We start from the raw sequence: 72,089 nt of genomic DNA, 5'->3' as shown, positions 1-72,089 counted from the left end.
CAAAATTTCCTGGATATCATTGACAATACCCCATGACCTGCTCTGGCAGCCTGTCTACACTGCTCAGAAAACTTCATATCTGACTGCACAATTACTCCCAGGTCTTTTTCATTTTCTACCGCCTTAAGTGTAGTACCACACAGTTGGTACGTTTCTCTGGGGTTACTTCTACCCATATGCAGTACTTTGCATTTGTCAAGGTTAAACTTCAGTTGCCACTTCTTAGCCCATCTGCCAAAATTATCTAGATCCTGTTGCAGTAGCACACTGCCATTACTGTCATTAACAACCCTGCCAACCTTTGTATCATCTGCAAACTTGGACATTAAGCCTGATATACCTTCGTCAATATCATTGATAAATAAACCCACACCGAACCACGGGAGACTCCACTAATAACATTAGTCCACGAAGAGCAGTATACATTGATTACCACTTTGTCTTTTCCCAATCAACCAACCTTTTATCCACAGCAACAACTTGCCCATAATGCCATAGTGCTCCAATTTTTACAATAGTCTTCCATGTGCAACAGTCAAAGCTTTCCTAAAATCCAAGTATATGATATCAAAATTATTTTTTGCATCCAGTTCCTTTGTGACCACATCGTAGTATTCACTCAATTTGGACAGACAAGACTTTCTCTTAACAAACCCATGCTGTGTCTGAATTATTGCTGCAGTTTGACTAGATGATCCTGCAATGTTTCTTTAACCATTGATTCCATTATTGTACCAGAAACATAAGTTAAACTAATAGGTCTCTAATTACTCGTGTCATCCTTTGATTTCCCTTGTTAATTGGAGATACATTTTCTTTGCATCCTTGCCAAAGATTTCTCGTAATCTGCTTTTGCTTGACTAATCTCCTTTGTGACCTGATTACAGACTAGCTTTTATCTGCAATAGGCTTCTGTGGCACCTGACAATTTATGCGCATCCCATGCAGTTTTCTTCTCTGCTACAAGTCTGATTAGTTCACCTAATATCCATTTGGACCTAAACCTAGAGCAGTATTTCTTAGTTGGTATGTAAAGCCTAGTAGCTACCAAGATGAATTTTTTGAATGCTTCCCGTTTATAATTTACTGTTGGTAACATCATCAGTTGATCCCACTGTACAGAATTTAAAAACTGTCTCACCACTGTAGACATCTTCATGAAAGCAAAAGCCCTTCCCTTTACTCCTGATGGTAGTTACCTCTTTGAGTAAATCCCACTTGAGCACACTGTGATCACTGCCACCAAGTGGTTCCTTTATCTGCAAATTCTTAATGCATGAATAATCCTGCTGATAATCAGATCAAGACTATTACCCCCTCTGGTTGTCCCTCGAACATGCTGCTATAGAAAACAGTCATCCAATAAATCCACAAAAGTCTAGCGTGCGAGTGATCAATTCACAAGTTCCAATCAATATCTGGAAATTTAAAGTCCCCCATTTCAAGACATTCAGATTTTCTGGCCCACTCTCTTTCTCTGTATAATTTTTCCTCGTGCTCATCAGAGTCATTAGGCCTATAACCCACATCTACTCTCATTTTCCCTTTCCCAGTGTTTATATCACACCAAACTGACTCAACATTGCACTGTCGACCCGTGTCAACTGGATGCACTTCCTTAGATTTTATGTGTTTCTTAACTAACAGCATCACCCCTCCTCCTTTCCTACCCTGCCTGTCCTTTCTGTACTCATTGTGCTCCCCAAATTCCAGTTCAGCATTCCTTATATCTGTGTGACACCACGTCTCTGATATCCCAACAATATCCGCTTTTGATGTGTTGACCAGCACCTCAAATTCATGAAATTTATTTACCAAACTCCTAGTATTGGTGTACGCGCAAGTATATATGCACCTATTGTTATTCTTAGTTACTCTAACAGCCCAAGTATTTATTTGTTCCGCGATGACTCCTACAAGTCTCTGAAAACCCGAGCACTCCATCCTCCAACCCAATAGAAGCAGTTCAAGAATCACTTGCTCTTCTGCCTGCAGCTACTGTTAATCATTTAGTCTGTGATTAAAGCCATTGAAATGTAAAGAGCAACTGTTTGAGTTTCATCAAATTTTTCTATTGAATTTGTCCATTGATGGGTAACATAAGCCATGGTGATCCATGGCTCATGTCACCATCGATCAACACTGACGGAATCCATACTGGCGATCGTTGATCAGATGGAAGGTTTCTAGATAGTTTAAGAGTTGGCTGTTAACGATCACTGCTTTAGTTTAGAAAGAGTAGACGTAAGTGAAATGGGACGATAATTGGATTGGATAGATTTGTCACCCTTCTTAGTAACTGGTTGGACATGAGCAAATTTCGAAGCAGAAGAAAAAACATGGGTTCCACCACTTCAAGCCTCCAATAAGAAAAGTGGTGGTATTGCACCGGTTGATGAGAGTCATCTACCACCAAGTATTGTCTGGTAACACAGAGGGGCAGAAATCCTCCGTGTGGTGTGGGCGCTACACCTTGATCCCTGCTTCATTGGTTCACATCTGGGTGGTCACCTCTAATATGCTATTTCAGGACTTGCACGTTGAAATTATACTCGGGGTTACTAAGAGTCCCACCATCGTGAAGTTGCAAGCAGAGAATTCGGTTATTACAGAGTGACCGGACTTCGCCGAAATTAGGTCCACTTGTCTTGAGTATCACCCGAATTTCAGCTCCATCAGCGTTTTAGACTCCCAGGTAGAAGAGAATTACTGCCACAGAAACCAGTTGCTTGGAACAGACCATCGTACGATCCCTTAGTCAGCAGGGTCGAAAACCTCTAGGTACCCTGGTGAAAACGCCTCACTGGGCCAGGGCGCTTTTCCATATAGGGGACTCGGACTCCAAGACTCTACTACTAATTTCTTTCATTGAAAACTATAGGGCGGGTTGCAAACCAAACGTCAGAAGATGCGCATTACCCAGTAGCCATCCATCTAATAATTATTCTCTCTTTCGGTCACTGGAACAATCCCTCCCCACCACCCTCATGTGTATTTCCTAAAAAATGCAACTTACAGAAGCTGTCATTCACCAAATTGTCATAACGATTAAGTTATTCAATCACCAGAATAATGCGAGCCCGGGATGTGTGAAGAGGAAAAGGAAACTCTGACACGCTAGACTGATGGATGCTTCCTTTAAGAAAGCCGCTAGACAAGGCTGATTACAGGAAGAAGTTTGCTTCATTGTTTCCGGAACTGCAGGGGCCGATACAGTTACATGAGTTCTTAATAGACTTCTTATCGCCCAACCGTTTCCTTTACAAGGAGAAGAAATGACGGATTCTTTAGGCTTTCTTCCAAGTTCAACTGACTTTGGGGAATGCCTCTACCGAGATACGACAAGTTGTTTTACACAAAAAGTTATACGCATTTCTAATATCGTTTTTACCATTTCACGAAATTAAAAGATTGATGGCTCAGATGTACCAATCAAGAGAAGACAAAACTGGTATTGTGGACATATATTTAATAATCAATGTACGAAGAGTAATTGCATATTTTTTCTTGTGGGTCCAATAATCTAAGTTCAGTTGCCATCCGAAAGTGGTCTGAGTTGATGATCTCAGTCGAAGTTTAATGTTTTGCCCTGTCTGGTCTTTTAGGGCTCTTCCACTCAACATGCATAGCTCGCCATGATACATTCCTTAATAGGTTCAAGTTTTTCAGTCGATTCTCTGAATTGAATCTTTGGGTTATTTAGAATCCAAATATACAAACGGTGAACTTATTTCTATGGAATAAGATTTATTCTAATTTACCTTCGTTCATCAGTCTCTCCCTGAGTTCTTTTGAAGCTCATTCTTCTATGGAATATCTATTGAGGTATTCCATAGAAGAAGAGAACTCCTCTCTTCCCACAGGGAATAAATTCTTGGATTCAGACATAGCTCTGATCATATTATCAGGCACTTAATCACTAACTCCTGGATTTACATTTAGAAGCATTAAAGGTTCTTTTTTTTGGACGTTGAAGTCATTTTGAAGGAATGTCGCCTGGATCTGATGGTTAACCACTCTTCCTACCTTTAAATTAGCAGCAAACTTTGATACCCCCCCCCCCCCCCTTCGTCGATGTCATTTTAAAGAAAAGCAGTCCCGGAACTGATCCCTGAAGGATCCAACTTGCTACACTGGTCCACTCTAAAGAGATTCGATTTATGACTTCTCTGTCTCGTATATTTTGATCAGCCCCTGATCTAACAAAGAACAGTGCCAGCAATCCTAACTTGCTCCAAAATTCACTATTGAAGGAATTATTAGGCCTTAAGAGAACTGAAAACGTTGGTCTTTTTTGAATTTCCACTCGGCACTCAGGTCGACGTTGCCACAGCACACACAGGCCCTCAATGAGACAATTGGGACACGTGTCAGGACTAGTGCAGTGCACAGGAAGTTGCCTCATATGGGTTACCAGGGTCGTGCAGAGGCAGTGTGATGGTCTTGGGCTGTTTTTCATGGTTTGGCCTGGGACTATTTGTTGTTTTGGACAAAAATTATGGTTGCTGATAAAATAATAATAATAATTGTTGGATTCGTACTGAACCCCCTTTAAGCGAAATTTGGAACGGTTCGACAATATTTTTAAAAGAGCCAAATACGAGGTGTGTCAATAAAGTTCCAGGACTAGTGCAATAAACAGAACACAAAGTGAAGGACCTCAAAAATGGTTTTATTTTTATTCAAGTAATCACCTCCTCATTGAACGCATTTATTATAACGTTCTAAGAGTTTCTGAAATGATACAGCAAAGGCTTCCAAAGAAATGATGTTCAGTTTGGTGGCTACGTTTTTCTGTATGTCTTATATCCAGAAATCTCTTTCATTTGAGGACAGTTTTCACCTTGGCAAAGAGGAGGACGGATGCTTGATCTGCACGATGTCATGTTTCGTCAGAAATGTCTTCACAAGTGCGAAATGGGCGAGGTCATTGTCGTGCAAAAAGGACCAGCTGCCTTTCTTTCGAAATCGGCCTCACCCTGGAATGCGCTTCAATAGTCTTTGAAGCACCTACTTCAAAGACTATTTCAGGTGCAGGTGCTTCAAAGAATAGTTTATTGAAGTTTAAAGTGTATAAATTTTTTTGCTAAACTTTATATGAGTTTTACTGATGTACCGAGAGTCGAATTATTGCATGTGGACGGACGAACGGATATGGTGAAGACAATACGCCAAAAATAATCGACTGATCGCTGTCTAAATAGGATCATTTCTCTTTCATTAATAGCTGAATTAAAATCATTAAATAAGTCATATGAAATCCAAAGCTGCTAAGTATACATTTTCTGTAACAAAACATGACAGTCATCGAATGACTCCGAGCGAAGTTATCAGTTGCACGTGCGCGTTATTAACCACGTTTCAGTAGAGTGTGTAGGAAGTAACCTTGCGGGATAGACAATGAGTATGTCCAACGGAAAACTCTGCCATCACTTTTTTTTGTCTCGTTTTCAAGTGGGCGGTTTTATAAGAGAGCAACAAAATCGTCATAATATGCGAACATTTAGACAGAGAGGAGGGTCATCGACCAAGGACGCTGGAGCAGTCAGACTGGCAATAGCTGCTAACAGTCATGAGTACAGCGTTTAGTGCCCTCCTCATAGCTCTTAACACCTACATACAAAGGTGAGACCGTTTTTACATCTCTAATATTAGCTTAAGCTGCAAAATAAAAACCGAATAATAAAAACAAGATGGGAACGAACACTGGTAAACAAAGCTGGATTATCATTCAGTGGTGCTAAATCGTAAACGTTGTTGCTAACTTTTTTTTTTTGCCCTCACAAGAGATTAAAGGGGTTATTAAGGACGCATCTGTTATAATTCCGCTCCCCTTCTGTACTTCCAGGAAGTAACAAATGCCAACACGTGTTTAATGTCCGGTTCCCATAGTGGTACATGTTTACATCCATATGGTATGTAGAAAAAAATGGTAATAAATTCTCTAAGAGAACCTGTTGCTCACATAGTTTATAATCATTTCATTTAATAGATGTACTTACGTGCATATTTTATTACAACATTTGCTCAAAGATTATCGAAGTCTGAGTTCCAACACGGCACCATCTTTTGGTGTTGTTTGGAAACATTCAACTTTCAAGATGGCGGCACACTAGCAGTGATGCATCATGGTAGAGGGGATCTGTAATCCGAGTTTTGAGTGCAGAATGAACTAAACCTGCTGAAATTTATTGAAGAATGTTGGCCAATAAGGTTAAGTGTTCGGGAGTCAATGGTCAAGTGGATGTATAAGTTTGAGAATGGTATTCAAAGAATTGAGGATTCTCCATTTCTTCTCTGGAGGAATCCAGTCATTAGTGTCTCGTTGGAGGAAGTCGACTATATCGAAGGCTCACATGAATTGTTTTTTTTTTTGTGAAATACAAAGCAAAGGAACTTCCCAATCCTAACAAAGAGGGATTTGGAAGATTCCTTTGGAACTCTATGAGGACATGCATTAGTGGACATTTTTTTTTATTAATCACAAAAACAGCTTATAAAATGCCTTGCATATCCAGCTTATATACAAATATATTAAAATACACAATATAAATAATTACAAAAATAAAATACTTTATATAGCGAATTCTCTATTAATTTTATTATTATTATTATATTAATTTAATTAATATTAGACAACGTACAAGTTAGCGCAAACGCATCATATTAGTACGCAGCAAACTCTGAATTAGCAAAAACAGTATTGTTTTAGTTTAATCTCATATTGTGAATACCTTTATTAATTATAATTAATTATAATTAATTATTAATATTATTAATTAAATTAATAAAATTAAATAACACTAATGAAATCAAATGATATTAATTAATATTATAATAAAATTAATAATATTATTATTGAAATTATAATAATAATTTAATTAATTAAAATAAAATATATTTAAATTAATTTAATTAGCATTAAATTATTCTTATTTATAACTTTTAGGCAATTTTAATCAAAGCACCTTTCAAGAAACTATATTTTAATATAGTTTCTTGAAAGGTGTATATTTTAAAATATATTTTAACTATATTTTAAAATATAAATAAAAAACTGTAAATAATTAATTTCTTATTTTTTTAAAAGTGTAAATACGAGAAAAATAAATAATAAAGTGAATAACAATAATTTAAAATAAGTACTTTATTAAACACAAAAAATGAATTAAAATTATTATATTAATTTATTTAACTAAATTAAAATAAAATATACATTTAAATTAATTTAATTTGCATTAAAATTATTCTTATTTATAAATTTTAGGAAAAATAAGAGAAAAAACAAGAAAATAATGTTCTTCGATCAGTGCGATGGGTCTCTTTTTTTCTTGAGTTAAAAATAAAATGAGCATGGCAAAAAAATCCTTTACATTTGTTTAAAAAAATTAAAAGAATTGACTGATTTTAAATAACAAAATTAATTTTTTTTTCAGCTATAAAATTTAAAGAATTATTGTAAATGACACAAAGAAACACCTTAACCGACTAAAATGTTTTTATTTTATTTTAATAATTTAATATTTGAAATTAAACTCTAATTTTATATTGAAAACTGTTTATACACATTTTTAATAAAATATTGTTAAAATTAGTAAACTGAGTACATACCCTTTATCACTGTTTCAAACACTCATTGCTGTTTTTGACTAATGTTTTTTTTTTAAGTGATTTTTTTTTTTATCGGACTCTGAACTTTCTACTTTCCAAGGTCAATGAACTTTACTTGAAGGTTAATTTGAAAATTACGTTTTTTCAAAAATGGTTTTACCAATTAGTTCTTCATGTCATATAATTTGTTTGTTTTGTTGTTACAATAAAATAGAAGTTCTTTATTAATTTTTTCTTTAGATGGGGCCCCAAATTCCATTTTCCCCCGCTGATTTTAAAGACAAGTTGGTGCAAAGCTGTTCCTTTGAGGGGATGCTTAAATGCAGATTTTACTGTACCTGGTATGAATTGAACTGCTGCACCAAAACAACCAACTAACCAATAAGACTAAATATTTCTCTGTTAGTTAGTCTAAAGTGGGTTTCTAAAGGCTATGAATAAGAAAATAAAGTTCTTGGACTTGAACATAAAATAATTATTAAGGAACAAACAGTTTACGTTCTATTTTTGAGATCAGTATTTTAAACCACAATAGATAGCAGTTAGGTGGCGCCATCTCTTATGAAAGTTAACGGACAAAATGAAACAAAAATGCTATATGATGCTGGGACACGCAGGAAAAAAATTATATATAAATAAATAAATAAATATAAGCATTTCATAGCAAAATGATATTAAAATATGCAACTATTAGGATAGAAAAAATATATATATAAATGGTGAATCTTTTGTAGAAATTTGTTAGCGTTAACTTCAAAAACCTTCTTAGAAGTGATAGACAACGTTCTATCAGAGCTGCAGAAGTTGTTCTGCTCTAAAGAGTCCTCGAATTTCCAAAATAATTCATTTGCATTGAAACGACAACGTTGACCTTTTTGTTATTTAAGCAAAGATATGTAAACTAGTTTTTCATAATTTCTATTGAAATAAAAATGCTAAATGACTTTTGAATCATTGTCCGCCGAACTTTTTGGTTTATTGCCTAATAAAAATATCTAGAACTATCTGTCTTTCCAATAAATCAAATAATTCCACGATTCATTGACTTATTGAAAAAAACGGGTCAAATCTTTGGAGAGAGTGAGGGGGATATCGCCACATGACTAACAAGTAATAACAACAGACAGACATAGCATAAAGATTTAGATCTCCAAAAAGATCATCTTTTATTTCATCAATAATTCTCTGTGGTTTCCAGGTATCTTCGTAGCAAGAACCTTTTGCTCTGTTATCTCTAAACAGAACAATTTTTCGATGGTGTTATCTCTCCTTTTAGAATATGGAGACCCAATTAGTCCCTTGTCAGAGCATCTTCTCGTGAAAGATGGGATCAGCTCAACCGATATGTCTCCATCTAGCTTCTTTCTATATCCAAATATCAAAAATTTTCTGAAAGGGTCAAGTGGTGGCTTCTTTGAAGTACAACAGAACTAAAATCGATATCAGTAAAAGTGAATTCCAGAAATGCTTCCACTCTTGGTGGGAGAGAATGACTCCATGGAGAGCTGTCCAAGGAAATTACTTCGAAGGGCATAGGTAAGTTCAATTTTAACATACGCTACCCTCTAAAAAGTATCCCGACACACGTCGGTTTCAGACTGACGTCACTGCCACTCACTTCGATAATATGCCAGTCCCTCTTTTGCAGCTATAACGCACTCCACTTTCCTGGGTAGGTGTTCCACCAACGAAAGATAGACTGCAGCGGATTCCTCCTGCAATATTGTGACCAGTTTAGCTACCGATGTGGGAGGTGTTAGTCTATTCCTCCCCTACGCTTCAATTCATCTTATGGGTGTTGAAATCGTATTTCTGAGCTGGCCATTCCAACTTTTGTACATTTTTATCCACGTACCATTCTCTAACAGCACCAGGAGTACGACAAGGGGCATTATCCTGTTGTTGAAACAAATGTGGATATGTATCAAAGGAATCATCCAAAATTCTAAGGTAGGCGTCCAAGTTCATGGGTCCTCCACAACCAGCAAAGCTCCTAGGACGTACCGTGAGAAGCAGGCTCACACCATAATTCCACCTACTCTGAACATCGTTAGCACAGCGCACTCTGGTAGCAGACGATCTCCAAGCATTCTTTATACCCAGCTCACCCTTTTGATTGCATTTTGCGGCCAACAGGTTTTAAACTGCAGTGAATCTCAGGGCAGAACAAACTTGCTTTGTGACGAGTTGTCGTGGTATTGAGCAACTTTCAAACAGATGGCTTTGCCATAATATTTAGGTTGAACTACTTCAAACGATGGCCTCTCTAAAATCAATCTTCCATTTATTAAATAACCAGACAGTCTAAAAGCAGATAAAATTTGAACTACAGACCAACACGGTTGTAAACTTCTAACAGAAATGATTTCAAGTTCACAGTATAAACTTTGCCATCGCAAAGAGCTGCAATGGTATTGTACTACTCTCAAATAAATGAAATCGCCTGGGTTGACCTTCTATGGCGGGATTCTTACTATAAGGGTCCCTTGAAAATAACAAGCCTATGTCATTAACGATAAAAATCTGCAATTTTTAAGCTCCTAAATACAGCATACACAAATTTGTTTGATATGGTTTTTAAAATTGTATACAGCTTTCTCGGAGTTCTTGAGCGTGAGGACCTGTCTGGACCAGCTTCGCTATTTTTTGTTCTATTATTTGGAAATAGTGCAAGGCCAACGCATCTACACTATTAAGGCAAAATGTTTTCCAATGAGCCCAAATGCCTGGTGAACACGCCGACCAAAGCCTTCTTGCTTGCCGCAAGAGTCCATGGATCCATCGTGCTTCGTGTCCACTATCCGGCAGATGGTGCTGGTTGCTTAATATGAAGCATCTTTTTCCGGCAAGGAGTAGGATTCCTGGTGTGTATGGAGTCTTTTTTTTTATTTTATTATTTATTGTACTAGACCCTGCCAAATTCTGGCATCCCCATCGTATATTACAATACCATACATACAATATTACAGATACAATTTATACTATCGTACCGAAAATTAGGTACAGCCAATTAAAAGAATGCAACAATGTCCGAAGTCCATCTGATTCACTCCCAAAAAGAAAAGAACTGAAGTCCATCCACACATTTTGGTAGTCCAGAATTGAACAATACAAGGAGCTGCTCAATCCTGTCAAGAACAGCAAGGAGATGCTGAGATGAGCAGCACAAGTAGCTGCCCAGACTAGACGATAACAACACCCTGCACCACAAGGAGATGCTTAGAAGATAACTACTTTCCTCCTTCCAGATGTCAAGAATGGTGTTATTCGAGGGTAAGCAACCCAAGGTTAACCGGGACGGTACCGTACATCCTATGCCTACCCTAATCAATCAAGACTTCGATTCCAATAGCTAGAGGCCAACTTATGCCAATTTGTTCGTAACGTAATCAAACCTATGTTAGCCGTTCTTCTTTAGCGTAATCATCTTGGGTCTGCTCCAGTTGCAGAAGCACATGTCTCCTTCGAAAAACCATCAAAGCAAGGGATTGAAACGCCAGAAAAGGTTCCTTCATTTCAAGAAGGCATGCCTCATATTCTGGCATCCACGACTGAAGAATAGGCACATAACTCACCAATCCTTCTATCATGTCTTGATACTCGTTATTAAAGAAGAACGACAGCTCTTACCAGACCATCTGTACCCTGCTATGTTGCATTTTTTTCCCAGACAGAAAATGGATTTCCAAGACGCCGTGTCATCGGGCCCGCACCAGTGGGTTCAGGAACACAGTGAAGATATCATCCATCTTGATTGGCTTCCAAATTCGCTTGACCTCAGTCCAATTGGACACCTGTAGATGTTTTGGAAGTGGAAGTGAAGCATATCGTATTAAGTAAGTGCTTATAATTCAGTGATCACTCAGTGTATATTTTATAATTATTTATTTTAAGTAAAATATACACTGAACGTGATAAATAATTTAAGAACTGCAAGCTGCTCATACATTGCTGTCGAGAGATGCTGTTTTTAAATTTTTCAAACATAAAAATAATATTTATTTATTTATAAAGGGTCAAGAATTCTTTTGGGACCATTTTTTCCGGTAAAGGAACATATAAAAAAAGAATCATGGATTCAGTTTCCCGAGTGCACTAACCTAAATCTCCATGGAGAGGGGTAAGATGTTTCTTTCTCTCTCTCTTCTTCTTCTTCTTCTTTTCTTTTTGCAGGTAGCTGGCTACTTAAACATGTCAAAGATAGTTTCGCAACTTAATAGAAATACCAGAAAACTCCATTTCAAGTGGGCTGCTCATATGGGAGCGTGTCTGATGTCACAAAAACATGTTTGCTATTTCTAGAGAGTATTTCATCTATTTTTGAATGAAAACATACGTGTGTGTCATCGTGGGAATTTCGACAACTTCATCTTGAACTACAGAAATATGCTTTGATAGTATTCCACAGACAGATGCATTTCCGGTTTGTCAAGTTCTAGATAAAATTTTAAGTTTCTGATCCTTATTTTATTACTTTTCAGGTGTGACTGATTTTAACATTCAAAATGACAGTTTTTAGTTAATATATATATTTAAAAATATACATTTTTGAATTAATGGAATTTCTGAAGTAAATACTCTGCGCATTGCTACAAATATTGATATACCGATAAAAACAAACAGTATCAAACTCTCATTAAATATAAAAATAAAATACTGCACTTTTTGTTACTGGAATTGTATTTGTATTTTGTTAATATAATTGTATATATTTGTAATTTTATCTTGAATTTGTATTTCGTGCGTGTATGTATAAATATTACAATAAATAACATAAAACTGTTTACATTATACACCATTTTAATAATACTAAAAATCATGGAAAGCTAAAAAAAAAAAAAAATTGGCCCGCGTGTCCCTCACAGACATTTTATTTGGCCCGCCATTTATAAAGGTTACCCTCCCGTGATCTAAGAGAAGTATGCGCATGCTTCTGTGAAAATTTAAACATTTTTTTTTATAAAAACAAACTTATCAGTGATAATGTATAGTGGCGCCATCTAACGTGCATAACCAGAAAAACATAAACACTTCATCTCCAAAAATTTTGTTGAAACATAAATATAGCAGTGTTTTAACTTGCCTTATAAGCAGTTATAAGTATATCCGGTCCAAATTGACAGATAAAATGGCTTGAGCATAAATAATATGGAAAGTGAACGTGTATTGACCGTATTTCTGGGGATGAAGCACGTGAAATTTTAGTTATATTATAAAAATAATTAATAATTTTAATAAGCAGATGCTAAAATAAATAAAGAAAATAGATTATAAAAATAAAATGAAATAATTATTTCGAGTTGGTTCGCTTATTCTATTTTTATTTTTTTCGGCATCAAGATTTAAACTTCTTAGTTGTGCAATGGTCTAAATGATAACAGCGTAACAAACTCTGCCTTCAGAACGAGTTGCCTAGGTATTGTAATATGTACTTTAGAATCATACTTCAGCAGTTTCTTCAGGCCCCCATTCTGAGGAAACTGCTGTTGAAGAAAAGCATTGTGGAGGTTAATAATCCTAAAAATCATGGAAAGCTAAAAAAAAATTGGCCCGCGTGTCCCTCCTAAGCAGCCTTAACTTAATTGATTCATTTTCTTAGTATAGTACTGCATAGCATAGGACAGTGCTTCATTCAGTAATAGATTTTATAAACCACGTTGCATTTAAAATCTAATTAATTCTCTCATGAGACGCCACTGTTATTATTCATAAAATATTATTTATATTTTATATTTTAAGTGGTTATTGACAAGATGGTTATAACGGTTATTGACAAAATGATTCGGATTATTATTATTATCTCGATATACATTAAAAAATTTTCCTCTTAGTGATATTTATTCGAGCCAATGGGAGAAGAGGGCGGGGCAATTACGTCACTACAAATGCACAGATAAATAATTACATAGGTCATTTCCTGATTAGATATCAATCATAGTGTCATAGTGTTTGGGTAAGGGGCCACCTGTGGTTTCCCACATCTGCACCATCTGCACCATCAGTACTCTTGTGATGAATACCGAACCTCTGTAGAAGACAGAAAAGTGTTGTGTAGTTTGGTGTTGGGTTCTGTTGTTTGTGCTGGCTACTTGGCTGCAGGGCCCCCTAGTGGGACTCCACATTGCTCGCCACCACCACTGGGAGGTGAGCCAGGCTGTCCACAGTACTCTGGCTGCTCTCCGTCAGGGTTCGCCTGAGCTTCCTGACGGAGAACAAAAGAAAAGCATTCGTGAGGGAGATAGCTGAAGGATGGGAGTAAAAAGGGGGAGGAAGAGCATCAGTGAGTTTCGAGAGGTCTTTTACGTAGAAAAGATTTGACTTACTCCGTCATACCTCTACATTTTACGTAGAAAAGTGTGCCCGGGGGTTGGCGAGCAAAGCGAACAGGGGGCGAAGACCCCTAGTTATCATTATTATTATTTGGTATAGTTTTCTTCCGATAATATTTAAAAAATGTATATTGGGACTTTTTTATTTTTTTCAACTTGCACCACGGGTATTTTTTTATTTATTTATTTATTTTTTTAAATTTTTTTTATTTTTTTATTTTACAACTTTCACCACGGGTAGTTTTTTTTTTTTTTTTTTTCCTCTCCTCTCTTCCCTCTGGAATGGGCCCCCAGAGGTTCCTGGCCCACCTGCTGACAACAGCAGGTGGGTCAGAGTCTCTTTCGAGACGGTACGTGTTTTACTGGGACTGGCCCACCTTCCCGTGGTGTGGACGATACCCAGAATCATCTGTCCAGGTGACTCATGCTTCTGGGTAGCCAAGTGGCCAGAACAGAACAACAGAACACACACATAAAACACACAAACCGTCGTCACACACATCTGGCCCATCTGTAGTGATACTGTTCTTCACAGAGATACGAGGCGGAGTTGAACAAACGTTCTAGGTGCCGCCCTTACATATACACATGTCCACACATGTCCACATGTCCATATTGGGACAGACTAGTTGGAATCCCCTGTTATCATGGGTCCTTATGCTTTGATAATTCTTCAAAAATCGAAGATCGATTTGTATTACTGTATACCCATAAATTGTGGCTGATTTGTCTGTTTTGCTGGACACAAAACTCGTGTTTGCGGGAGGGAAAATCTTGCTATCCAGGTAAGGTCCTCAACAGAACGAATTACTGCTTTAACACGAGTTCACTTGGTGTTGCACTACTTTTAATGGAATGGATCGCCAAAAGATTAATCAACCATTTACTAAAAACTTATTTTGCGATGTCAGGGTCCCTCAGCAGATAACAGGTGGAATTTAGAGTCACCTGTTATCTGATGTGGGGGTGAGAATAAGTCTTTATAATTGATTTATATTTGAAATGAATTGCATATTAGCATTTTGGCAATCTATTTGCTTCAAAGTAGTGCAGTACCAAGGCAACTCGTGGTAAACACGGACTCGTCCTAATTGTATAATTTTGTATCCTAATTATATAATCTGGAAAAGTCAAAATAGCATTCTTTATAATTTCGAACAGCATAACTTCCTTATTTTGCCAGCAGCGACTTCAGATTAAGCAGAATTCGGATTATCGGAACTGTATTGTATTTACGTTTGTAGAGTTGGAACTGAAATTGGATTTTGAAATTAATTCTTTTTTTTTTTCTTTCTTTATTAAGGATTTCTGAAGATAGGGAAGATCATTGAAGAGTGAAGTAACCACGATGGCTTTAATAAAACCCGCTTTTCTTTTACTTCTTGAAGATTGAAAAATCCTGCTCTTCTCTGATTCAGAGGAGCAGGATTTTAAAAAAAAATCGGATTTTAGAGGAGCACATTTTAATAAATATTAAGTATAAACAAATGAAATTTTAACATTTAGAATAATTATCTTTTTTTTTTTTTTATCAGATGGATTTATACAGCATGGATAATGCGATGGTGGTAGCTTCTCTGGTTCGAGTTATGTCCAAAAAACAAGCTTCTTTTACCAGCTTATTTTTTGCAGAATTATTGGAGTCACGTAGGAAAAAAATAAGAGATATATAAAAGTAAAGAATATTTGTAATTATGTTAGAATCTATCTGTACGTTTCGTGTGGTGTGGATGAAAGAGAAATCGAGCCAGTCAATACAGAGATGAATATTCTCTTTTTATTTCATGAACGCACAGCTTGGACAAATGGAAGGTTCTATGCAAATTACTATACAAGATGTTCATTCAACAATCTTAAGTAGAAGAAAGTCAGAATCAGTACGATTGTCTTAACCTGACAGTGAGTGAAAGAGTTCTAAGGGCTACCACGGTGTCACTTGTCTGGAACGGGAAGTGGACGAGAGTTAGCGACAATGGAGTCGTGTTGGAATGGATTCATCACGAAAGGGCTGGATGGGGGACGTCACGGAAGGAACTGTCTGTCTTCTGGAAGAATAACATCGTTGAGGGACGTAAAGAGGCGTTTTCCTTGACGGATGGAGCACACACACGACGTGTCCACTGCCACCCAGTGTGGACGCCACGGCTCTCCTGCAGTTCTTCCATAAACTTGAACCCAAGACTTCTTTGGCCGGCATACGGACATCACTTCTTCTGAGGAAAAGGGATTTTGGGAAAAGAGAGAGAGAGAGAGAGAGAAATTGCTTGAGAGGCTAAACATCGAAAGGTTTAACTAATATAAAGACAAATAACAAGTTTCTTAATCTTATGTCATAAAGAATGTTCACAGGAGAAAGGTGTTCTCAGTGTATATAAATTAATTTCAGTTCACACTGCAATATTTGCCTAAATAGACGATCCCTTTATCCATAGCAGCAAGTGGCGCTTAATGCCTTGCCCTTAATGCCATACTGCTGAATGCCTTGCCCTTAATGCCATACTGCTTTTCCCAACTGCATGGAAAACAGCAAATTTAAAACTAATACTGAAAAATCCTACCAAAAATCCAAAATTTCCGGATTCATATCGAACCATCGCACTGCTCCCAGTGGCAAGCAAATTGTTTGAAAGATTATTCCATGTGAGAGTTATAAAACACTATGAAGCGGCAGGCCTACATGCCAGAAATCAGTATGGCTTCAGACCAGGATCCTCAACTGTGGACGCACTGGGAAACTTGCTAAGGATATTCCAGGATTGTAGACGAAAGTATCTGCTGCTCATCTCTGTTGACTTTGCTGAAGCGTTTGATTCACTTTGGTGGCCAGGCGTCCTGGCAAGGTTGAGGGAGGCTGAGGTGCCTCTTAACCTCTACAAAGTAACTGAAAGCTATTTAACGCAAAGAAGAGTGGAAATCAACGTACACTATCAAAAAATAACAAGAGAGGTGCACAGAGGATGTCCGCAGAGGTCGGTGCTCGGGCCGCTCCTGTGGACAATGGTCCTCGATGAATTCCTGACGACGGATCTGGGTTCTGTGGCAGCACACGCCTACGCGGACGACTTGACATTGACGGTAGGACTCGCGGGCCGAATTGGAGACGCTGGCAAATCAGGCACTGCAGCGGCTGCAGCAATGGGCATCAAAGAACCAGCTGAAAATATCGTCAGACAAGACCTCATCGATCCTTCTAAAGGGGACTCTACAACTACAACGACCCCCGCAAATTAAAATCAACAATATAACAATCAAATTTGTGAGCCAACTGAAGTATCTGGGCGTTATCCTAGTTAAAAACCTGACGTTCCAGCCACATCTGAGATACATAAGAAGAAAAATCAGAGGATACTCTGGACTGGTAACCAGAATCACAAGGAAAGATTGGGGACTCAAGAAAAAAAACACTGATTCTTTACTATAAAAAACTTCCTGCCATCAATCACCTACGCAGCAGCGGTGTGGTATCCAAAAACGACACTGGTAGTCAACAAAAGAACACTAGAAATGACCCAAAGGACCATAGTGCTATCAACAACGCGTGCTTGCAGCACGGTAAGTACCCCAGTATTGCAAGTACTTGCTGGAGCGCTCCCTCTGGACTTGGAGGCAGTTCGGGCGGGGCTACTGTTTTTGCTGGCCAGGGGAGTGGCCGCTACCCACCAAGGATACACGACTGACCCGGCGGGTAACCTAAAAAACGAAAAAATTAGGCTACAGACCCACCTCCTAGATCTTTGGCAGAGAAGGTGGACAGAGACTACAAAAGGCGAAGTAACAAAAAGATTTCTACCAGACCTCCGAAAAATATACCCAAAGCAGCCACCGTGGTACTTCCCAGGGTACCATATGGCAACACTATTAACCGGACACGGACCCTACAAGGAGAAGCTGTTTGGCTTCCGACTCGTTGAGGACCCAAACTGTATATGTGGGAAAGCGAAAGCTGGAGCCACATAGTCTATGATTGTCAACACTATGAAGACCTCAGAGGGCTACTAATAACAAGGTTGAGATACCTCCCAAAAGGACTGGAGCACCACTTCCTGGACACTGAGGATGAATATAGGGCGCTCTCCCAGTATGCGCAAGACCTATTCACCAGGAGAAAAACACTAATAGCTATCTACAGCAACGTACACAGAGATTGACAAAAATCCCCGCCAAATGTGACAGAAAACTGAAACCCCGCAGGGGACCAGTACTTGGACAAGAAGGGTGCTGATCACAAGGAAAAGAAAAGCAAGGACGGGGCTCGCCCCATGTGTGACAAAACAGAACAGAATGCAGCACAGAGAGTAGAGAACAGACTAAACGCAGCACAGCTGCAAACAGCCTGATGGCGATCTGAAGAGGGCATTCTAGCCCTCTTCACCTATTATTCCCTCTTCACCTATTATTCCCACTTCCTTGTGGGGGGAAGGGGACGTTTTATGTTCCCTCTCCTCCACCCCCAAACTTCTACTCTGGTGGGTCATGGGCATGCCCCACTGAAAACTGGGGCTATCTACTCTATTGGCCCCATATTTTTGTCTTTTCCCCCAATCTTCGGTCTTCCTCCCCTCTCTACCTTCATCATAGCGAAAGTCCCACACGTCAAAAACTTAATATGATAAAATTACCTTACGCCCAAAACTCGGCCTAGCAAACCAAAGCGATATTACCCCTACGATAGCGCAGATTTTTTATTTATTTATATTTTTTCCCTTTATTTATTTATTTTACTGTAGTAAACGACAAGAAAGATACTTGAATTGAATTCAAGATCACATGTTCATGATCTTGAATTCAATTCCTGTATTATGCGATTCCATCAACGATATTCGGTAGACATAATGATTTTAATATATTTCCGTTACTTTATGCCACTGCAAATGGGAAAGGTTTCTAATATTTTGGACGGTAGTATATTTCTAAACCATTATACTGTATATTTAAAATTTTGAGGTGTACTGTCTGGGATGTAATTAATTGCATTTCAATTGTCAAATCGAATAAAAATAGTTTAGTTATGCAATTTAAATGGGAGGTTAAAAAGAGAATGTTCCAAGAACCCAATTAATCAATCAATTAATTAATATAAAACATAAATATACAAAATTAATATAAAAATATAAAAAAAAATTATCACCAAAATTAATATCAAAATCATATGTTAACTCTCCACTTTGTTTCTGCGCCTTTCAATTTTATAATTTTATATCTCTTATATATTACAATTTATTTATTATTTTATATTATTTATGTATTATAATTTATTTATTTATATATTATTGTTTAACATTATTTAGGCTGTCTACAAAAACCTTTTTAAGAAAAAATCAAAACTTACCACCAAAGCCTCTGCAAGGTTTACCAGGAGAGCGACATCTCGTGGCAAAAACCCAAGTTTCTGGATGTATTTCGACCATTTGCAGATCAGCATTCATACCAATTTCGACCTGTTCAAAACTTTGATTGGAGCTACAGACTTCTATCATGCTGACGTCATCTAGTAAGGAACGCTTTAGGGGAACGACGGGAAGAAACGCTGTAAGCTACACACCCACACACACAAAAAAAAAAAAAACGTGTATAAATCTCATTAGAGTATAACCCATATCACTTCTTTATAAGTTTAAAATACTGAGGATAAACATCCATTTCAATGTATTATTTATAATCACTCAGGGCCGGCTTTAGGGAAGGTCAGTGGGCATTGACCTATGTAAAATTAATCATTCTAAAAAATGAAAATCTTCGCATCAGCTGGAGGGGGTACCATCAGTCAATGTGGCCTAGGGTAGCCATGAGCCTGCCCTGTAATCACTATTACAAGAACAGTGATTATAAATAGTATATCGAGTTCGGGAAATTCGACCATTCTATTAAAAGAAACATTAAAAGAAAATACCTGTTGTTGTTGATCTGTTTGAGATGGATGCCTCCTGTGCGATTCTCTGATGTATGAGGCTAAAAATGAAGAAATTGTGGTAAATACACAATACCCCACACACACTGATAAATCTTAATCAAGAAGACTAACAAATCTTTTAATTTTGCTATTCGTTTATTTATAGTTAACTCAAATTAAGGAAATTAATTAAAATTAATTTTCAGATTTACTTTTGCGTGTTTAAAAATCTCTCTGAAATGCCATTAGATTTAAACAGCGAAGATCTCGCCGTCTGTCGGTTAAAATATTCATTATATATAATCTAAATATGAAATAAATTTTAAAAAGTTTAAAATATTTTAAAAGTAAACGTTTAAAATTTTTAATAAGCGAACTGACACCTCTTAGGTTCCACGCCACCTTTTTTGGAGCTCTGGTTTGAGCCTACGCTACCGGGTTGAGTTTATCAATTTTCATCATTAATCGCTTTTAATAAAGTATAAAAATACCTATAAATAAGAAAAATAATTGGCGCTCAACGCCCCTCCTGACTGCTCGTACGTCTTGCCCTCTCTTTAACATAATTTGTGTTCTCGAGCTGCCAACTGATTTTCTCCCTAAAATAAGTTCTTTTTTTTTCTCCTTAGTATAAAATAAGCTATCTGGTAACTTAGCATTGCAGTCCACGTTTTATAATTCGCTTTTTATAAGGATGACAATTTTATCCTATATGCATAATGTGTCTATTGTCTACACAATGTCTGTTCGTCCGTCCTCATGTAATAACTCGACTCCCAATGGTTGTATTTCCATGAAATTTTACATTTTGGGACTTTTAGAAAGATTTGTCGAGACATTCCAAATTTTATTAAAATCAGATTAATAGAAATCCAAAAAATATCATTTATTTGTCCATCCGTCCGCATGTTTAAAATTACTTTAAGTTAGATTTCATGAAAAAGCAATAAAACAACAATGATGTAAGTTCTGGAATACGCTCTTCTTAATTTCTATCAGATACGCAAGATATTCAGATACAATTTCTGCATGGTGGATAGTCGCGTGATCTTCTTGAACGAATCCATCTCAATCCGAATGAAAATGAAGCAACGAAGGGTGAAGTTGGTCCGATACAACAGAAAGCTATTTTGGAGGTAACAAGACCTTTACACGTATGAGCGGATCCAGTCCATACCAACAGAACATATCCAATACTATGATACCACCTTCAGCCATCTGCTTGACTGGTGGACTCGAGACAGTCTGGATGCATGGCTTCACGCCACATTTCACCCTGCTATTGGTGCAAAAGCGTAAATCGAGACTTGTGAGACCACATGAGAAGAACACTGGCTTGTAACTGGGCATCAGAACAGATTAATATTTATTAGCAGAGTAGGCGTAGAGTGTGGGTAGTGTTCTGATTACCGGTGGGTGTCTGCTCTGCTCTACCTTCCTCAACTTCCAATGTTTGCTGTTCACCTAGTTGAATCTCCTCTGTTCCGTTGTGTGCTGCTAAGGGTTTCAGCTTGGACTATATTCTGATTTAGTGATCGTATATACTGCTCGTATATACTTGACGAACTGCTCATGATGGTCGGATTTAATATGCTTTCTCGTGACTTGTTTCTAACAGTGTTTACAGTTTGCCAAGATGTACCTCATGTGGAGGGCACATCTTTGGTGAACCGATCACTTCTTTTGGACTTCGTTGAATTAAGTCAGCTAACGTGGATTCTTCTTTCTGGTAGCACCTTTATTAAGTCTGAACTTCAATGTCCACTTTTTATAATTGATGGACTGATGGAATTTTAGTGAGCTTCCTGTCTGTTGTTCTTCTGTAGTTCTTCCTGAGCATCTTTTACTGGACTGGACTAACTGGATCTTGTTTTATATATGTATATGTATGGTATAAGTATGGTATCGTATGTTATGGTGGGAACCAGTTTTTGGGTGCGCAGATAGCAGGTGCCTGGTGAGGCTCCACGTGCCAGGGATCTGCTATGCGTACTGATAATACCCAAAAAAAAAAAAAAAAAAAAGAAATAGAGAAGAAGTGTTCATGTTCTGATATGTACATTAATGATAAGTCCACTAGTTGCATTTAAGTCATTGCATCTCAAGGGGATGCATTGAGATCAACAGTTGGTATCATACAGGAGAAGGAAAGAACAGTCCAGCTTGATAGTATGTATTATATTATATGTATTACATAAATTATTTGTACGGTATTTTATATAGGTGGCAGGATTGCTAGAAAGCTGGCTAGAACCTCCAGGTTTAATAAATAAATAAATAAAACATGTTCCACACAGTCCAATCTTGGCGTTGGCAACACCATTCCAGTCGACTAGGCACGCAACTTCCAAATTCCAGATTCTTTCTTTGCAAATGGCAAAAGGTTTCTAAATTTTTGACCATTGTAGTAGATATGCCATCCTAGCCTAAGAGTTAACACAACTGGCCCAACTCATGAAACTAATAATTATCGTTATTGATTTATGAATCAATCGTGATAGATAAGTTGTATTACAAATTAAGTATAAAATGTCAAACGTTATCAAATATGACATACACTGAAAGGACACTAAAATAGGACCACCTATTTGAAGTCTTTTCAGTGTATGATGTGTGAGTATGTGTAGAGCTGGTACGTAGTGGTACATGCCAATAAGCATGAGTAGAACAAGAGATATGATCATTGGTACAAGGTTGGGAATCGTGTCCATCTACAACATAGCGCATCTAGTTGGCAAATGCACCAAGAGTGATACGCACGAAACAAAGCAACAGCCTTGCACAATATCTATGGTGCAAAATCGATGATGCATACACGGGATGAGAGATGACCGCACGGATCGTGCGGACCAACAGGAATAACAGTGGAGCAACTGATCACAGGGTGCGATGTGGGGCAGCACACAGAGCTTTGCAGTGGAATTATTCGACGTGCTCTCAATCTGATGGGTCAACAGTGGCCAGTGCACTGTGCCACCAGGCCAGACGTGTTCATTATTGGAAGGATGAGTCTTGGCCCAAGACTTCATTCTTCTCCAGTGGCCTCCCAATTCACCTGACTTAACCTCAATAAAACAATTGTGGAATGAAATCGAACGGCTGCCAAATCTGTAGATCCAGTGTGAGACTATGATGGAAAGCTATACAGACTGCTTGGAGATCCATTAAGGTTTACAAAGAGTTTATTCTATAGTGCAGGGGTCGAAATGGAAAATTTTACTAAAAGGAACCCGTTTTAAATTAAATATCTTATATTAAAAAAAATAAACTATCTTATCTTTAATAATCAAGTATGTACGTGACTTGATCGATACGTATGACGAATGAAATGGTCCTATTCATTTGGAGTTAAAAACACGCCCAGGGTGGGTCTCGAATCCACGACCCCGAGATTAAGAGTCTCGTGCTCTACCGACTGAGCTAGCCAGGCTGACCTCCGAAAATTCTCGGAATACAAGAGATTGAAGGTTGTGGGTTCTTAGAGATGAAACTGAATCTCACAACAAACTTTTCCACTTAGGAAACTGCTAACATTTAGGCACCCTGCAGGCTGACTTGCATTCATAAGTGAAGATGATTTCCATCAATTACAACTTGGGCTTTGCTTCTCTTATGTTCGCTTTCGATATGACAGAATGATTGCCAGAACTTGTTCAATTATTCAAAGGGTGCAGTACATCTTTAACATCTAGGGTGTACTGATAGCTAAAGCAATGTTTGTGCGAGTCACATAAGTTTAAGTAATTAATATATCAAGGGAAGTCGAGAACCGACAGTAGTGAGATGTTAGACAATTTGATAAGGAATTATATTTCTCGGAGATCATATACAGGACTCTCGAGAGCTATATTAGATGTAGGATGATTGGGCTAAATTCGTTGAGTCAAGGCAAATTGGATCATCACCAGTATGCATTTTTAATGAGACTGGGGAACGCTGCTTCTGTTGAGATTTTCCCTGGTGGATAAAGATTAGCAGATTGTTGTTATGAGTAGAAGATTACCATAATAAGATTATATTCAAGTTCTATGAATCAGAAATTTATCAGTCCGTGAGGTGCTGCTCGCTGGCAGGTGTATAGAAGGGAAAGTTACTTGTTTATTGCAAAAGCGTGAGGAAGACATCAAGGTTAGAGAAGATAGTTGATGCTGAACTCTCATCTTCCTCGCTTTTATGGATTTTCAAAAGTTCAATAGGCTAGCCGTTAATGACAGTGGTCAATCTTGTTGTTATCAATGTCTGCCAACGAACCAAGCAGTAGATGGTACATAAGAGATTCAGCTGGTGTCAGTTTGTACACTTTTGTCATGATGTTGATATATAACAGATGAACGTGTAAGACTGGGGATAGAAAGAAAATTTTTCATCGTTCTTGTAGAATTTTCGATGGCAGCGTGCTCTACGAACGTTGTTGATTTCTTCCATTAATTAATATCATTTTCAAGAAGGTCTAATCTTTCTAATTATTTCATCGATACTTTTGGTGATGCCAAGCCATAGAAAACATATCATGATCCATTTTAGACAAAAATTCTTCTTATTTTCGGGGTGGGGAAGGTTGAGGACCATCCATAGATGCTGAACCCAAGTCCCAAAATCTTCCCCATCTTAAATTGCATGTTAATCATTTTCTTACGGTTTAACTGATAATGTTAATCCGTAGTAGATATTTTAATACATGCGATATTTAAAATAAAACAGTAACTCAAACTGAATAATTAAATTTCATATTTAAATTTAAAATTTTATTTATACTATGAAATTTCAGTTACCATAATAAAAAAAAACATAAATTTTTCCAAAATTATGGGGTGTTTATTAGATAGCGTTGCTCGAAGCAAGATTTGTGGATAGTTTTAGTTTTGTTTTTCAGTCGAGTTAAGTATGGGTCTGTAAGGATTATCTGAAAGCATCTGCGAATGATTCTATTGCTAGACTGAGTGTTTTTGGTGTCATGGGAGAAACTGTGGGTGGTTAGAACTTTGAAAATAATTCATGGTTATTAGTTGGAAAGCTAACGTAATCACTTTAGATTCGATGGAAGCACTCCCTGGTGACACTAACAGCCTTCCTCTTGAAATAATCTTGTCTGAATCTTTCTGAATGGTTGTGCAGATTTATTGTAGGGAGGATGAGTTTTGGAAACAAAAATACTTTCTTTTTCTAAGACCACTGTCTTATTGAAGACCTTAGTTTCCCTAAGAGACCTGAATGATTAATAACTTCTCTTTCCTTTACGAAATCGGTGAAGCTGCCATTTTCAATCTTATGTCTTTGTCAATAATTCCCAGCTGGCCAGCTATAAACGGACACCACTCTTTTATTGATTTGTCATTGATTTCAATCATTAATATTCACTTTTAATTACTCGTTTTCTAAAAATAGAAGTAATTAAGAAAGCAGCGTAGTTATTAAGAATTATGGTCGCAGTACTATTAGGATTGGTAGATCATTTACCAAATGGTATTTGTTATATTTATGAGCTTGGCAAGGGAATAAAAGTTAATAATATGATCACCAACTCCTTTGATCTGTTTTAATGTCTCCAAAGAATACACAGCGATAGGTTATCAATATTAATATTTCCGAAATAACATTAGTTTTTTTTTTAAAATACACTTGGGAACCAAACAAGTCCACTGTCTTTGTGTTGAATGTGAGAGAGAGAGAGAGATAATCTTTTATTACCCTTCACGGCCATAAAGCCAGGGGCTTACAGTTTCCCCTGGCTTTATGGTAATATTTGGTAATATTTTTCATTTAAGAAATAAACTTCACTAGATTGGTAGTCATAGAGTTGTAGTAAACTCCCAGTGAACATTTTATAGTTGTCTGCCCTGTTGTTGTCCTCAAAAAAATTTATTTCATTCGTTATCTTTCTCGAAGGATTTAATGTTCATCGTTGGCGAATACACTATCTTTGCATTTTATTTTCCAGGTACAAGATTCATGCCACTGTTCCACTAGCACAAAAGCAACAGCACAAACCAGAATGTAGTCGTAAAAGGGTCCCGATAACTTTGAAATATCTTCAGATGTGACATTTCTTAGTAGATAAGTCCTGTGTATCGGATTAATTCATGAGTATGGTATGATCTGTTGTATAGATTCGAGGCGACAGTAGTATGATTGTGAATGCAAGATCGACAGAATTAACAGACTTGCCGGGTGGAATGATACTTCAATGGCATTGAAAATCCCTAGGTCGATGGTTGGTGGCGTGATCTGCAAATAGAAGAGGACTAATGCTGAAACAAAACGACCCGGAAAAATCTCCGAAGTTGACAGAACGTGAGAACAGCAGTGCAAAGAATCGTCCGCTCGGAACAGAGGTCGATATTGTCGCAGCATATATAGGCCCTCAGTGAGACAATTAGGACATGCAGCACTAGTACAATGTTCAAGACGCTGCATGATATGAGTTAGCACGGTCGTGTAACCGTCCAAAAGCCACTAATGATTCCGACTAATGCCAGATGACGTCTAGTCTGATGTAAGACCCACCATTCTTGGACGGCAAGCTGTGCTTTTAAGTGGCGATTGACTGTACGTGGTCTATCAGTCTGATGTTCGTACCTAGGTATGACGGATACCAGGACAAAGCTCCCTGCTGAACTGTATCGTCCCGACAACAAAAAAATCTCAGTTTCTGGAGGGAGAAACCTTTGCTATCTACGACTGGGACCCACTAGGATTGTGGTAGAACAGTCGAACTGCAGAAAACTAACCACTGTAACGAGATCGAGAAAACTCCCGACTCCAGAAGTTTTCAACCAGAAGAAATAATAATTAAATGAAATATAAAATTTCATGAAAATTAGTCCAATGGAAGTTCATCTATCACGTGAACGGACATGGTGAAAACAATAAGATGGTGAACTCAGCGTTAAAAATACAAAAGTCCACCATATTTATATTGAAAACATTTTTCATTATTGGTCAGTTTATAATTTCCAATTTTATGGGGTTAAAAGATATTTTCCTGTAACTTCTTAAATTCTAGATAAATACCTCTTAAATAACGAAAAAGGAAAATTATTTATTACCAAGAAACAGAGGTTTATTGTTTATTCGAATTCAACTAAAACATGCTTCATGATATTTCAATTTATGTCCCATATCTAGGAGAAATAAAATGAAGGATTTTATGAGTATTTATTTACTTCGATATCTGAGCACTCTGAAAATTTGAAAAGCCAACACGAGATGTTTCTTTAAAGCTATTTATGGTTATCATAATGAGAATGGAAAGTCGTGATTTTCTATAAATTTAATCCGGTCTGATGATCTATATAAGGCATATGCCTAGTGCAATACTGGCCTGTTATTCTGCGTAAGCAGGGTTTAGTAATATTTTGGGGACCAGCAATTGTTAGACCAATTGTAAGACCAACTAGCAGTACTCTTAAGCGGACTTCGAGAAAACTGTCCAAAAGGATTAAGTTTATTAGGAAAGAAATGTCCATTCTTCAAGAGAAGGAACAGTTTTCTTGTCGTTATTTAGCTAGAAGGTTTGGAAAAGACTAGGAAGAATTCTTCCTCTACAGATTTTCATTGCAATTGTCTTTAAACACTGCTCACAAGAAAAAAAAAGTGTATAAACTGTTTATTAAATCTATGAAATCATTGTCTGTTATTTATTACATTTACCATTTAAAAATGATACTAATCTTCAGTATATTTATACAAAAAATCGGCAAGAAATTCTAAATATGTTTTATAGAAAACAATAGAAAATTCAAGAGTAAAGTAAACTTTTGAATTTAATTTTTAATTAAATTTCTTTAAATTTTAATAAATAAATGTAAACTTAGACATATTTTCCTTTTATATAAGCTCAAAATGGGTCAAATACAAAATGCATTTGGCAAAATGTTTTGCCAAATGCACGAAAGTTAAAATTTTTACCAAATTAAAATTATTTGGTAAATCGTATAAATATAAAGCAACTGCAGAAAATTACCTGTTCATTCAGGTTGTTTTTGCTATTAATAAAAATATTATAAACATTAAACGTTGGAAAAACGAAAAGGCAATTTTATATAAAATAGATTATTTTAATGAGGAACAATGATTTCGATAAATATTGACTACAGAGCATGCATATTTTTGTAATTTTAATTTAATTATCTTACCTGTTATTCCACTCAGAAAAACTATCATTACAGCTAGCCCTAGGATGATCTTTTTTCCTGATATAAACCCTGTTTTAAGACTGATACACTCCATCTGTGTTGCTTTAAATAAAACAAAAAAATTATAAAAAAAAATAGTACGTATTCATAAAATTAATTTAACTTATTCTTTTTCTATTTAACTTATTAATTTAACTTATTTTAGGATCAGCTCATACTCATACATATAAGCATGCAAGGAAACGTTTTTTGGTAAATAAGATTCTGTAAAATTTGATGTTATTAAAAATACTAAAGTGTATAATATAAACCTTAATATATTATAGTTATATAGTTATAATATGGCACAGATAATAATTATAGTTGTATTTTTTATAGTTAAACTGTAGTTATAGTATAATATTACAAATATTATTTAATTATTTTTTAAAAAATCTTATTGATAAGTTTTATGAAACTGGGTTAATTACGTTTCATAAATATCATAACTTTCGTTTTATTTTATAATTTTTTTTTTTATAAAAATAACTTAGTGTTTCGTTTATTTATCGGTAAGAATAAAAAAATATTTATTCCCTCAAAGGAAATGCAAATTTTTATAAAAAACCGTTCTCTGCCTAAATAATTAAAATTGATTAAAGAAGAGTACCATGCATTAATTAGTTGGTAATTGAAGACGAGAATTCTTCTTAATTTAAATTAAAGTTGTCATTTTTAATTATCATAATTCAGTTTGGACTTTGAATAATAATCTTCCCTGGAAGCGTACAGGCTCGAATTCACAACCGTCTTACTATGGTCGCGTATTGGACCACGGCAGATCCAAAAGTAAATAGACACGAGCCAGCCAGGATTCGAACCTGGAATCTTCTGATCCGTAGTCAGACGCGTTATCCGTTGCGCCACTGGCCCGTTCTGGATTAAAAGGCTCGTTTATAGTTCATCTTGTGTCTCTCTCACATCAAATTCAGCCATACCAAAGTCACTTGAGTTAAAATTCGGTGAGTATCGGAATATGCGCAGTGGAACATTTCATATCAACCTACTTTGCATAACAGCCAAAAAGTTAACTCTCTGTTGCCAATGGATGAATTATACTGATGGCTGACAGCTTGTCCCTGGCTTTTCTAAAAGCACCTCCCCCTAATATAAATCCTCTAATACTAACTAGATTTCGTGTGACTACATGATGAACACGTTTCAGAAGAGAACATTTTGCTGCTTCCTGTACTCAGAATCCATAAACTTCCATTAAATCACCTTCCATTTGTCACCATGAAATATCCGAAGAAGAGATATCCGCTAGGGGTTTTAAATTGGCACGGTAAAGGGAAATTTGTTATTCAAGTTCCGGATATTTAATACGGATATGATCTATTAATCCACTGCAACATTTTTCTTTATGTCGTAAAAGAAATGGCTGCGATTTTTTCTTGGGGCCACTTAAAGAGATGTGGTGTGTGTGCGTGTGACCAAACATACTGTGATACCTATCAAGGGCTTCAGCATTGGTCTAAAGTTATTTTCATAGATTATGGATATGGAAATTCACTTCATTAAATTCAAAGCCTTCGAATATCACGAAATGTTGCTTGACTTCTCTCTGGGTGATTTGGACCTATAAATAGGTTGTGTGTTTAAGGTAATTGTCATAAAAGGGAAATGATTATTATTTTGTGAGAGAATTTAGATGCCACGCAACATTTCAATTGGGTAGTGAAGTATGGATAATGTGTACCATTTAAGGCAGGCTGATAAAATCATAATTAAACCAACACGATTATTTTAATGTTCGATTCCAGCAAAAAAAATTTTTTTTCACTATTGGCAATTTATTTCATAAATGAATTATGATAATTTATGCTAATATGTTAAAAAAACAGCCTAAATTACATAATTTAGGCCTCATCTGCCAATGCGCCGATGTCAATGCTGCTAACCAACCAATCCCATAATTTAAATAACATGACGTGTGATGTACCTATTGCCTAAATAATTCGTTTTCAGGCTGTTGTACAATCAGAAAATAAGGTGTCTGGATAAATTTTCATTTTACTGAAATATATCCAATAAAATTATAAAATAAACTAAAACAGAAGTCGAAATATAATTTTTAAAGTTATTTTTTATAAAAAATAACTCTGTACTAAATATAATAATTCAAAAGTCGAACGAGCCTATTATTTTAATTATGCTAATCATATCGCGAGTATATTGCCTTACTTTAGGTAACGTTTCTGTTTTTCGACAATAAATAAATAAAAATAATGATTGATAAAATTAGTAAGGGAGAGAGAGAAAAAAAGAGAGAGAAAAAAAAAAAAGAGAGAGAAAAATTGACTGGTTCCACTAAAATTAGGTCTAGAAAATAAACTATTTTGGTTGCCATAAAATAATTATAATGATCTGTTGTTAATACATGAAAGCATAGATTTATTTATACTAAACCAGTTATAAGCTTAGGCTGTTGGGGTTATGAACTGACGGCATTTTAAAGTTTTAACATGGAATTTTAAAGTGTCCTTTAGGTAGTGATAGTAATGTCCTCGAGGGCAGCACAGTGGTTGGAGTGGTTACACCGCTGTACAAATTGCAGCAGTGTGGCATTAATGGCAAGTTGCTGCTATGGATAAAGGGATGGTTCAGTGGGAGAAGAAAGAGAATAGTAATCAATGGACACTAATCCTTCATGGACTAATGTTATTAGAGGAGTCCCCCAAGGTTTAGTGTTGGGCCCATGGTTGTTTTCTTTATCTGTTAATGATATTGATGAAGGTATTGTACATCAGATTTAATGTCTAAGTTTGCATTTGATACAATGCTGTTATACCTACTAAGGGCTTCAGCATTGGTCTAAATTTTTCCAAAAATTGGTCTAAATTGATGCGGTTTATAACCCTTGAGGTGAAACAAACTTCCATCTATTGTTACAGAAGTTGGTTGCTTGAATAAATTCAAGGAAGAACTAGACAAATTATTAGAGGGAAATGAACAGGTGAGGTGGGAAGTTTTTTTTTCTTGGCTGATGCTTTTTAAGCTTCATTCTTTCATCATTTTCACTATTAATCCTAATAATCAACATCCTTTCCAAACTAGGTGGAAAAGTCCCGGTTGGAATTCATCAATTTTCACTCTGTGGCTGAGTTAGTGGGTCTTAGGCGTGGAGAGCGAGGTGTTTATTTTTATTTTTTCTTAGAGTAGTAATAATAACGTTAGTATTTTGAATGTCAGAGTTTTGATTTTTGGTAATTTAACCTAGACTAATTTCCAGAGATATGTGTTTATCCCTACTTTCATCTAGGTGAAATAACATTGCTATTCAGAACAACTTTCGGTAGAGATATTTCATTTTCACAAGTGGTTGGAGTGAACAGTGCTGTGACATTATAAATAACAGACATTTAGTGGGAGAAGGAGAAGAGTTGTTATTATTATCTGTTTATTTATCCACGAACTGCGGACTACCCCGGGATGGCTATGTGCCAGGAGGGTGTGTTATTTACAATCTGAGGTACGAGGTACCACATGTACCTCATGTTGGATAGAGTACATACGGACCCGACCCGAGAAATTATCTGTTGATACATAGTGGATAAAAATCAATTAATAGTTATTATTATTATTGGTACTGTTTATAACCTCGTTTGGGGCTCGCCCAACCTAGGGTATAAGCAGTTTCAATATAAACAGCTCAAATTTTAGAAGCTTAAAGCGGTATTGGTGTAATGCACTTCAGAATGTGCTGGCGTATCAGCAATGGATTAGTACTCTCATGAGCTCCAGTCGTATGGCCCACAATTATGATTTAAAGTCATGCTTTTCATCCTGTCGAAGTGAGGTTTGAAAGGAGCCCTTCATCTCAGGTAATATGCGTGGGATGTCACCCTTTGTATCTGTTCATCGCTTACAAAGATTTGAATATTGTTATCGTGATTAAACTTGATTTTGAAGGATTCAATTGAAGTCGTATTCTTTCAAGATACCCTTATAGTTTCTGTATCTTGACTAGAAGCTTGGAGATTAATCGCATTGTTCTGATGAGGGTTATTTGCACATCAAATAGAACTTTCAGGTAACAAAATAGGACTATAGAATTCCCACACCGGGTAGAAAAGACCTGGGTTCGAAGTCCGCTATTGAGAGGAGGAATTTTTATTGGCCTTTTTCACTACGTGGCTGAATTATTCGATCTCAGGTAAGAGAAGCACGGTTTTTTATCCCGTTAACTCAGTTTTTCGTCCAGCAAACAGCAAATCGATCACACAAGTAATTTACAAACATATTATTCGACGCAATATGGTTTTAGTTGCTGATGCGCCTAAAATAACCCAACAACAACACTTTTTGCTTTTAAAACAGCTTGTATTCTACGTGGAATGGATTCAAATAAATCTTGAACTGTCTTAAGAGGAACATTAGACCATTCTTCATGGAGGAACGTTGCAAGCTCTTTTACTGATGATGAAAGTGGAGAGGAAATCTGCTTCTCACTCTCCTCTCCAAATATGTCCACAGTGACTGAATAACGTTTAATTCTAGTGATTGTGCAGGCCAAGATAGATGCTTAGCCTCGGTTTCATGCTCCTCAAACCAAGATCATACATATTTGTCATCAGCATGATCTTAGGGCCTAAAGAATACCAAGATATTGCTGCTCAAACTATTGTTGGTCTTCCTCAATGTTTAACGGTTGGCATAAGACAGTCAGGGTGATGCGCTTCTAAATTAACTATTACTTACATATCCCATGTTTCCATTATTTTGTCCAGCCCCTGTATACTCTGTTATATGACAATTTTATGCCCAGGAACATAATGTCTATCTGGGATCTGCTGTTAAGAACCTATTGTACTTTGAAGGAGGTAGCTGGAGGAGATTGGTAGTTGTTGAGTTTTTTAATGGATGTCAGAATGTAAATACTCATGTCTGTGACCGAAGGAGTGCTTGGATATTGCTGACTGAACTATCCTTTCAATTATTTTGAGTTGTGCTCAGCTGATTAGTCGTAGGTCTTTAGATTTTAGCTTCTTAATCTTTGGGACAGACTTCATTTGATAGGATCTCAAATTTATAGTATTTTTCTGAAGATATAAAGAAAGATGGCTAGTATATACTCGTTGCATAATTTAATTATGAAAAGTGAGGATCCATCTGGACCACCGTAGCTCTGTTTGGTAATCTGTATGATATCGATAAGGTTAGGTTATGTTACATTACGTTATGTATTTCGTTCTGCATTAAATTTTGTTGTTTTGCTCTTTCTTTGAACCAATAGTGGTTCGGCAACCACTACTGGAATCTTGGACTCTATTTGTAGCATGGCAAATGGCACGATGCCTAAAGGAGAATCGTGGGTGTGATGGTATCAATTTTGGCAGTGATATAATGTTTTAAATCTGTCAAGTATGTAACCTCGATGTTGTAGACAATGCCTGTGAAGGAACCCTTAGCAGAAACCAGCCTCCTTCTATCTGTTTTTACTTCCCGGGATCTAAAATATGACATTTTCTTCTTTTCTAAAGTATGCCCTATATTCTACGTATCATGTACTTTTAATCAAACAGTAAAATTAAGCTTTCAAACTGTTTGAAAGTTTAATTTCCTTCGTACATATTCTTATTTTATTCCAAAATTGTAAGAGATGGTGTTACAACTGATATTAAAGAAATTTTAGAGTCCTAGCGCACCAGAAGTTTATCAAAGGGTGTTCCCCGATATCTTTGCAAAGCTGAGAATATATTTATTCGTGTGTTACGTTACTGTAAGTGTAACGCGAGGATCACATTTTTAAAAGAGGAACTTCAAAGTCGCTGTACTTCTACAAATCCATCTATTGCTGTTTTAAGTTAACCTTATGATTGTAAATCTCAAAAATCAATGGTATGCAGCTGTTCAGGAGTTTCTTACTTCAATTTGTGAGTGTGAGAGGAGTTAATAACAGGACTTTGTTAAAGAAAAACTTCTGCAGAGAGAGTTGCTTATTTAACGAGAAATAAATGGAAGAGCATTCCTTTATCGTTGAGAAGATAAGCAACGTGAGGATGGAGAATCTTTAGAAGTGATGGAGTCTAATGTACGATACCATTACTTGACAATGGGGATTGAAAAGTGCGTTTTTGTCGAGACAGTTATCATATAGTGGGAAGGGGAAAAGATTTCGATCTGTGGTAGGGTCAAGTTTCATTGAACGAAAGCGTAGAATTGATAATAGAGGTGGCATCAAACATCCCAAAAAATTACGATGAAAATCAGAGAGAGATTTTTTTCTGTTTGGATCAGCTCAGATTCCAATAATTGGTTGTAGTTCTGATTCTGAATCCATCTTAATAGAACAACTTCTGAAATTACGAAGTAAGGGAACTATAATAAGAGAAACTTGAGTGAACTATGAAATACTCTTCACAGGTTTCAGTGGAGTTTTAGGAGCATCGGTGACTAAGGCCATATTGCTCTGTGTATACTGTCTGTAAATTGGGTGTTCTGTGGTCTATTTTCTGTTTTCTGGATAAAAAACCCGAAGTTGCAGGAGAACAAATCATTCTGTTCTCGCCTGAGACCGATTAAGTTGGCCACTTTGTGAAAAAGGCCCATAAAAATTCCTCACGTCATGGACGGGACTCGAACTCAAGTCTTTTCCACCTGGTGTGGGTAGGACGATGATTCTACTAACTGTGTTACCCACGGTTTAAACCAATGTGGTTGGATTAAAATCGAAAGATAAATTGAATGAAATAAGCCAATCGTAACACAATATCTAGGATATTTTTCAGTTAAACCAAAGCTTTTGAAACATCTTATCTGTAGGAAAATCGGCTGTTGAAGTAACTCACTAACTTGCCGATTCTCCAAGAATTCGTCTTAAGTCCACATCACGAAATTGCCCAGGAGGCAAGTAAATGGAATTCGCGCACTTCTCAGCGCACGAAAAAAGAATATGAAAGGATCTTTCATCTTCCTTTCATCTAGATGAAGAACCAACATGGAGTTTTGTAAAACTAAACTGAAAACTAAGTTTGATGGATGTCCGTAGTTGATTTCGGTCAACTTCATTTTCAATAAGATGAAAAGAGTAGCTTATAATAATCCTTCGAACTCCTGTTTGACGAATCTGCTTTAAAGTATTATTAAAGTATTTGTTCCTTCGGTAGAGGCGTTCTCTGTTTCTCAGTTGAAATTCCTTTTATCTTTTAGTCCTTTTATCTCCTTCATTTTGTTTAAATGAAGGAGATAAAAGGAAAAACTTTCGAAAATGCTACATTTGTAGGAAAATTGATTAGCCTCTTTACCAAAGCTAAGAAATTAATCTAAAAGGGAGTTGTGTATTTTTTTTAGCTCAGTTGGTGTCTCCTATCTCTAAATCGGAAGAAAATTGACAAAAATTTATATGAAGACATGCGATAAATTGATTTTTCTGAAACTTTCTGAAAATTGTCTGTTATTCTCTCAAAAAAATCTACTTCGAATGTTTCAAATTGTGCTTTATAAACACGTGATAAAAAATGGATTTCAGAGTTATCATTTAAATTAATTAGAGAGACAGAAAGGCTGGTTGACTGAAAGACGACATCAAGAATTTTTACAAGGCATTTTAGCACTGTGGGCGAACGTAACCCAGCCCTCAAGCACATCAAAAAGACTTTTAATAGACTCATCTTTGGAATAAAAGTAAAAACTGTATTTTCAAGAAATCCGTATAGCGATTGACGCAACTCTCCTAATGATTCTTAATGTTAAAACACAATTTCCCTTTTAAAGCACCTATTTTAACATACATAAAAGAGAGACCTGTGATTTTTTTCAGGTGATTGACACTTCCTTCCCTCAGTCATAAACTGTTTTGGTGCTCACAATGCGTCTGGAAGCGGTATTTGATATTTAAGCGCTGGCCCTTTTAAAATACGTTGCAATTTTTTAAAATTTTTTAATGATAAACATGAAATGGTTTTGCAGGCGATTTATCACACATACAGACGGGTGTGGAAACCTTTTTACAGATTCGTAGTTTGCCAGAAAAATAAAAAAATATCGAAAAACAGAAGTAAACGATTCTTTCTCAGAATAACACAATATTCTTTGAACGTCTTGGGGATGGAAGATATCTATTGTTCTGATTTTATCGGAGAAACGTAATGAGTTGGCTTTGCATTGGACACCCCCCTTATATAGGAATGGACTGGTCTGTTACGCTGGTGAAGGCTCAAAGTCGGGAATTGCTGATATACGTGGTCATCAGTTTTCGAATGTTCGCGAGGAAGAATGGGTTGACATCAAGATCTTTCTCACTTCCAATTTGGAATGATTGTGGGGGCAAGACGTACATACACCAGTACCATGACAACAGCCAATATAGTAAGTGCTCCCATTCTGCGGTTTCACGAGTCTAGCGTGATTCGTTCAACAGCCGTCAAACCACCAGCTAAAGGTCACACATGGAATAACTAAGTGGTAAGCGTCATGTGTCTTGTCTAGTAATCCAATATCTACATGGGCTATGCGTCGAACATTAAGTCGACGGCCGTAACGGTACCCATACAGTCCAGTACCAACACTAGACCACCGACGTGTGGAAATCTATCGCCTGGTCTGATGAATCCTATCATCCATCTCTCATATTGATGGACGTATCTCTCAAGTTAAGCCAATGTGCCACCTCCGCCTGCGACTGACCAGCTTCAAGTGATCCAACGGCACGCCATCTCAAAGAATCACCTAAAGGACGATGACTTGCCATCCTGAGTACTGGAGATGTGGCTATCCCATTGTCTTCAAAAATCCAGATTTGACCATTCTTCATTCAGGTCAGCTGCAGTATTGTGGTTGGTAGAGAACTGTGAAGCCGTACTGCCCTTTAGCAATATATCCTAAACATTCTCAATTAGATTCATATCAGAAAAATTAGAGGGCCACGGTAAATGTTGGAAACCTTGGGAATGTTTCTCGAATCATTCACATACAATTTTTGCACTGTGGATTGCTGCGTTGTCTTATTGGAAGAATTCCATTGCAATCCAAAATAAAATGAAGCATTGCAGGTGAAGTTGGTCTGATACCACAGAATGATATTTATTGGAAGTAGCTCGATCCAGTTCGTATCAACAGAGCATACCCAACACCACGAATTGATATTAATTGGTTGCTTGCTTTCGACACACTAGTGATTTCTTTTGTTTTCTCAGTCACGGCTCCTGCTAAATGTGCCTAAGCAATACACCTTTCTGTAAATCGGAAAGATCACCTATCTTCCCCAGGATTGATCGACTAAGAAGGCCCAGGAAAGCGTACAGCATTATCTGATACCAAAGAAAGTTGGGCTCATACGATATGACAACTTACATTTGTATACCGCATTAAATTATCTGTTGATGCCAACTGCAAAAGGTTTCAGATTTTTTGGACAGTGAGACTTATATGATAATATTTTAGGTATCGAATTATTAATATAAACAACCAGTTAGCAAAATATGCACGCTTACATAAATAGAGGCACAGCGAAACCGCGATTTTCCAGACTATATAGTGTGGGAATTTGGGGCTATGCGAAAATTCAAAGTTCAAGATAAAAGGAATATGGAATAGTATTTAAAATGAAACCAATTAGAAGTGCTGTATTATACTTTCCAGTCATTCGCAAACAGATTGAAGTACGAGCGTTGATCATTTAATTCGCAGACTGGTGCAAGATCTTAATTGTCATCATCTGAATCTTCTGTGAATTTCGCCTTCTCCAAATACTCTCACTTGAACTTTTCGATAGACATCGAAGTGCTTCCCTGGTGATTCTGCCAGCATCCTTGTGTCGGATGGGAAACGCTTGCCTTCCAGAGCTTCCCTGATACGTGGAAACAGGAAGAAATCACACGGGCTAAGTCCGGTGAATAGGGGGTTGTGGCAGAACCTTGGCACCAATGGCCTGCGCAATATTAGCCATATGGGGCTGGCATTGTCTTGATGGAGAAACCACTTCACACCAGAATATGGCCGTCCTACCAAGACACTCATTACCACACGCTTCATTCATCTCTTTAACTGTTCCCGATGCATTTAAGCCCCATCTAATACAATAACGAATCACATATCGATGTTCAATCTGTATGTCCGACATGATGCTTGCTTCAAAACGATCGTCAGAACACGCGGAAAAATCACACAACACTAGCTCGACAAGTACTGGCATGCGCACACAGTGTGTGTGTGTGATCGGTAGGAATCAGGGAGAGCGCCAGTAGTGGCAGTTATAGAAAGTTTGCGCAATAAACAAAATCTTGCACCAGTCCGCGAATTAAATGACCACCCCCTCGTATTTATAGTAATGGCCCTGGTGTTACTGCAGTTTCATCTTAAAAGAAGATGGTGTAAGGATTCTGCTTGTAAATGGTGCTTATTAAATTTTTGAATTCAGTGATGACAGGAGATGAATCCTGGGTCTTTTAATATGATCCACAACCAAGCGTAAAAGCATGCAGTGGCAAACTCCCTCTTCGCCCCATTTGAAGCAAGGAAGAATGTCTGATCGAAGATCAAGTCCATATTTGCCGTTTTCTTTGATTGTCGTGGAGTTGTTCATCATGAATTTGTCCCTTAAAAAAAAAAAAAAAACATTCCCATTTCACCTATCCATTCCCTTCAACAGTTTGTCCAGTTCTTCCTTGGATTTATTTCCACAACAACAAATGGAAGTTTGTTCCAGCAATCAACCACCCGCTGGCTAAAGGCAAATTTGCGTACATCTATTTTGCAAACGTCCTTCCTCAATTTGAATTTGTGTTCCTTGATGTGCGTAGTCTGAGCAGGAGGAAAGATCCCATCAACATTGAGCCTGCTCAAACCATTCAAAGTATTATATGTATCAATCAGATCACCTCGCAGATGCCTAATCTCTAGGTGCTGCAATTGGCAAAATCGAAGCCTTTCCTGGAAAGATCACCTTATGTTCCCTTCACCAATCTCGTTGTCATTCTCTGCATCCGTTCGAGCAGCTCTACATCCTTCCTAAAATAAATCCTCCAGATCTGTACATAGTACTCAAGGTGTGACCTCTCCGTTGCCTTATACAATGGGATTATCACCTTCTCATCCCTGTTAGAAAAATTCCTGTATATCATTGACAAACCCCCATGTCCTAGCAGCACGTCTGCACTGTTCAGAGAATTTCATATCTGACTCCCCGGTCTTTTTTTTTTCTTTCATTTTTTACTAACCTCAGTGTAATACCATACAGTCGGCACATTTCTCTGGGATTACTTCTACTTAAATCCAGTACTTTGCATTTGTTAATGTTAAACTTCAGTTGCCATCTCTCAGCCTATCTGCCAAACTTTTCAAGATCCTGCTGCAGTAGAATACTGTCATTACAATCATTATCCACCCTGCTAACTTTGTATCATCTGCAAACTTGGACATAAAGCCTGATATGCTTTCATTAATATCATTGATGAATATAGAAAACAATAATGGGCCCAACACCGAATCCTAGAGGATTCCACTTATAACATTAGTCCATTGATTGCCACTCAACCCTCTCTTCATCCATAGCACTAACTTGCCCTTAATGCCATACTGTTCCAAATTGTACAGCAGTCTTTTATGTACAACACTATCAAAAACTTTCCTGAAGTCCAAGTATATGATATCAAAATTATTTTTTGCATCCAGTTCCTTTGTAATCACGTCGTAGTATCCAGTCAAATTGGTCAGACAAGATGTCCCATTATCAAACTTTATGGTGTGTCTGAAGTATAACTGCAGTCTTGTCTAGATGATCGTGCATTACTTCTTTAACCAATGACTCCATTATTTTGCCTGGAACAGAAGATAAACTAACAGGTCTGTAATTACTGGTGGTCACTATTTGATCCAACTTTGTGAATTGAGGATACATTACATCTCCAGACTGCTGGGACTTCCACTGAATCCAAGGATGCTTTCAATTTCTGGTTTCTTTTTAGCCGTTCTTTGTGACAGATGGTCTGCGCGTGTAGCACAGTGGTATTGTCACCGTTCTCGCCACACCCGGTGGAAAAGGCTCGGATTTGAATCCTGTTGATGACGCGAGAGAGTTTAATATTTTTTTTGTTTTACTCCGTGGCTGAGTTAGTTTGTCTGATGCGCAGATAGCAAGTCTTTTTCTTCCAGCAAAACAGGAAAATCGACCAGAGAATGCGAATTCGAATATCCAATGAAGCTGTGCCACTTGAATCTCAAAGTTGAACTGAATAAATCTGAAAGTAAGTCAAATAACAGTGCTATCGTAACTTTTAAGGAAAAGGATTTCTGCAAATTAACATTTTGTCAATGTCATTCGTTTAAAAGTAATGCAATGCCAAGGCATCCTCCCCATACCCGGCGAAAAAAAGCCCAGGTCCAAATCCCGTTAATGGCGAATTTTTAAGAGAGTTTTGCACTCAGTGGCGTTGTGAAAAAAGTTAGAATTGCATGTTTTTTTTTTTTAAACTCGGGTTTTTTATTCAGCAAACAGGAAAATCGACCACAGAACAGTCTAAAAGCAAACACAACTCCAAGCTTCTTGTCTTAAATGCAATGGCCTTTATGACCACAGCAAAAATAACTTTAACTTCACACGAGTTTCATTGGTATTGCACTACTTAAAAAACGCAGAAAATGATTGATTGGTTGCTGTAGGGCCTTAGACGCATCAGAAACTTAGGCCATATTGCGCCGTATGTAATTTTCGATTTGCTGGTTTCTGGATGATAAACCCGAGCTTCCGGGATGAAAAACCATGAATGATACCCTCGTCTGAGACTGACTAACTTAGCAACGTTGCGAAAAAGATTTATACAAATTCCTCGCCTCATTGATGGGATTCGAACTCAGGTCTTTTCCATTCGGTGTGCTGTCCATGAGGGCCAGACAGTGGCAATTCTACCAACAGTGCCATCCACGAGGACAGACAATGGTACTGCACCATACAGGTATGCCTTTGAATATCCCAAGGATCCAAGCAAGGTGTTACCTTGATGAACACACAAAAGTGTTTCATATAAAAATAATTTGCATGTAAACATAAAACCGTTTCGTTATAAACAGAAAAAAACTCTCTTTTATTAGTTTGTTTCTCAGTACACTTCGTGAAATTAAGGATTGGCAATTTGAAAACAGAAAGCTTTTAAAAATATCCAACTTCCGTATCGTATCTAGAAAACTAAATGGTGTCTTTGGTATTTATAAATATTTTTAAAAAATTAAAATATTTGAAGATTAATCTAAAACAATTTATAACAAGATTATAGATTATTGACGAATTCATAAATTTTTAAATAAATACTGCATTTTATGCAACATTCATGCGAAATTACTCTTCTCTCATAGCTTAAATATAGAAGTTTATTCTGTTTCACATTCGGCTACTACTTATCTCATAATTTCGGCACAAATTCGACACGCGAAAATTTGTTAAGGTGAATTAGTGGTGCTCATTTTGTCCAAAAGCATACCCTACTAGAAGGAAAAAATTAATTACCTCCACTGCTAGAAACAATGGCGGTTATTAATATTCTTCATATGGAGATTTTATCTGCTCCCTTATGAACGGAACACGCACAAGAGGTTTGGACCAGTGATTAATTATTAACACCATTAAGTGGGGCCGATAAAAAGAAAAGGAAGCCAATTGAGGATATGTGATAATGTTCTATTGTAAAATGTATTATCAGCTGTACTTTGTTCACGTTAAAATACTAGTTTCCGCGCATGCACTCATTCATAAGATGACGTCATTGTGATCCTAATCACGTGACTGCTCTGGTGTGATTTGGTACAGAACTCTCGTTTTATACACAGCTAGTAGAAAGTCGCATTTTTAACTTTTTCCCTCTTATATTTTATTTTTATTTATTTATTCTTATTTTTTGCAATAAATGGTTATGTTATATCTTCTTATGAATGATAGCTAAAAAAGCGTTCTGCACCTTCACAACGAGTTGACTCTATATTGCACTATCTTAAATAAATTGGGAGTCTTGCCGAGTTAGGAGTGAATGTACAATTTGTTAAAATAAAAACTAATTTTTAAGTAAATGGAAATAGCGATATGTTCATCGATCATTATAAGAATTTTAACAAACCTGTTATATAAATCTCTTTCATAGATTCACTACTGAAAGTATAGTGAAGTCACAGATTACACCAACCAAAAAGAAGATTCCAGACTACTCTTACTGCGGACCATGGCTTCTATAGGAGGTTAACATAGCTCCATCTCTAGAAACAGGAGGAGGAGAATCTTTGATGAGTAAATGAAGGGTACCACAGGCATTTGTTTCTTGTTCAAACACTGTCAGACAAACATGTTGACTTCAACCTTTAAAATTACCATGCGCGTCAATAGACGACTACCGGACCTAGCAAACTATCTCAACACCTTCAACCTCCAAACCAATCCCCCAAATCAGCACAGATCTTCCTCTCGCTGAAAGCGAGCCCAATAACTCTAATTAGCTCTCGACGGCTTCCATATTTAGCTCAATAATTAGCTCTCGAAGGCCTCCAGTCCCAAGCGTTGAACCACACAAAGATTTGGAGTCGTCTTTGATGCCAAGTTTAAGCGAGTATAGTTTAATACAATCGAAGGTATCCTCTCTACGATGGACTGTCAGGCACCAGCTGTTCCATACCAGTCATTTACACTTGCTAAAAAGATAAATCTTGTGCAATTTCTACCCAGCCATCCTATCACCTCTGAGATATGGAGCCCGGCTGCCGAATCTGATCTCAAACGAACTTCGTCAGAAGTCTGTATTTTTAAATGGGCAAAAAACAAATTGCACCTTCTCTCGGGTTTATTATTAAATTAGGGTCACCTGTAATTCATTACATAAACCCGTATTTATGTGTGTAAATTGCGTGTGTTCTCTGGTCGATTTACCTGTTTTGCTGGAAGAAAAAAACCCTAGTTTCTGAGGAAAAAACCTTGCTATCTACACCTTAGCCACGGAGTGAAAAAAGCACATTAAAGTTCTTCGCGTCATTGACGGGATTCGCACCCCGGCCTTTTCCACCCGGTGTGGCGAGGACGGTCACGTTACCACTGTGCTATTCGCGCAGACTAATAATGCAGTTAGCTGATGCCCTCATACTGCAAAGGATTCATATCGCGAAAGGAAGTTGGATTTTTATCATAAACATCGCAACGGGTAAAATATGTAAGTAGCCAAAGTTTTGGGATCAAAGCTCTTGGCACATTTCTCATTTTCGGTCATCAGCACAAGTGAGAGCAAACCACAACCGGATAATTCAATAACAGATTCTGCTTAAGCAATAAAGAGTTCTTCTTCTTCTTCAATTGCTTCCCGCAATCCAAGACATTGGCTAAAATTAGTAAAAATTTCCTCACCAATAACACTGTACTCCATCAAACTGCCCTTGTGGGTAGCACAATGGATATAATCACCGTTTTTCCACACCAATAAATCCCATCAATGACGTGAAGAATTTTTATGGACTTTCTTCACAACTTTGTTGAAATAGTCCGTCTCAGGAGCTGATTGCATAGCTTTTCCTTCAGAAAATTCTAGGTTTTTGTCCAGAAAACAGAAAAACTGAACGAAGAACACACGAAATTACAGACATAATATATTCTCTCTCTCTCTGTTTTCTTCGGTTAGGTGCTTCGGTTCTTAACAACAGACACAGGCACCATAAAACTGTGCCCTTTCATTGCAAAAGAGTGGCTACTTTTGACCGTCATCATGAATCTTCCTGAAACAACATACAGCCAAATTAACAACAGCTGCTCGTTGAAGTCTACTGCCGTCAATACCGATTATACAGTTGGAATTCGTGGACCCAGAATGGTTGTCCAGCTCTACCGCAAATTTCCAGCTCTGGATCGTTATCTTAAAAATGAATTACTTCAACAACGTAGTCTAGAATAACGCACTGTGTAATGATGTCCACTTCATTAGTAGGTATAATAATGTTCAGTGAGTGGCCACTTTATTAGGTACACTTAAAAGTGAATAGGTCTCACCTTAACCCTCAGAACAGCCTGGATTCGGGATGGGTTCAAGGAGACATTGAAAGCGTGCACAGGATGCTGGTCCATGTTGACTCAACTGTGACTTGATGACTGGGGAGGTAGTAGGCTGAATTCACTCTCATGTTCCTGGAACCAGTTCTGTGCAATTCTGTCCCTGTGACACGCCACAATACAGTAAGAGAAATAAATGGGTGCATTGTCTCGTTTGGTTCTCTATATTTTTTGCTCTACCGCCTGTACAAAAGGGTACAAATCAGGATTCATAATCTTTTATTTTCAATTGTGGTACACCTTTTACGATTGAGTTATCGGGCATCACGGGAGAAGCGTAGAAAATTAAAATTCTCGGTTCATGAACTGCGCATTTCTTAGTGTCTCGCAATAAGATAATTACGTTTTTGTTTGCACATTTTTGTTTTTCTTAAATCTTAGAATGAAATCATTCTTTCTTGCAGATATTTGCAAAGAATATTTCCATAGAAAAATAACACATTCGAGAAGAATGTGTTATTATTTTACAAAAGACATTTTTATAGAAAATATCGAATTGATAAATGCAATGCATTTTTTGCTTTATCAGGGCAATGCGATATCTGTGATTTATTCAGTTTGAATTTTAAAACTTCCTATAATTCCACAACAGAACGGACTTGCTCAATTTTGTCCATCACATTTAAATATGTGTCAAAAATTGCTCTTTAACGTCATGTATATACTCACTGCTCAAAAATATTACAAACCTTTTAAAATTGGCATCAACGGATAATTAAACTTTCCACCTGGTGAGGAACCAGTTCGTTCTCAAATCAGGCTGTAATAGCCTTCTTTTAAGCACATGGCCAAATTAATCTTTTGGAGAAACCATCTTCTTGAAAGTAGTGCAATACCATAACAACTCGCTACAATGGCTTGTTCTATTGACAGAATTAAGATCATTTCATTATCTGTTCAGTTCAAATCTTGTTGGCTGCAAAAACAGTTTAAAGGACAAACAGTCGTAAGTATCTTAGAAAAAGAAAACTGTCACAAAAGCCCTTTTTTTTTAATAATTCATCTATAGATGGTACGAAGCCAGCCAATTGCGCTAATTGGGACACAAAGAGATTCGCGAGAAGACTTCACTTCCAAGATGCGCATTCGTGACCGTCTTCGTGAAGATCTCTTTGAAGTTGTTTAAGGTCTTAAAAGGATTCAGTACACTTAAGTTTGAGGGCATATTTCTTCTGTGGAAGACAAGGCAAACGAGAAGACATGTGACTTAAATTAACGAACTGCAAGATTAAGTTAAGGAAGAGTTATCAGTTTTTGAAACAAGCCAACACTTAGCCTATCCTTTCTAAGATGTTGTTCAGTCACGAAACACTCTACCATCCGTAATGGTCTAACAACTGTCATTCGTTTAGATAGGTCTAGGGTTCAAACCACGTCTTTGACTGGAGAATTTCTGAAAGCCTCTTCAACTGAGGTCAGTAGTTGGCCGATATCGGTCAAAGGAAGTTGAGTTTACCAGTTTAAGACATAACATACGAGCTACAACAAGCGTGGATTCATTATTAAGACCCATAAATTTGAAGACGATTGGGTTTGATTACCATGGACGATTGGAGGAAGTTATAAACTCCTGCTCAATTGAGGCTGTGGATAGCCGATTTCAGGCTGAGAGAGCCTGCAGAACATGCAAATCGACTCGTGAATACACATTTCTTTTAGTTAATTAATTATTAATACCTAATCCTGTACAAATAAGTGGTTATGGTTCTGCAGTTGATCGGAAAAGATTCAAGGAGAGATAGACGTAGTTGGAAGCAGTAGATTGCGATTTTAATGCTAATATTAATACAGATTTTACATACAGTGGGGGACAGTTCCATCAACAAACTCACGCATCAGTGGGCTAAAAACAAAACAAAAAGTCTTTCACTGTATAAACCATCGAGAAAATTCGAACCTCCCCAAGGAGATTCCACTCCTTAGTAAGAAAGGATAAATGTGTTTTTTTATCCATTTCTTTGCTCAATAACAACATTGATAAGAGAAAACTTGCAGTACTCACCTCGGATGTCTGCGAACTTGGATGATGACAAGCTAACTACGTCACCGCTGCGCACACGGCTCTTATATAGTGACAGCAGTCGAAGGCCGCTGGCGAGAGTGTGACGGGACGGTTGTCTGGTCACTTTCCACACAGCGGTACGCCTACGGCACTCCACCTGTCGCGATAGTCACTAAGCTTTCAGCCGCCTACACACTTTGCAGCGCTTGGAATGGCCCGCACATTTTATCATTTGGTGGTGGAAGAAAGAAATCGTCAGCGAGGTACGCCACTGGTCAAAAGTAAAGAGACGTCATGGCGCAGGAGATGGTGAAAGTCGGAGAAGAGAAAATCAATAAGAAAATCCTTAAGAGGAGAAGCATTTTAGAAGATGCGGGCTGGAGAAGCTTTGGAAAACAGAGAGAGAGAAAAATTTATTGGAAAAGATTGATCCATTTTCTTCATTTTTTAGCTTACTGAAGAAATGTCAACAAATGTACTCAATTATGTGGGTTTAAATAATCTCTCATTTTAATTGGACCAACTTTATGAAGATAAACAGTCCCCCAAAGACATTTTTTTTATAGATGATGAGAATATTTCCGTGTTTTGGTGTATCATGTAATTTGATCACTGTACTTTGGATTTAACCACTCGGACATTGTTCGCGAACTCTGCCTTTAAAAGTCATTCAAAAAGTTCATTAATTTAGTATATAGTTGGTAATTACAGATAAATAAAAGCAAATTTGAATGAAATGATAAACGAATGCTACCATCATCTGAAACCGGCTAACTCGGCCATGAAGTGAAAAAGGACCATAAAAAAATCCTTGAGTCATAGACGGGATTCGAACTCAGGTCTTTTCCACCCGGTGTGGGGAAGACGACCATTTAAGAGTATTAAATACCAAAGAGCAGGGAACTGGTATCAGGACCTCGATCATAAGAAATCGATTTCTTAAGTGCATATATAAAATAATTCAAGATAGCTCTTCTGATAAAAGGTTTCACAGATCTAAATTCTTCATCATGCTTAGAAAATTTTCCGTTTAATTCTACTAGAAATATAAATGTTTCCATTTTTATTTAAATGATAAATTTGAATAAATGTATGTTTAAAATCTCTAGCTGTCTCCAGTTATGACTGTTCTGGGCATGATGGACAAATGTTGCTATGGTTTATCTCTATAAGTTTACTGTCTGTTATGATTGGATATAAAAGACAGTTGCAAAAATCTAAAACTATTCGCAGTACCACAGCTTGTAGATTCTCTCAACAGAACCAACGAAAAGATTGTGTTTTTGAAGAGTCCAACTCCCATATAATGGACATGAGTCATCGAGCTAATGTAGCTACGGCTGTCAGTCAAAGTGTGCTCCCATGTAGTTGGAATAGGTTGGGGTTAGTTCTTCCGTTCTACTAGTGGAGCTATATGTACCCGGTAGCAAAAATTCGAATTAGTCATTAAGACTATCTCAAAGAATAGGGAATCCCGCGTGCACTTGGCTGAACCATCAATAAACGCAGTTTCCCCAAGCACTGGATTATAAACGACCACTGTGGAGACAGTGGAAGGGCACTGTGTGCTACAGAAGTGCACTGAGAGGTGGTCCTGTGGCAATGAGTGCAAAATACGGTTTCGCATCGTCAGTCACCAGAAATGAAACAATGCTTTCTGAGAGCTTGGGTCAAGGCAAAAAAAATCGATGCTTTCAGGGACCATGTTTATCAGAACCAGTTCAGACTCTCTGAGGTCTCGCCTCCCCTACTCCCCCAAAGAATCGCCTAATTAAGAAACACCCTGTATATATAGACTGAAATTTTTATCAGATTTTTGTTTCTGGCAAATTACGATGATATTTTAATCTCCCAAACTCAATCCCAAAATTAGCTTTTTAAAATATATGCTGCATAAATAAACATTATTCGGGCTGAGTTTAATTAAATTAAATATTCAAAATGAAATTAAATATTTAAAAAGTTTTGAATATCGCGTCCTGATAACCAGAAGTGGGAAAATGACATAGGAAACATTCCTTTCGTTGTAGGCAGAGTGGTGCCTCCGCGATGTAGAGGCCATTTTGTGAGAATAGCGGGTTGGTGTGTCTTTATAAACACATATACACGAAATTTATGTTGGCGTCCGCGCTTGTCCAGTACCATGCCATTCTTATGTGAAAAATCCAAATAGTTGCAGAAACGTGGCGGTGAATCTGACAGGTTCTTTCATGCACTTTACGAAAACTGAAAGAAAATCACTTTAGAAACTGTTGCAGTAAAAGTGTGAATATATTTAGGAAGATATTCTCAACAAATTCTTTCCTGACGATAACCCTCTGGAGGACCTTCTAGAACACAGTACAATCAGAAGAGAGAATGAAAAATACCAAACGTCAGTGCAAACTGATCCATTCACAAAACCGGAACTTGAAGCAGTTCTTAAGAAGATTAACATCAAAAAATGCCCAGGACTGGACATGGTGGAATATGCTTTTATCATTACACTACATAAAATTAAACCTGAGCTCCTGATACTGTTATACAACAAATGTATACCAGTAGCAGTTTGTTGTATAACAGTAGTTATACAACAAACTTCTCTCTCACCCTTGTTTCCCAAAATCTGGAAGACTGCTCTACTACGTCTCATCGCCAAGCCCAATAAACCAATTACAGAGCCAAGATCCTTCAGACCCATAGCACTTCTGGCCAACTTGGGAAAAATCCTAGAATGGTTAATAGCTCTGCGCATTACAAATCTCTTTCTTTCTTGGAATCTGATCTCGCCTGCACAATATGGATTTACCCCAGGTAGGTCTTGTGAGGAGGCCCTCTCAGACTTGGTCCTGAATCTGAAGATGTCCAATTAAAAGGACGAAATTGCCTTGTTCATTAATTCTGAGGGGGGGCCTTCGACAACGTGTGGTGGGAAAGCGCCCTGGAACGCCTTAGATCGGCAAAATGCCCTCACAATCTCTATTGGCTAATCCGAAGCTACTTTTCAGAGCGATCGATCATCGTAAAATCTAAATACCAACAGATCCACAGGCCTATTTACCGGAGGTGGTCACAGGAGTCGGTTTTAGGACCTCTGGTCTGGATTATGGTACTTCAAAACTGGCTACACTTGAACATACTAAATCATTTGAACATACTAAAGTCATTGCATTTGTCGATGATTTGACTGTCATCATCTCAGGTCATTCAAGATCCGTCCTTGAACTGAGAGCGCAGAAAGTCCTTGATAGTCTCACCTCCTGGGTGACAACCAACAAACTTCAGATTAATCCCGCCAAAACAAAGATGATGATTTTCAAAACCAAACTTGATATAAGAAGGCCCCCCCCCCCCAAGTCAAAATGAATGGTATCCGGCTTCCCCTGGTCGTGCAGGCCAGAGTCTTGGGCGTGATCATAGACCACAGGCTATCATTCCTACCTCACCTACAACACCTTTGTGAAAAAACCAAGAAGTTTACAGCCTCCATCATTAGAATTTCAAGAAATGAGTGGGTCTGTCCAGGCGGACCCTGCTCCTCTACTATAAAGTGATGTTCCTTCCCATAGTCCCATTCGCGGCCGGAGCTTGGTTCCACAAAGTGGTATACTGGGACTGGCCCACCTTCCCTTGGTGTGGACGTGTACCCAGAATCATCTGTCCAGGTGACTGATGCTTCTGGGTGGCCAAGGGGCCAGAACAGAACAACAGAACACACACAATCCTACGTCACACACATATCTGGCCCATTTGCAGTGATACTGTTCTTCACAGAGATACGAGGCTGGGGTTGAACAACTGTTCCAGGTGCTGCCCTTTACATATACTCATGTCCACATGTATATTTAGGAAGGTAGACAATTTTTCAGAATTTTAATCATTAATTAACGACTAAGATAGAACTTTATATTCGAGTGGCCCCTGTAGTACTCCTCAATTGTTTCGAGCAACAGAATAAATTTAAGCCCAGCATTACGAGCCACTGACATTAAGGATCTCGTGTTTATTTTCAATTAGAAATGTTTAATTAATTTTTATCTGAAATTAGCGTACCAAACTAGAGTAAACATTCTCAGTTTATTTTCTATGTGATTCCATTTTCGTAAGTAATAAACCGTGCCCCACTTATGTCAATAAAGATGGTAGATTTAAAACTGTATACGATATTTCAATTTTTGAGTTCACGCTTAATGATTTAACGCAAAGTTTGCTTTTATTCAGAGTAACGACTTGAACTTTCAAAACGAAAAGATCAAAAGAAAAATACATTTTTTCCATCGGAGTTTTAAAAGAGCCGTATTTTCATAGATTCTGTACCTACAGTAATTGTATAACTTTTCTAAATCATATTTAATGGGCGTAGATATTTCCTTTCATCTTTGCGAGCTGAAGTAAGCCTCGTGCTCGGATGCATGTCATGTTTTAAGCAAATTTAACTGAAGTGGTTACATCACTTTTGGCCAAGAGGTTCCATTGAATCGAATCGCATTAAGAAACGACCATCTGTTTACCAAAAGTAAATGATAACATATGCATATGTTGTTGTAGGGTTCAGGCGCATCAGCGACTTAGACCATAAATTGCCTGTATTCTGTGGTCCATTTCATGGATGAAAAACCCAAATCTGAGGGAGAAAATTGCTCACTTTGCCGACTGGATTCCCACAAAAGGCATTCATGTGCTCTCTTGTGTTTCATCAGTATTCTGAGACTCATATTTCATATTAGGGTTACCCAAGAGAACGACCTGATCCAGGCATGTGTATTATGTCGGTAAATTGCGTGTATACTCTGGTCGGTTTGCTGGACGAAAAAACAACAACAGCAGTTTGGGAGGGAAACCCTTCCTGTCTACCATGCTCTGAAAAACCCATAAATCTTTCCACGCGTCATCAGGATTCGAACCCAGAACCTCTCCAGATGGTGTGGGGAGGACGGTGATTATAACCACTGTGCCATCTACGATGACTGCTATTTTAAGACGATTTTAGTTTTACATTCGGTTGAAAGTCTTAGTCGAATAATCCTTTTAGTTGGACAAAGGTAATCTTTCTAGCACGCCATACTATCCTATTACAAAATCGACATATTGGGTTCAAACTGTTGTCGATAAACGCTGAAGAAATTAAAGTTACGAAGCATCAGGATAGCATGTCTGTATTGAGTGTGTTCCATAGCCGGTTTGACTGATTTCTGGAATGTAAAACCAATGCAAATGATCAAATCTTTCTATTTTTACTTTTTCGAATTAAGACATTTATTTTGTGATTTAAAATGTTTTATATATTTGGCGTTTTCTTCTTGTAAACGTATTATAGCTATTTCAACAAAAACTCGCAGAACAATCACTTTAAGTGTACCAAAAATACCAGACAGAGCATTTCCATTTAGTCTTTTATGTCCCTCAAAATAAACAGGAATTTGTTATGCAGCACTAAACTTTGAAATCATTATGTTAAAAGGGTAGTTTTTACATTTTTTAAAAAGTTTTCTTCACAAAATCGTTAGAACTGAATTCCATATTTATTTACTTTTGTTACACAAGAAAACAACATGAATAATAATAATACAGTAATATTGAGGAGACCCTCCCGAAGCTAAAAAGATAGGCAAAGAAGACACTCCATGATAGACATTACAATGACCTCCATCAAGACCACATATATAAAACGGCTTCCAATGCATGGTTCACGAGAGGGACGGTCTTTCCCGAGACTGAAGGATTCATGTTCGCCATCCAAGGCCAGGTAATGAACACCAGGAACTATAGAAAATACAACCCCCAAGGAGCTCGGCGTGATAGATGATACATGTTCACGGCAATGATTCCACCTGGCCTTAGAAATGATCCAACACATCACAGCAGGATGCAAGATGATCACCAAGAGGGAGTACACTCGTAGACACGACCAGGTAGTCAGAATAATACATCAGAAGCTAGCAAGGAAATACCAGTTAATCAAAGAAAACGTACCATATTACAAGTACAAATCGCAGCCAGTACTAGAGACCCCAACCTACAAATTGTACTGGGACCGTGCCATAATAATGGATAAGACAATCCCGTACAACAGACTGGACATAACCCTTGTGGACAAGAAGGAAAAGGCTACCCATCTGATTGACATAGCGGTGCCCAACACTGACAACCTCCAAAAACCCACTAGGAAAAGATCGAGAAGTACAGTACTGTACATGGATCTAAGACAGGAGATCAATGAGATGTGGCATATGCAACAAACAGCGACCATCCCGATCATCATCAACCACCGGTATGGTGCCAAAGACCCTATATTGCCTAGCAGCAATAGGTCTCCCAGATAATACCTACAAGGAACTCCAGAAAGTCGCAATCCTGAACGCCTGTAGGACAGTCAAAGAGTTCCTTGACCAACGGTAGCAGTACCTGTCACGGGGTAGAATCCCCCAATCAGGGAGAAATACAATAATAATAAAAATATCTCGCAAAGAAGAAACAGTTTAAATAATATTAATACTAAAATAATGAACCAGAGAGGCAAGGTATTATAACTAGAACCATCTTTGAGCACTTTGCTTCATACACAACCTGGGTAGTCATTAAAACGCCAGCTCCCTCAGATTAATTCCTATACAAAAACAATTATTTACTGACTCTTTCTCTTTTTTTAAACTGATATTTCAATTCATTTATTTACTTGGCTAATACAATTTATTTGGCTAATGGTACCTAGATCAATAAACTTTTTTTGTTTGTTTGTTTTTAGGCTTAAATAACCAACAGACAAAGTCCATCCCTCTGTTGTATTTACACCACCCTTCCAGCAACCGCATAACACATCTCAGAAATATTTCCTTTATATCTACCTGTGCGGCTGCTGGTTAACTAAATCCCATCCTCCCCGACAACTGACAAGCAGATTAAAGGTAATCCCTTTCAAAAGCCATTTTTGTTACTCCATTGGCGAAAAACTATTGAACATTTCTTCTAAGAAATTCTATTTTGAGCACTTTTATGGTTATTCCTAGAAATTTTTCATTCACGCATTGTGGGAAACAACTTCGGAGGTTACAAGATAAAAAAAAAAACACGTATCTCTGGTTACGAATAATTTATTTGGTTGTTACAATAATATTCGTAATTCATTGGTATCATTCAATGGTTAATTATTGGTTACTTTTAATGGCGAATTATTTGTTAAATTTGATGGTAAAACTCCAGTCAAAGCATTAAGAAAACCCTCGTGTTTTAGCAATCGGCCGTTCCTTTTCTTGACAGCGTATATTAATAACAAACAGGTAAAAACGCATATGTTGATGGCTGATCTCAGTTTCCTCCTCTTTCTCTTAAATGTTATTTTTGACATTCACTTGGAAATCCCTTCCGATAAATGGGCTAGCCAGTGCAACTATTCAATGTTCATGTCCTCAAACCACAACGCGAGCTGTATGACATGAACAATTGTCTTGCTGATTCATGTATGGGCCTTCTCCAAAGTGCTGTCACAATGTAGATAATTAATTATTATCCGCGACGTCTAAAGAGACTCCAGCATTCATGGTTTTGTGCAAAACAATCAGTAGTCCCAGACCAAACCGTTAGAAACAGCACGGACCATCATGCTGCCTCAGCCAACCTTCATTTTCCGGACGATACAGTCCAATACGTAGCTTTCTTCAGGAATCCACCACATCCACACACGACCACCAAACTGGTACCGTGACTTGTCACTCCAAAGCGCAGCTTTCTATTAGTCTATGGTCGAAGAAGTCTTATAAGAAGCTAGAAGGCGTCTGGCATTAGTTGAGATTATTAGCGGATTAAGTACGGCTGTGGTAATCCATATATTAAGTAGCACCCTGCGGACTATACTGAAAGTGACCATTTATCTCCCTGAGGTCTTGTATGTGTGTGCTGCGACAATGTCGACCTGAGTTCGTGCGGGTTATTTCAGGGCTCTCCAATGTCGACAACTTCAATTTATTACGAGTCAACCTCAGCATTTAAAGTATACAGATGGATCGCATCATCTGTACATCTTGATTGAATGAGTATAATGTCATCAACGCTCATAGTTCACTACAAATTATGGTGTGGTCAGCCCAATCGCTTGACTTAAACCCAATGGAGCTCTTATGGGATCATATAGCTCGTCAAGTCCACGATGTCTTCCCATCTTCACAAATTTTATGGGATACCTCGCAGATTGCTTGGAATGATGTTAGTCAAGATACTATTAGTAAAATTAATCGCCAGAATGTGACGTCTGTGTAAGGCAGCGATAAAATCTCGTGGAGGACATTTTATATTAATATTAATTATTTTAGCTGTAAATTTTTCATTGTTTAAAAAAATATCTTAAAATGCTTTGTAATGTGTGGTTTTTTATATGAAACCTTGTCATAGCTAATTTTAAATAAATAAAAATTATAAAAACAGTTGTCATACACTGTGACAACCATCTGGATTTAAACTACTTAATCAATTCAATAGTGTTGAAGCTCACAGCAGAACAAACTTTGGTTCACAACGAGTTGCCCTGGTATTGTACTACTTTAGAACACATTTGTTTCAAAGTTGTCAGATTAACTTATTGGAGATATAATGACATACAACATCATAATATGATATGAAGCGATAAAGACATTAAAACAATTTAATGTCTAACCTTTTGAATAAATGGTTAAACCTTTTACTATGTACTTTTCTTTTCTTTTTTTTTAAAGTGGTGCGCTACCAGAGCAACTCGTGAAGGTATGGAGTATTAGCTAAGCAATTTGAATTCTGCAGGCTACAAAAAAGGGCAGCATAGTCCCAGTGACTCTATATAATTTAATATTATATTGAATTAAAATTATTAGTGTTATAAATATAATTAAATTTATTTTATGATTAATTAAATAAATTCATGATTTCATATTCAGTTCTTAGACATTACTTTTTTTTTTTTTTTTTTTTATGAGAACCCCAAACACGAGAGGTATTAGAACCTATAGTACTTAGTACCGTGATTGGATTGGAGGTTGAGAAGACGAAAGAAGATATTTGTTGATATTGGACTTGAACTTCTGTAGATTGTAATTTTCAGGAAATACGTATGAAGGAAGGTTGTTCCAGAAAACGGCAGTTGAATGAATAAATGAGGAAGATGAAAAGTTGGTTCTGTGGATTTGAAGTTGGACAGTAAATGGATGTTGGCTGGTGGCGGCACGTGTTCGGACTGTTTTGAAAGAGAGAGTGGGAATTATAGAAGCCAATTCAGAAGAACAGTGCCCATGGAAGTATCTGTAGAAGAGGCATGCAGCAGAAACAGTGCGTCTATGAGACAGCGAGTGGAGAGACTCTGTTACAGATGAATCATTAATTAACCTAATTGCCCTCTTCTGAATGGAATCAAGAAGCCTGAGAGAGGTTTTGGGGGCACCACCCCAGATGTGGGAACAATATTCCATGGCAGGGCGGATTTGCGAATTATACAGAGTGAGCAGCTGCTTGGAAGAAAAGTAACGCCGAGAGCGAAAGAGAAAACCAAGTTTTTTAGATGCAGAGGAAGCAATATTTGTAATGTGCTTGTGCCAAGAGAGATTAGAAGTCAGGGTAATCCCCAAAAGAGATATATCATTTTGCCTAGAAATCGGAGTGTCACTAAAGATAAGCATAGGAGTAGAAGAATCCTTTTTGCGAGATATAAGACAAGACTGAGTTTTAGAAGGGTTGAAATCAACTAAGTTGTCTTTGCCCCACTGGAGAATTACCTGAAGATCGGCATTTAAGGAATTGGTAGCAGATTTTCGGGAAGTTGAAGCTGATTGAGCAGAACAAGGTTTCTCGAACTGGAAAGTGGAATGCAATGTGCTATCATCAGCAAAACTATGGATAGGATTTCCAGTTAATGGAAGAAGGTCATTGATATACAAGAGAAAAAGAGTGGGGGAAAGAACTGAACCTTGGGGGACACCGGCATTAGTGGAGAAGTTAGAAGACAGAGAGCCATCTACCATCACCCTCAGTGAGCGATCAGAGAGAAAACTGGATAACCAATTACTAAAAACAGTTGGCAAACCATAAGATGGAAGCTTGTTTAGAAGACCTTTATGCCAAGCACGATCAAAAGCCTTTGAGATGTCAAGAGCAACTACTTGTGTTTCACCGAACCTTTCCATTGAATTTGTCCATAAATGGGTAAAATAAGCCAGAATATCACCGGTGGATCGACACTGACGGAATCCATACTGGCGATCGTTGATCAGACGGAAGGTTTCTAGGTAGTTTAAGAGTTGGCAGTTAATTGATTTCTCCATTACTTTAGAAAGAGTAGAAGTAATTGCAATGGGACGATAATTGGATGGGAGGGATTTGTCACCCTTTTTAGGAACTGGCTGGATATGAGCAAATTTCCAAGCAGAAGGAAAAACATCTTTGGAATAAGAAAGTGAAAAAAGGCGGCAAAGAATAGGAGTAAGTTCAGGAGCACAGGTTTTTAGAACAAGTGGAGATATACCATCAGGACCTGGGGCTTTCTTATCATCAAGATTCATCAAAATCCTTCTGATATCCTTTTGACGGAAGACCACAGGAGGCATTGAATGGAGTGTGTTGGAAATGGTGGGAGGTGTTTTACCAAGATCATTAATACATGAGCTGGAAGAAAAATGGGATGCTAGCAGGTCAGCTTTATCCTTAGCTGAAGTGACAACAGAACCATCTGGCTTGGACAGAGGTGGGAGCAGAGATGGGCAAAAGTTGCGGCCAATAGCTTTGGCAAGAGACCAGAATGCTCGGCTACCATTAGGGCAAGAAGCAAGTTTTCTACTCTTAGCCTGTTCAAACTCTAGTTTGGACTGATTAATAACTGCTTTACAATTGTTGCGAGCTTTGGTGTAGACAGAAAATGAAACTGAAGAATTAGAAACAAGCCAATTACGATATGCAACATTCTTCTCTTGGACAGCCTTAGCACATTTATTGGAAAACCAACGTTTAGATAAAGGACGAGATTTTAAAGTGGAGTGTGGGATAAAGGATTCCATTCCTGCAAGAATAATTTCACTGACACGATCTGAGCAAACTTTGCCATCAGAAGTTTTGAAACAGTAATCCGACCAAGGAAAAGAAGAAAAGAAGTCTCGCAGGTCATCCCATTTTGCATTCTTGTAATGCCAAACAACACGAGGTTGGGAATAGCCATGAGATAAAGGTTCCATTGGAGAAGAGACCATCACCAAGTTGTGATCTGAAGTGCCTAAAGGACCTCTCACTTCAACCGTGTACTTAGAAGGGTTGTTTGTGAGAAAAAGATCAAGCGTATTGGCTGTATGATTAGGATTGTCCGGAATTCTTGTAGGTAAATGAACAATCTGTGCTAGGTCATTAGTAATTGCAAAAGCCTCAGCATCTCGACCTGCTGGGTCGGTGTGACTAGAAAACGGAAGCCAGCTGGAGTTGTGAACATTAAAATTACCAAGGAAAATTACCTCGCTGTTAGGAAAGTTGGACTGGAGAAAGTCAAGTTGCAAAGAGAGGAAGTCAAAGAGCTCCAAGTGATTGGTGGAGTTGGGAGAACGGTAGAGACAGCAGATGAATTTGACACAATGAAGTATAGAGATTTTAAGCCAGAGAAGATCAAAGAGAGGAGATTCCAAATTGCCAAGTCTCTGACAGGGAATATCAGAACGGACATATGCACAAGTACCACCTTTGAGTCGAAAGGAATCATACAGCAAATAATTTGGACATCTGAGATGAGCAGTAGTTGAATCAACTGATAACCGAGATTCAGTCAGAAAAAGTACATGGGGTTTGGAAGACTGCAAGTGGAAATGGACATCATTGAGATTAGAATTGAGACCACGTATATTTGTGAAATGAATTAGGAAGTCCGTGGGAGGTTTAGATCGTTTCGCAGATAAGCTTGCTCTATTAGTTTGACAATTCATGGTGTATTCAATAGTAAGAAAAAGTGGGGGGGGGGGGGAACACGCTGTATGAAGTAATGAAATTTTTGGATATGGCGTACACATGGTAAGAATATACCCAGATCCTTGACATAACGTGGCCTCGACAATGCTCCCCGCATACACACTACTCGGACTCCCTCCGGTCACTATCTGGCAGAGTAGAGGTAGCAAGATTATACACTAGCTGATCGGGAAGCCTCCTAGAGAGTTACCAATAGGTTCGGTCCGGTCTGGTGTACTAACTAGTGGCGGCCTGTGAACACCGTTTTAGAGCTGTACCCTCGAAATGTAAGGAATATTGGATCTCGCCACGACGTTCATCACAACTTCAAAAGTCATCAATCATACTGCATGATGGAAGAGATACGGAAGGGTTGACCGGAACTTAGCTCTAGAGACTAAACATGGGTTCCACCACTTCAAGCCTCCAATAAGCAAAGTGTTGGGATTTCACCGGTTGATGAGAGTCATCTACCACCTAGTACTGCCTGGTAACATAGAGGGGCGGCGTTCCTCCATGTGGTGTGGGCGCCACACCTCGACCCCTGCTTACGTTGGTTCACACCTGGGTGGTCACCCACCATGTACTTGTGCATGGTGGGTGACCACCCAGGTTATACACTTCTCCTTAGTGATAAACATAACCATAAAACCATACAAAAAATTGCCTTTTCCATTATATTAATAGCTGTGATAATTAATTATGCAAAACAAGCTACATTTCAGACAATACTAAATCTTTAAGGAAGGAATTAATGTGGTGACTATTTCTTCACTGCGGATGAATGTGGCCTAAGTTCAACACGTCACTATCAAGTTAATCATAGTCGAGACTATGGGTTAACCTGAGGTGAACAACAACGGGTCGAAATTCTCCAGATGTTGTGGAACAGGAGTGGGCAACCTCCGGCCGGTGGGCCAACTATGGCTCGCGTATGTGCATAATCCGGCCCGTAGTCGTTTTCAAAATATATTTATTATTATATATATTTTTTTGAATTAATCGAATTTCTGACTAAATTTAGAAAATACTGAAAATATGTAATGAAAATATTTAATTTAATTATCAGATATATAAAATATTAAAATTTTGTTACTATAATTGTATTTTTTAAATTTTATCTCGAATTTGTATTTCGTTTTTCTTATTAATAAAATTAACTATATGTGGTGTATGTATAAATATTACAATAAATAATTTAAAACTGTTTATGACAATTTTTTCATTATACACCATTTTAATAATCCTAAAAATCGTGGAAAGCTAAAAAAAAAAATTGGCCTGCGTGTACCTCAGAGACATTTTATTTGGCCCGCCATTTATAAAGGTTGCCCACCCCTGGTTATGTTGCAACACACCATAATAAGCTAAAAACATTAAAAATACCGTTGTTTAAAAAGAAACAAGGAATGTGAAAGGCAAAAACCGAAAGATTTCACCACAATCATGCTATCTGAAGGAAAAAAAAAAAAAATCGCAAAATGGGATAAAATCTTTTGAGGTCACCGTATCATATTGCACGGATGCGGATATGAAAAATTCTTTCTATTTTGAAGTAAGAAGTTCAATCAGATTCCTGTTTTCTCATGTTAATAATATGTTTGATATTCAATAGTTTAATAAAAAATCTAAACAGCATTACTGCATTTATTTTCGTACTTGAAGTTGAATGTGGCTTCTAAGAACCATTCTCCAATCCGAATATAACAATAAGGTAGTCATATTGGATAGAAAAACATGTACTGTCGGTAAGAGACTGTAATGTTGTTATGGGTTGTTCTCTGTTGAAGTTTAATATTTCGCTAATGGATTTTCATCCAGTTAGAAGGCATTTTTAGCATTAGCATTAGCAAGGGCACATTACGCAAGAAAGCAGGCTTATATAGCATCAGCCAAACACACACACACACACACACACACACACACACACACACACACACACACACACACACACACACACACACCATTTTCATTTCACTCATACACTCACTCCAAATGTTTGTCTAGTTCTCCCTTGAATCTGTTTATGCTATCATGGAAGTTTGTTCCAGCACTCAACCACCCGCTGGCTAAAGGCAAACTTCCGCACGTCTATCCTACAACCGTCTTTCCTCAACTTGAATTTATGCCATCTCAGGTGATTATTCTGAGCAAGAGGAAGAATCCCATCAGCATTGAGCATACTCAAATCATTCAAGGCTTTATACACCTCAATCAGATCACCTCGCAGATGCCTAGTCTCCAGACACTGTAATCTGCAAAATTAAGTCTTTCTTTGTAAGAGAAACCCTTCGTTCCATTCACTAATCTTGTTGCCATTCTCTGTACTCGTTCCGACAGCTCTACATCCTTCTTAAAATGAGGCCTCCAGACCTGTATACAGTACTCAAGTTGTGGCCTGACCATTGCCTTATACAAGGGGATAATCACTTCCATATCCCTTCTAGAAAAATTCCTGTATATCATTGACAAGACACCAAGCTACTCTTGCAGACCGTTTGGACTGCTCTGAAAACTTCATATCTTCCTGCACAATTACCCCCAGGTCCTTTTCATTCTCTACCACTGTCGGCGTGGTATCACAGAGTTAATACGTCACTCTGGGGTTACCGCTTCCCATATATAGTACTTTACATTTGTCAATGTTAAACTTCATTTGCCACCTCTCAGTTCATCTGCTCAACTTTTCTAGATCCTGTTGCAGCAGCGGCGTACCGTCATTTGTGTCATTAACAACCCTGCCGACCTTCGTATCGTCTGCAAACTTGGACGTTAAGCTTGATATACCATCATCAATATCATTTATAAAAACAGAAAACAATAACAATAAACCCAACACTAAACCCTGAGGAACTCCACTAATAACATTAGTCCACGAAGAGCAGTGTCCATTGATTACCACTCTCTTCTCCCACACAACCATCCCTTAATCCATAGCAGCAATTTGCCTCCAATGCCACACTGCTCCAATTTGTATTATTCTTTGCATCCAGTTCCTTTGTGACCACATCATAGTATCCAATCAAATTTACCAGACAAGACTTTCCCTTAACAAACCCATGATGTGTCCGAGCTATAACTGAAGTCTTGTCTAGATGATCCTGCAGTGCTTCTTTAACCAGTGCCTCCATTAATTTTCTTGGAACAGAAGTTAAACTTACAGGTCTATAATTACTTGTGTCAGTCTTTGATCCTCCTTTGTGAATTGGGGTCACATTTGCACATCTCTAGTCTGTGGGTACCTCCCCTGAGTCCAGGGAAGTTCTCATAATTATGGCTAAGGGTTTGCCTACTTCCTTTGCTGCTTCCTCAAATATAACTGGATAGATTCCATCCACCCCAGGTGCCTTTGTTATGTTTATCTTCAACAATTTTTCCAACAATATCCTCAACAATTTCTAGCTTACTGCCAGAGTTTAATACACCCCTTGCATTCCCCTCCCTGAATAACTCCTCATGTGTGAATGTAGATGCAAAATAATCATTTAGTTTGTTAGCTACCTAAAGAGGATCATCAACAGTTGAACCATCGATATCAAGTGGACTAGTCTGATTCATCCCCTTCCTTCTAGAGTAAGGCTTCAAGGCTGCTTAGTTGGGATAGTTGTATATGTGTCCTGCGATATAAAAACTTGGGAATACGGTGAAAAAAAAGTTATGTTCACAATCTCACTAGTGCTAGAACGAAAAAACCGGAACGATTTTTAAACTTTTATTTGATTGCAATTTGATCCTTCCACTTCCTCCAAAAAAAAATCTGCGTCGTGATTTTCTCTTCACTTATATTTAGCAAAAGCCTTATAGACTTTAATGTAGTCATAAAAAAGGAAAAATTAAAGTTATCAGATGCACTTGGTTCTCCATTTCGACTCCTTGTCCGCATTGTCTTATATGACTTTTTTCCACTTAGACTATTCAGACCCCAAACATTATGACCACCTATGTAAGAACGGGTGTGTAGAGGCCTTATAAAGGCCATACCTGGCATGAGCCCTTTAAGGGCTCTGAAGGTTGAAGTATGTGGCATGTCACTAGGCTTGCGTCTCGCACATCTACGGTAGTCTATGGTGGAGGATGGAAATGCTCGATTTGTCGATCCACTAACCGCAAAGGTGTTCTAAGGATTCATATCTGGCGAATTCGGTGGCCAAGGTAGCACCTGGAAGCCTGTATCATGTTCCACGAGTATTCTGGAATAATACTAGGAACGTGGCATAGCGCATTATCCTACTGGAACATACCCGTGTCATCCAGGAAGACAGTCACCATGAAGGTGTTTATCTGATCAGCCAGAAAGGTATCGATTTCTCTTCCACGTGGCATTCCTACGAAGTCCAAATACTTTTGATAACTCAGTGTACGTATGTATACACGAACAATATTACAATCACTTCGAAATTAGAATTGCTGATTTTAGTGATAATAAAAATAAATACGTTGATATTTATCACCTTGAGGCACGTGTTCTACTTGAATGCGATCATGAAGAAAACTTAATAATGTGAATCTTTAGCAATATGGCTTCTTTGACTACAAAACCATATTGCGAATCTTGTGTAGAAATTTATTTAGAAATTTATTTAGAAATCTTCGTGAGCATGCAGCATGAAATAAGGAGCTGCAGACCATATCAACGAAAAATCTAGTCTTCTTGAGAAAGATGGTCAACTCCTTTTTTGACCGATAAAACTTTCTTAGAATGAAAACAAGGCAGCATATACAAGAGTAAAATGGCATGCAGCGTCAAAGAGATTGATATTGATTGAAGTTTCACTCACCTACCACTATATCAGTTGAGACGTAGCCAAAATTACACTGTCGTGTGAAAGAAAAGGAGTGGAGTGTGGTTATAAGTTCACAGAATGCGGAAAAGTATGCCAATTTATGAATAAACTATAAATCCTTTATCAAAATAATTCAATAAAGTATTGTAAATATAAAACAGCCTTTACTGGTTCGTATTTTTTGTTCAATTTTGAGACACGAAATGATAAAAATAGAGTTTTAGGGAAAATTATCTTTCTTTTTTTCTAAGAAGAGAGTGAATTCATAACTCCAACAGGTGTATTAAAGGGTGCGTTGTTTTCTTTGAGAGAAGTGTTGACTACAATATTCCACAGCCTGTTTTTCTTAGATGAGCAGGGATGATAGCTAATGGCAGATAATCTGCTTAGAGTGCATGATCACAGCTTAGTGTTTTTTTTCATTTAATCCCCTTGGCAATTTCTATCGTTCTCTCTTGGAGAATCTTGGAGAACATGTCCGACTGTCATTGAGACAAAACTATACACTTACTGACCAAAAAATGGAAACCTTTGGCAATTGGCTTCACAGATAATTTAACGTACGTTAAAAAATAAATAAATAATAATAATAAACTAGGGGGACTCCGTCCCCTGTTCGCTTTGCTCGCCAACCCCCGCGCATCCTTTTCTACGTCATATGTAGAGGTATGACGGAGTAAGCAAAATCTTTTCTAAGTAAACGACACACCTGTCGAAACGCACTGATCGGTATCTTATCTCATATATAAAAGAAAATAAGAAGTGTAAGAAAAAAACTATAAAAAGTAAAATTAAGTGAAAGAAAGAGGCTCCAGTACAGAGGCTAAGCTATGCGGGCCCTTAGGGGCCTCATGATTATCCAAGCTGACACCGTGCTGTAGCTTTTCCTAGCTGGTATGGTGTGGGATGCCGACACTGGCCATTAAGGTAACCCCCAGGCAGTGTGGGGCAGAGCTGAAAAAAACACGCTCTATAGGAATCTCTTTCTTTACCTGTCTTTTATTCCTACCATCTACAGTGGTTAAGCGTCCTTCCCCCACTCTGGGTGTCCCCTACCCCCCCTTTTGCCTGGTGGCTCACCCCGCTAACCACTTTCAACTCCCACCCTCTGAACCAGGATGGGCGTCTTGTACCAGGGGTTCCCCTTACTGTTTCCCCTTTAAAATCAGGCGAATGTCTCAAGTACTGCCCCCCCCTCTGTTCTCTGCCCCTTTTATCCCACCCTCTTCTTATCTCCCCCATTATCTTCTTTCCAATAATTTCTTTTGGGCTCTTCTTGGATGCCTAGGCTAGAGTTCACCCCGCCAGAGCATTCTTCTCTCCTAATGTGTTCTGGCCCGCCTCCCTGGGGCGGTGATGGAAACTGCGTGTGTTAGTGGTTCTCCACAAACCACTCCCAGGCTAAGTGGCCAGAGGAACAACACAACCCACACTAATACTTCACAAAATACACACCCAAAAGCAGGGCTAAAATATTTAACTGAAATATTTACAAACTATACAAATATTTAAAGTGCTGTATTCACAAAATACTAAACTACTGTATTTACAAATATACAATATTCATTAATATATAAAACGTTACGATGGAACATCAAATGTTAGACAGTGAAACACGAGGTTGGTGAACGTTATGGAGGCAGTTGTCAATAATTAATTGCATTTGTAGTGATGTAATTGCCTCGCCCTCTTCTCCCATTGGCTCGAATAAACATCACTAGGAGGAAAACTTTTTTAATGTATAGAGAAATAATAATAATAAAATAAAATAACAAAAAATAAATAAAATAATAATAAAAGAAAAGGAAATAGACAATCATGCGTTTCCCTCCTCCCCTAGGTAATTATCCAGCTGATCTTTGAATTTTCCCAAACTGTCAGCCTCTGCCACCCATGTAGGCAACTTATTCCAGTAATTTATAACTCTCTGGCTAAAATAAAACTTCCCGCAATCCAGTCTAAACATCTCCACCTTGAAATTTGGCTCCTAGTTCTAGAATCATTTATAACCCTGAAAAATTCGTCCTCATTCATTTTAGTTATGCTCCTCATAGCCTTAAACACCTCAATGAAGTCTCCTCTAAGGTGCCTAGTTTCCAAGCTCTGCAACCCACATATTCGAAGTCTCTCCTCATATGGGTGCCCTTTTGTCGATCTTACCAGGCGAGTTACCCGTCTTTGGACCCTTTCAAGAAGCTCAATGTCTTTCTTTAGGTGCGGTCCCCTAGGGGGGGGGACACTAACGCCAAAGGCAATTCATGAGCATATGGTTACAACACTGGGGGGGAGGATGCCCCTTCCTATTTCATGGTTAAGAAGTGGGCAACAAACTTTAAAGGAGGGAGGAAGTCTGGATAACCCACACTGTGGAAAACCGACAACATTCACCTCTCCAGAAGCTGTTCACAGTGTACATGATCTGGTGGTGAGTGATCGAAGAGTGACAGTTCTGCACATTGCCAGTGCCTTGGGCATTTCGTCTGAATGTGTTTGCGACAAAATAACAGGTTCTCGCTATGAAAAATGTGTCGGCATGATGAATCCCAAAGTTGACAGGAGATCAAAAACGCACAAGAGTTTGTCAAAGCAAGTGAACATTTTCATCGTTTTCAAGGAGATCCAGCAAATTTTCTTGCTAGGTTTCTGACCATGTATGAGATGTGAGTCCATAAGTGAACACAGTATTCCAAGTGTGGTCTAACAATACCCAAGTCCCTTTTCTCCACTACTGGTTTTAGTTCAACTCCACCAAGTGTATAAGTTGTTTTTAGGTTACTGTTCCCCAGGTGCAATACCTTACACTTTGCTCGATTAAAGCATAACTGCCATTTTTCTGACCATCCGTGAAGTCTCTCTAGGTCACCTGAAGAAGCTGTGCTTGTCGGTGATCATTAACTACTCTACCAATCTTTACATCATCTGCAAATTTAGACATCAAGCCCTCTATCTCTTCATCAATGTCATTTATGAAAATAAAAGACAACAGTGATCCTAATACTGATCCTTGGGGAACCCCACTTCTTACGCAACCCAATCTGAGGAATAACTATTTATCACAACCCTCTGCCTCCTGATCTGAAGCCATCCAGCTATCCACCTAAGGATTTTGTGATTGCAACCTGTTCCAGCTTATAAAGTGACTGCTCATGTGGGACTGAGTGAAATGCTTTGCTGAAATCCAAATAAACAATGTCGAAATTATTCCCTAAATCCAGCCCATGAATGACCCTGCCAAAATAGCTAACCAGATTAGTTAAACGCGATTTTCCCTTTACAAAACCATGCTGAGCATCCTTCAAAATTCCATTTCTATCTAAATGATCCTGAATTCCAACTTTGATCATTGTCTCCATGCTTTTCTCTACTAATGAAGTTAGACTAACCAGCCGGTAATTTCCCACTTCACTCTTAGAACCGCCCTTATGTATTGGGGATAAATTGGCACTTTTCCAATCCAATAGAATCATTCCCGAGTCCAGTGATGCTCGCATAATTAGCCTCAATGGTTCAATGCTTCACTCACTTGCCGCCTCCCTTAAGATTACAGGGTATATGCCATCAACCGCAGGAGCTTTATTGGCCTGTAGGCTCAGAAGTTTTTTCATTACATAAACGTGACATTTTTTTCAACTTCACTCCCATAATTTGTCATTGACGTAAAGGGTTTTTTTCTGTAAATATCGATGCAAAGTAATTGAGTTCATCTGCAACATCAGCTGGAGTATCTAATACTATCCTACGTCCATTACACAAGGGTCCGATCTGGTTTGTTCTTCGCTTTTTTTGCATTTATATACGTGAAGGGTTCTTTTCTAAGGGTTCTTAGCCGATCCGATCATTGGAAAGGGAAGATAGGTGTTTTTTTTTCAATTTTCAGAAAGGTGTTATTGTTGGGGCACATTTAGCAAGAGCTGCAATTGAGAAAACAAATGAAATCACTGGCGTGTCGAAAACAGCCATCTCAAAAGTATACAATGAAAGGGGAATGCAGCTCTAAAAATAAGAAATGCGGCAGAAAGTCGGTATTACAAAAACAAGACCCCATAGAGGATCCAGTGTGCAGCAAATGACGGAAAATTTCAATTTAGACAAAGAAAAACCCGTTTACAACCAAATTATGCGTCGGGAATTGAAGAATATGGGGATTTCGTAGTCTAAAGAATTGACTTTTGCATGTGCCTATGCGAAATCCAGTTCTTTCTGTAAAGAATCGAAACATTCGACTGGAGTGGTGCCGCCAACGCTAAGTGGAATATGGAACAGTGGGAAAGGATCATGTGATCTGACGAGTCTCGTTTCTTTTTCACAAAGGTAGGGGAAAAGGGTAGCTTGAACCTCATGAGGCCATGCATTCAGACTGTTTCATGTTCACCACTCAAGCGGCTGGAGGTGGTATTATGACGTGAGGTATGTTCTGTTGATAAGAACTGGGTTCGCTCATATCGTTAGAAGGTCGTGTTATCTCCAATTTCTGTCTTTATTTCTGTCCAATGTCTTTCTGTCGTATCGGACCAACTTCATCCTTCAGTGCTTCATTTTTACCCAGATTGCGATGGATTCTTTCAAAACTACAACGCAACTATCCACCGTGCATGAATTACATCTGAATGGTTCTAGGAAAAACATCCAAGATTTCCAAAATTAGGCGGCCACGTTCTTCCCGGGCCGCGTAATGCTCAAGATCCGAATCTAGTCGAGAATCTGCGCTTAAAATGCGCTTAAAATGGAAATGGGCAGGTCACATATCAAGAACTGACGATAGATGGACTAAACGAATTTAGGAATCGATACTGCTTGACTCTAAAGCCCAAGAAAAAGACTGAAGATGAAGTGGATCGATGAAATTTGCTGGTGTACAATGGCAACGGAAAGTACAAGACCACAGTCGCTGTAAACGTGTTGACCAGGCTTTCATCCTGCAGTGGATTGACGATGGCTCAAGATAAGAATAATGATGATGTTGGAAAGGAGTTTGGCATCGCAGTTCTCTATTGACCACAATACAGCAACAGACAAATGTCTTAATGGCGAAATGATGAAATCCTGAGCTAGGCTATTGTAGATAAGTAAGTGAATCCATGCCACAACATGTACAGAGTGTAATTCTAGAAAAGGTGACCCTACTAGATATTGAATAAAGCCCTGGTAGTTAGCACAGTTGGTAGAATCGCCATCATCCCGACATCGGGTGGAAAAGATCTGAGGTCGAGTCCCGTCGATAACATGAGGAATTTTTATGGGCCTTTTCACAACGTGGCGGAGTTAGTCAATCTCAGGCGAAGGTAGTATGGTTTTTTCTCCTGAAAACTTGGGTTTTTCATTCAGCAAAGCAGAAAATCGACCACACAATACAATACACAAGGTTACTTATTCTTGGAGGATACCACCACCCTTGGGTGGTGGTATCCTCCAAGAATAAGTAACATTAGTTACCAGGGGTGGTAATCCGCCCAGAATCCACTGGTGAAGTGGTGCCTATTCGAGAATCCACTGTCAAAGGTAGTTCAATATCAAGGCAACTCGTTGTGAAGACATTCACAACGTTTGCCCGTACCCTATAAATAAATTTATAATTAGCAATAAAATAATAAAAAATATAAAATAAAGATTATGAGGCTAATTATTGATATTGGGATACCTTGAATGGTAGGCTGACTAGCACCATTCAATATATCCGATCACTAATTAGCAAGGCTATCTGTTTCTTTTTGTCATCTGCCTATATAACTAGGTCCAAATTATGAAAACTGTATGCATTTTAGCAATCTATATTTAAATTTAACAGCTAACAGGTAAAATAACAGCTAGCCCGACAGATAACCTTGAAATAAATAATACAGAAAATGAGAGCCAACAATAAACTTCATGTGAGTTGTGATGTATTAACACAGCTTGGCTGGTATACGGTAATTCGATGTCAGTATGGATAAACGTCGTGAGTTAACGGACTCTGAAAGAGGGATGATAGTGGGTGCCCGACGAATGGGTTATTCTATTGCGGAGGTGGTACAGAAATTGCACTATCCCCGTTCGACAGTATCAAGAGTATATAGGGAATACGCCATTTCCCGAATAACATCTCATCGTGGACAGCGCCGTGGACGGAGAAAGGTGGTGAAAGAATGTGGACGTCAACGTCTGTCTCGATCGGGCTGATATCCACAACTAAATCTGCAGGTAAGATCAATCAATCGAACTGCTACATTACCTGATTTAGACTTTGAAACCACTGGACCTGACTGTCCCTTACACGGGAAACAAGACACTCATTGACACCTAAAAAACCAATATCTGAGTTCAGAAGCGACAATTTGGATTATGACATCAATTTGGACTTCAGAAATATCAAGACATAGGCAATTCGTTCAAGGGAAATCCTCAACTTACTACGATAGAGACCATTGGTTTCTGGATTATCTACACTGAGTTCGCTTACCCAGTGTACTTTTACCCTAATCCCTGGACTACACTCGCCTGATGGATTCATTTCCATTGTTTCTTCGAGATTGCCTCTATCTACATTCCCAAAACTTCTGAGAATTGCCATTTGATATCCATCGTTGAGCCTTAGTAATAATAATAATAATTATTATTATTATTTATTTATTTATTTTATTTTATTTATTTATTTATTTTTTGTCTCTGTCTAGGAAGCTCAGGTGACCCTGGCAGAGACAAGCCAGAGAATATCACCTGTCCATCCGCACTAATAATTTGTCTAATTCTTCCTTGAATTTATAACAGAAGTTTGTTCCAACAATCAACCACCCACTGGCTGAAGTCAAATCTCTGTACATCTATCCCTACAACCATCTTTCCTCAATTTGAATTTACGTCTCCTCATGTGTGCAGTCTGAGCTAGAGGAAGAAAGCCGTCAGCATCATTTAGCATGGCCAATCCATTCAATGCGTTAAACACCTCGCATCTGCCTCCAGACGTTGCAATTTGCAGAAATGAAGCCTGTCTTGGTAAGCCCACCATTTCGTTCTCTTCACTAATTCGTTACCCTTCTCTACGTTGCCCATTCCAGCAGATCTACATCCTTCCTAAAACGAAGACACCAGGCTTGTATGAATAACCTCCTTATCCCTGCTAGCAAAGTTCCGATATATCATTGACAAAACCCCATGAGCTGTCCTGGCAGCCTGTCTGCAAATCATATTTAACCAATCTGGTTGGCTATTTTTACAAAACCACTCATGAACATAATTTGGATTTCATCAAGGAATTTGACCCAGTCCGTCATGAGAGGATACTGTAAAGACTATAACATGTTGAGATGACAGGTAAGAGTCTTTAGATGGACCGCAAGGTAGATGCAAGGCAAGAGAAAGAGGGTTGAGAGTGAGACTAATGGTTCCTATTGATATTGCCTTCGATAATTTGGCTGAGTAATGAGTTTGAGACTCCTAACTTGGTATTTATAAAGATTCTGATAAATTTAATGGAAACGTTTTAAATAATTTTTATGGATAATAAAAAGTCCTTCCTTCTTTTAGAAATACCCAGACGTCCTTTTGAAGAAACGAAGATCCTATGTTGACTAAGAACACACCAAAAGTTCATTTATACAATTGACTACGACAAAAAGTCAAACAGGTTAAGACAATTGTGTTTTTTGGCAAAATTTTTACTGTGGCACACGAGGATTAAGAAACTCTCTGAAAACAAAATAAATAACAAAATAACTTGCCTTAAGGCGTATTACAAGAGAACGGTTGTAAACAGGAAGACACCAGATTCACTAAAAAATAAAAAAGACAAAAACAGAAATTGTTGTAATGATGCGAGTACGTGGGTAGGTATTGAGGTAAAAGAACGCTATAGCAACTCTACTAGTCTTACCCTAGGCGAAATTTAGTGAAGAGGAAAACATAATAAGCCATTTTCCTTTGGTCGAAGTTATTGGACTTATAGCCATGCAGTATCCAGTGAGTCTAAAGAGATTTTCCATCCAGAGTACTTGTATGTCGGAGCTTGAAGTAGATCGATTTACACAGCTAGGAGAAACAGAGGAAATCAGAACACAGAAGCAGTCCTCCCTCTCTTTGCCCACCATGAGTGGTCCTCACAGCTGAGAATCATCCGTAGACCTTCAGTCAGCTAGAGAACTCAGCTGACTGAAAAAAGCTAAAATACTTTTCTTCGAAAATTCTATAGAAACAGCTACAGCATTAAAAGAATGAATATGTCCAGTCCACAAATACTCGAAAATTGCCATTATAAAGATTAATTCAAAATTATTTATTTCTATTTTTCTGAAATGCATGCTGGATTGTTAGGTGGCGCCACAATCGGAGAGAAGCCATTATAACTACTGTACTCTGAAAGCGAATGTGGGTTTTGTAACTTGTTTCTTATTTAAAGTTCAGTGATGAACACAAACGCTACTTGTTTTTGTGTGGTGTTATTGGCTGCCTACAGAAAAAAAAGTTCCTAATTTGGAAATATTAAACGCTATTGGGATGAAGTGAAAAAAACTTTTGAATTAATCAATCTTTATAATACTGAAAAGAGAAAATATGGATATCTGTGCATTCTTTAGAAGACTAATCAGATTCCAAACTGTTTTACTGTAGCAATAATAATAAATCTGGATCGGTGGACTATTTTATTTTTTGTATTTATTATCATTTGTTCCAGGAAATGCTGAATGAATTTTCGGTTCATGATGCCACGGTGTTCGTGCAGTAGAATAAATTCCCTGGAGTCCTGTAATAAACACAAAAACAGTTTCCTAAGGAGGTAGAAATTCCAGACAAGTTAGGGCTTGGCTGGTTGATTTATCACTAAAATACTGAAGTTCCCAAAAGCTTTTTCCTTCCTGTTTATAATACAAATGTATTTATTTTTATTACAAGTCACGACCGGTCTTTTGAAACGCATATTAAGTCGGAATTTAAGAACCAAGGATCTCAAATTCAAGACACCCTGCAAATTAGAATCCTGGAATAATCGATATTCGACTGCTACAGCTCTTCAGTTGTATGGCATTCTTAGAAGATTGAAAATCTTTGTACACTGAGGTCAAAGGAAAAAGGGAAAAAAGAAAAAAAAATAGAAATAGTCCGTTAAAATGTCTTTTTAATCAACCGTATTTGAAACTGTCACGTGGTTTATGAAGGTGTGTGCGGAATATTTGCATATAATCGATTATTGAAATAATCAGTCATTGATTATTCCATTACGAAAATCATTAGATCAACAATCAGCATCAAAGTTTTCTGTAGATTTGAATCCTGTCTTATCAGTACTGTCAGAGAAACCTCTGGATGGATCCAAAATTAATCATCGTCTTTCTAATGGCACTTGAAATTGATCCTAAAAACAGCGAGTATCGTGAAATTATGCTCTCAGTACTCTGGTAAATGCA

At 37.8% G+C, this 72,089-nt stretch overlaps 1 protein-coding gene and 2 non-coding genes across 3 annotated transcripts; all 3 read right to left on the bottom strand.

Moving 5' to 3' along the window:
* Window positions 1-15,749: 15,749 nt before the first annotated feature.
* Window positions 15,750-46,176, bottom strand: LOC150082165 (uncharacterized). Its single transcript, XM_090380022.1, has 5 exons — window positions 46,016-46,176; window positions 27,966-28,067; window positions 19,831-19,889; window positions 19,270-19,474; window positions 15,750-16,153 (listed from the first exon to the last, which is right to left on the bottom strand). Exons 2-5 carry the CDS (start codon window positions 28,057-28,059, stop codon window positions 15,963-15,965), a joined length of 549 nt encoding a protein of 182 aa, XP_090236148.1. The 5' UTR covers window positions 28,060-28,067; window positions 46,016-46,176; the 3' UTR covers window positions 15,750-15,962.
* Window positions 23,188-23,260, bottom strand: TRNAK-CUU (transfer RNA lysine (anticodon CUU)). The gene has a single exon. It is a non-coding gene; the product is annotated as a tRNA-Lys (tRNA).
* TRNAR-ACG (transfer RNA arginine (anticodon ACG)) lies at window positions 28,805-28,877 on the bottom strand. The gene has a single exon. It is a non-coding gene; the product is annotated as a tRNA-Arg (tRNA).
* Window positions 46,177-72,089: the final 25,913 nt, after the last annotated feature.

The sequence above is a fragment of the Mastigoproctus giganteus genome, chromosome 8, assembly GCF_048544385.1.
Source record: "Mastigoproctus giganteus isolate SK-2022 chromosome 8, ASM4854438v1, whole genome shotgun sequence".
Classification (NCBI taxonomy): domain Eukaryota; kingdom Metazoa; phylum Arthropoda; class Arachnida; order Uropygi; family Thelyphonidae; genus Mastigoproctus; species Mastigoproctus giganteus.
The sequence above is the reverse complement of the archived record's forward strand: the minus strand, read 5'-3'. Positions and strand labels throughout refer to the sequence as shown.

Excerpts from the sequence above, each read along its gene's own strand:
- LOC150082165 (XM_090380022.1), bottom strand. The coding sequence starts at position 28,059 with ATGGAGTGTATCAGTCTTAAAACAGGGTTTATATCAGGAAAAAAGATC. Across the intron at positions 19,890-27,965 it reads TTTTCTGAGTGGAATAACAG|CCTCATACATCAGAGAATCG; the intron begins GTAAGATAATTA and ends CTTCATTTTTAG. Across the intron at positions 16,154-19,269 it reads ACCTTGCAGAGGCTTTGGTG|AAGAAGTGATGTCCGTATGC; the intron begins GTAAGTTTTGAT and ends CCTTTTCCTCAG.